This window comes from Zootoca vivipara, chromosome Z (assembly GCF_963506605.1).
Source record: "Zootoca vivipara chromosome Z, rZooViv1.1, whole genome shotgun sequence".
NCBI classification, from domain to species: domain Eukaryota; kingdom Metazoa; phylum Chordata; class Lepidosauria; order Squamata; family Lacertidae; genus Zootoca; species Zootoca vivipara.
The window spans coordinates 758,526-819,571 of record NC_083294.1 but is presented as its reverse complement, the minus strand read 5'-3'; the positions used below and the strand labels follow the sequence as shown (position 1 = coordinate 819,571).

The 61,046-nt window shown below is 45.2% G+C and overlaps 1 protein-coding gene across 4 annotated transcripts; it reads right to left on the bottom strand.

The window, feature by feature from the left end:
• Positions 1-2,794: 2,794 nt before the first annotated feature.
• On the bottom strand, positions 2,795-41,553 carry GLT6D1 (glycosyltransferase 6 domain containing 1). 4 transcript variants are annotated; one of them, XM_035112748.2, is made up of 8 exons: positions 41,296-41,553; positions 19,236-19,317; positions 17,470-17,556; positions 14,809-14,841; positions 12,544-12,615; positions 10,576-10,635; positions 6,718-6,855; positions 2,796-5,320 (listed from the first exon to the last, which is right to left on the bottom strand). In XM_035112748.2, the coding sequence occupies exons 3-8, from the start codon at positions 17,553-17,555 to the stop codon at positions 4,627-4,629; spliced, it is 1,083 nt and encodes a 360-aa protein (XP_034968639.1). In that variant the 5' UTR covers position 17,556; positions 19,236-19,317; positions 41,296-41,553; the 3' UTR covers positions 2,796-4,626. The 4 variants fall into 4 exon arrangements, with proteins under 4 accessions (XP_034968641.1, XP_034968639.1, XP_060126587.1 ...); XM_060270604.1 differs by lacking the exon at positions 41,296-41,553 and adding an exon at positions 37,487-37,697; XM_035112747.2 differs by lacking the exon at positions 41,296-41,553 and adding an exon at positions 30,329-34,334.
• Between the last annotated feature and the right edge of the window lie 19,493 nt (positions 41,554-61,046).

Genomic DNA, 61,046 nt, shown 5'->3' with positions numbered 1-61,046 from the left:
GCTCCTCTGTTCGTGGAATGGTGGCTAAGCTTCTGTGATGGTAGAGTCCCACCCTGTCCTAGAAGGAGGCTGCACCTGCAGCAGCTGGAGGTGAGGTGCTCTATATAATTGATTTGTCCACTTCTTTGACCATCTCTCACCCTTTCGTTCTCAAAGCCCAGATCACTTTCTGCTGCAGCTCAGGTTTAGCATTGTTGATCCACGTTATTACGATATAATTAGGGTTTCTCAGCTGTGCATCAAGAATCAATGTTTTAGATTTCTAATGATAGCATTTTATTAGTTTTCCATGCTATTAACCTCATCCCCACCCACCCCCCACCCCCGTAATGCCTGATTACATTCTGCTAAAGAAAGGAAATCTGTTTGCCATATCCTTGAAGACTCATCCTTCAATACTAGATTTTCTGTGTGCTGGATTAGCACCATAATGGGGCTTCGGTCTGTAGGTTTGTTTGTTTTTTTAAATGCACAATCCTGATCTGGCCCCATTTGGACAGAGCCGACATGGCCACTGTATTGCATGCTCTGGTAACTTTCAGGCTACCATTTTGTTTCCAGGGCCAATTCAAGGTGCTCACTTAGCATTGAAAGCACTGAATGACTCAGACCGCAAATATCTGGAAGGCTGCCTGCTGCCTTTGGGTACAAAGGCCAGCACAAGGAGCCCTCTTGGTTGTTCCTTCACCTTCAGAAGCTTGGGGGTTGGTGGCCCAAGAGAAGGTCTTCTCTGTGGCAGTGAAATTATGGAACACCTGCCCCACAAAGGTGTGCCTGGCACCTTCATTGGAGAGCTTCCAGTGAATGCTGAAGATGAACCTCATTTCTCTGGCCTTTTGATACTTGAGATATTTTTAGGACATTTGTTTAGTCATTTAGTCATGTCCGACTCTTCGTGACCCCATGGACCAGAGCACGCCAGGCACTCCTGTCTTCCACTGCCTCCCGCAGTTTGGTCAAACTCATGTTCGTAGCTTCGAGAACACTGTCCAACCATCTCATCCTCTGTCGTCCCCTTCTCCTTGTGCCCTCCATCTTTCCCAACATCAGGGTCTTTTCCAGGGAGTCTTCTCATGAGGTGGCCACAGTATTGGAGCCTCAGCTTCAGGATCTGTCCTTCCAGTGAGCACTTGGGGCTGATTTCCTTCAGAATGGATAGGTTTGATCTTGATGTTAGGACATACATTATTTCTGTCATTGTGAGTTGTTTTAAACCATTTTTAATATTGTGCTCTAATGATGTAAACCGCCCTAGGACCTTAGGGTGAAAGGCAGCTAATTCATTCTAATCAGAGTTTGTATGGTGGCGGCAGCAGCGGAGCCCGAGTCCCTTCCAGTATACCTGAAGAAGCGTCTCCACCCCCATTGTTCTGCCCGGACACTGAGGTCCAGCACCGAGGGCCTTCTGGCGGTTCCCTCGCTACGAGAAGCCAAGTTACAGGGAACCAGGCAGAGAGGGCCTTCTCGGTAGTGGCACCCACCCTGTGGAATGCCCTCCCACCAGAGGTCAAAGAGAACAACAATTACCAGACCTTTAGAAGGCATCTCAAGGCAGCCCTGCTTAGGGAAGCTTTTAATGTTTGATTTCTGTATTTTAATGCTTGTTGGAAGCCGCCCAGAGTGGGGGAACCCGGCCAGATGGGCGGGGTATAAATAATAAATTATGATGATGATGATGATTATTATTATTCTAATCCCTGGGGTCCTGGATCCAGCAAGGGTTAAAATCTAATGGAGGATTACATAGCTGAGCTCTGCAAGTCTCTCTGTGAGCTAATGGTTGTAGTTCCTTCTTAAGTACTGTTTTTACTATAACAAAGAAAGAGGTTCTATGCCAAAGGGCAAATGGGCGGGCATTCCCTTGGCTGCTAGTGAGAAGGGCAAGAGCCTGTGTGTGTGTGTGTGTGTGTGTGTGTCTGTGTGTGTGCGCAGGAAGAAGCCAGAGAGTAACAGCCATGCAGGATTTCCAATGGAATCCAAGGGTATGGGTAGGCAAACTAAGGCCCGGGAACCTTCTCAATCCGGCCCACGAAGAGTCCGGGAATCAGTGTGTTTTTACATGAAAATAATAATAATAATAATAATAATAATAATAATAATAATAATAATAAATACCCCGCCCATCTGGCTGGGTTTCCCCAGCCACTCTGGGCGGCTTCCAACAGAAAAATGAAATAAAATAATCTATTAAACATTAAAAGCTTCCCTAAACAGGGCTGCCTTCAGATGTCTTCTAAAAATCTGGTAGCAACGAGCTTCTCTCAACGAGCCAATCTTTCAAGACCGGTGTTATGTGGTCTCGGTGGGCGCTCCCAGTCACCAGTCTAGCTGCCGCATTCTGGATTAGTTGTAGTTTCCGGGTCACCTTCAAGGGTAGCCCCACGTAGAGCGCATTGCAGTAATCCAAGCGGGAGATAACTAGAGCATGCACCACTCTGGCGAGACAGTCTGCAGGCAGGTAGGGTCTCAGCCTGCGTACCAGATGGAGCTGATAAACAGCTGCCCTGGACACAGAATGGACCTGCGCCTCCATGGACAGCTGTGAGTCCAGAATGACTCCCAGGCTGCGCACCTGGTCCTTCAGGGGCACAGTTACCCCATTCAGGACCAAGGAGTCCTCCACACCTGCCCGCCCCCTGCCCACCACGAACAGTACTTCTGTCTTGTCAGGATTCAGCCTCAATGTGTGCTTTTATTTAAAATTCAACTCTGGGTTATTTGTGGAGCATAGGAATTCCTTCATCCCCCCCCCCCCCAGCAAATACAGTCCAGTCCCCCACAAGGTCTGAGGGACAGTAGACTGGCCCCCTGCCGAAAAAGTTTGCTGACCCCTGTGCAACAAAATCAAATGAAAAGAATCCAATTCATGTTTTCATGAATGGTACGCTTGGACCTTGAAACTATGAAACTAGAGCTGATGAAGAATAAACTGAAACAGGGCCTTGTCCTGGATTTCTAAAAACTGGATTGCTACTGGAATTTGTCTTATTGTTCTCAACTTAAAACTTTATAAAAATTACCTGGCCATTACCTGGCCAGAGCTCTTGGATTCTTTTCATTTGATGTTCTCAACTCTCCAAGGACCCCTGTCCAAGGCCATGGCTATGGGGGGAGCAAGAGCTTCTTGGGTGAAGATGCTGTGAGCCCCTCCCATCTCAGGCTCCGGTTGTATAGATGTGTAAATGAACCATATATCCTAAAGACACACCACAGCCCCTGCTGTCCCTCATTGCAAGGAAACTGGACCCTGCCTGGGGTAGTGCTTAACAATATCAGCAGCCGCAATGAAAACAATTCCCCCACCCCCAGGCAAAAACCCAACCCAACTAATATCCCTGTGGCGCATTATACAGACATCTTCCTCCAGGGTGCAATGCCCAGCAGAAACACATAAGATTTTGATAAAATAAGGATTTGCATTTATTACCCCAGGATCATTTGCAACCAAATAAATTAACAAAACAATCACCTTTGGCTGAGTGGAGGGGCTTCAATATTTACAGCGAAAAGAAATACACAAAGAAAGAAACGGGATACAAAGGGGACTCCCAATCAGGCTACGTTGGGGGCCACCGCAATGATGGTCGTGGGGGAACGGGAGAGTTTACCTCTCAGGCAGCAATGGTACTCACAGAGATCTTCTCAGCAGTTGCCCCTGTGGCTGCCGTGCTACTTGCTCACAGTGCACCAACAGGGCATCATTACACGAGGTGGTGTGCGGGGACATGCTGAAAAAAGTGGTGGGCCGTGGGGGATGCCACCTTTACGCCCTTCCACAATGCCCCAGAACAACTCGCTGTCCAGAACCTTGTTAGACAGCACCCACTGATGATTTAAGGTGGAAAAATGATATACGTGATGAAGAGAACAAATGTAGCAAAATGAGGGAGCTTTCAACCACTGGACGGCAACTAAGGAAACATGTTTCTTTGTTTTTACAAACAAATGACGACATGAACCTGTTCTTTGGTAGCAACCCCCCCCCCAAAAAACTGGCATTAATAAAGTGAGATTCCCCCTCACATTGCCTGTACAGTAATCCTCATTTTGGGGGAAAACAAAACTGAACAATTAGGAAGGCAAGATTTAGACCGTCATTCAAAAATCTTTGTTTAAAAAATTACACGTCCTGACATCCCCAGTGATGCAACCTCCTGGCCTCGATGACGCCACCCCTCCCCTATTTACTGCTATCCTCCTGACCCCTTGGTTCCAACTCTCCCTTCTTTGCACATCCAAGGAATACAGCGACCATCATGCCAACTTCTCTGATGTCATCGTGCCACTCACTGTGGAGGGATCCTAGCTTGGCGCATAACTGTGTGCTGCTTCCACAAATGTCCCCAACATCAACAGCTTCTCCTGAGAGCAAAAGAGCAGCAACCAAATCAACAACCTGTTCACAAAAGGCTCTTCCGACATCGAGCCAGTCAGATCTGGTTTCTACAAGCCTTCCAAGGAATCTATAGACAAGAGCTGAGAGAGCGTCACAGTTTAGTGAACTAAAATATTTGGGCAAAGTTTGCTCTCCTTCCTGCAGAGGATGAGAGTCAAAATGCTCAAACGGTCCTGCGGCTGAAACAGTTCACTGACCCCTGCTGGTGTGATTTTAGGAGGGCCGTGGAATCATAAGTTACTTCTAACTTCTTCATATTCTTTGGGCATCCAGGATAACTTGACATTTCTTATGGCGCTGGGGATGCCAATTTTATAATCCCAGCAGTACTCAGGGGATAACACCTTGGTTGGTTTGTTGAGGAGGTAATATTTGTTCAGGTGGCTTTCGTCATGCCACACCGCTTCAAAGTTGTGTTCCTTGTCCTCCTTGATGCCTTGATAGCATTGGCGGGTGAGGTTCAGAACATGCCGTGGGGTCCCCCCAAATACGGCCCCGTGGTAATAGTAGTCCCCCTCCCCGTAGGGGATGTACGCAGCCGACTCGGGACGCCTCTCATAACTGAATGCAGTCTTGTCTGCATTGTAAAACCAAGCATGGAGCTGGGCCACGGACTCATCTAGTGTCTCTACTCCATAGTCATTCTGGAAGACCTGGTCAACATCCATGCAGAAGAGGAAGTCTACCTCATGGCGGATGTGGCTCTCGATGAGGTCCCCAATCACCTTCATCCGCATCATGCTGATGTCTTGCCACCGGCTCTCCTTTTCCACCTGGAAGACTTTCAGCACCCGCAGGGGGCCCAGCTCAATAAGAGGCACTTTGGTGAGGTCATCCACCATGATGTAGAAGATCACATTGTGCCCAGTCATGAAGAAGGTGTTTGCAGAAGTCAAGAAGTTCTTCAGGTATTTGTCCAGGTACCTGGGGAATGGAGAGAGACAAATGGAGACAGGTGGGTTCTGGGCAGATCTCCTAACCTAGGGTCCCAGAAGCTGACTTTAAAGCAGGGTGACGATTCCAGTGCTCACCTTTGGACTGAGACCAATATTGTTTTTGAGATGTGAATCAGAACAGATGTGAATAAGGACAGAAGAACCACCTTTGCTCACCTCCATTGCCCTTCCTCTGGGCAAACCCACCATAAGAACATCAGAAGTGTCTGCTGGATCAGGCCAATGGCCCATCTAGGCCAGCATTTTGTCCTCACAGTGGCCAATCAGATGCCTCAGTGAGAAACCCACATGCTTGATCCAAACACAAGAGCATTCTCTCTCCAACCCCCAGCAAGGACTTAAGAAGCATTTGCCACCTCTGACCTTAGAGGCAGAGAATAGTCATTGTGGCTAGTAGCTTTTGACAGCCTTCTCCTCCATTAATTTGTCTGATCTTTTTTTTAAAGCCATTTTAAAGCCATTGGCCTGACCCAGCAGACTTAGGGAGCTGGGTATGTTTAGCATGGAGAAGAGAAGGTTAAGGGGTGATATGATAGCCATGTTCAAATATATGAAAGGATGTCATATGGAGGAGGGAGAAAGATTGTTTTCTGCTGCTCCAGAGAAGCGGACACGGAGCAATGGATTCAAACTTCAAGAAAGAAGATTCCACCTAAACATTAGGAAGAACTTCCTGACAGTAAGAGCTGTTTGACAGTGGAATTTGCTGCCAAGAAGTGTGGTGGAGTCTCCTTCTTTGGAGGTCTTTAAGCAGAGGCTTGACAGCCTTATGTCAAGAATGCTTTGATGGTGTTTCCTGCTTGGCAGGGGGTTGGACTGGATGGCCCTTGTGGTCTCTTCCAACTCTATGATTCTATGATTCTTCTGGGGGAAGAAGATCTGGGTTTCCCCAGAGGAAGGGCACCGGAGGTGACCAAGGGTCATTGTGACAAATACCTGAAAGACTGCCTCCTTCACGGCACACCCTCTCTGGTGCTATGATTGGCAGATGGGGCCTCCTTGGTTGCTCCACCACCCTCAGAAGCTCAATGTGTGTGTGTTGCAGGCTGGGAATGGGTCTTCTCTGGGGCAGCCCCTACCCTGTGGAAACCTCTCCCCAGAGAGGAGTGCCTTCATTGCTCAGCCTCTGATGAATGCTGAAGATGCACATTTCAAGGGTAAGGAGGTGCAGTTTTTAGGACCCACCTTGCAGCTGCAATCTTAAGTTATTTTGCACTGCTTTTGTGTTGTAATTGTTGGAACCTGCCCTGAGTCCTTAAGGCAAAGGACAGGTAATCAATAAATAGGCAGCAGGCCCGAATCCATATCTGAACACAGACTTACTCAAGAGTAACGTGCATCAGATTGGGCTGCAAGTGAACTTACCTCCCAATAGCAAAAACCGTCAAGCCAATGGTGACTTTCTGCTGCTTATAGTAGTTGTCCAAGACCGGTTTCCCAACTGTTCCTTCCCAGATGATGGGTGCTGACCAAGGGGTGAGGGTGGGCATATCCGTTCGTGCTCTGCAAAGAAATGAGAAAAAAGCCATGGATGCCCCAAATGGTGGAAATCTAGTTGGAAGTATATATTAGGTGGGGAATTTCACCCCCACACCACTGCCACCTGAATGCCCTGACTTCTTCATCATTAAAGATGTTTTTGTACATGATTCTCACTAATATACACATTTGTGTACGTGGTTCTTAATAAATGCATTTTGTACACCTTTTTGGCTGGAGAACGGCACTGCAAAATAAAAAAAGCAGAAGTACAAATTTCAAAGGATAGCTGCATTTTTATTTGTTTCTTGGTTCATGAAGCTGACATTTGTAGCATGCCTTAAAATGCATATACATTTAAACGTATGCTGAACAGATTTCTTTCTCCTGCTCCATCCCTGTTCACAGGCTTGGAGCTCAGCTGGAACAAGAACAATACAACACACTGTAAATTAATAACCAACCACATGATGGAAAGTGTCCGCGTTTGCTAAAGTTAGTCAGCTTAGCCAACCACACACCTAGACCTACATCCTGTCCTATCCTCCCAGTGGCCAACCAGGTCCCCAATCGGGTTGCGGATTCACTTCTGCCAGCCGCCTGATTAGCTGCTCCTGCAAGCCAATCAGGTTGCGGATTCACTTCCACCTGGAGTTGGATTGGGTGGATCCTGTGGACCAATCAGACTGCTGATTCTGGATCCTATTGTTCTATGATTCAGCTCAGTACATAACACACACTTTTCAGGCCCCAAACTGGTATGGCTACCAGACCAGTTTGGATCCTCCCTTTTAATGCATCAGCACCTGGAAATACGGATTTGTTCAACTCACTGATCAAACTGCAGTGCTCAAAAGATGTGTGCAGCATTGGGATGGGGCAAAGGGAGGCATCTGACCAGGTGCACACAGAAGGTCCTTGCTTATTAAAAAGTCGCCGGCACAGCTGTGCAATGTCACATTAAACATTTTGTCAGGGAGGGGCAGGAAATGCAGAACTGTTTGCTTGGCAGCATGCTAAATGGAACCAGATGTTGTGCAAATATTTTGGATTATTATGATTTTATAAAACAAAGCTGTTTCCCAGCTACACTTGCCGAAATTTAATTTTAGCAGACTATTTCCAGCCTTGCTTGTTTTCCACTGGAAGCATACAAACACACACACACACACACACACACACACACACACACACACACAGAGAGAGAGAGAGAGAGAGAGAGAGAGAGAGAGAGAGAGAGAGAGAGAGAGAGAGAGACCCTGACAGCTCTAAACAAAAATGTTTTAAAGTTGGAATCGGAGCCAGGCTTCCTGAGTTCATGCTGGTTCTATGAACAAGAGAGCACATTTTTGGAACACCTGTGCCTAGGATAAAATGGTGTCAGTGGCTTTTTGTACATGGTGTCTCTTTATTAACTAATACACTTACTATCCCACTTATTTTGAGCCTGCCCGAAGAGCTAGGAGGAGTCCAAACCAATGGCTTCAAGTTACAAGAAAGGAGATTCTAACTAAACATCAGGAAGAACTTTGTATTTGACAGCGGAGAAGACTCCTACAAGAAGTGATAGACTCTCCTTCACTGGATGTTTTCAAGCAGAGGTTGGGTGGCCATCTGTCAGGGGATTCTTTAGTTGAGATTCCAGCATTGCAGGGGGTTGGACTAGATGACCCTCAGGATCCCTTCCAACGCTACCATTCTATGGTTTTAATATTATAAAAGAAAAGCCAAACCAAAAGCATTTTTGTGTGTGTAAACAACGCTATTTCCCCACTGTCTGAACTGTTTCCTGAGAAGAGCTTCTACTGCAAGAACTTGAGCAAGGACACTTGAAGTCACAGGCTCAAGCAAATGACTGTTCTTGGGTGGGATTACCTTTGTTTTTTTGAGTTGTAAGAAACTGTGGAGTGAGTTTTAGTTATGTGCGCATGGTGGGGACTTTTTGTGTGTCCTTTTTGGACCCTTTTTGGACTTCCTTAAACTGTAACTGGAGGAGATGTGTACTGTATGTCTATTTCACTTTTGCCCACTTCCTGATAGTTGCCACCTTCATTTCTCTACAATTCTACATTAGCTTTAGTCGAAACAAAATTAAAAAATTCCTTCCAGTAGCACCTTAGAGACCAACTAAGTTTGTCATTGGTATGAGCTTTCATGTGCATGCACACTTTTTTAGATACCACACGGAAGTGTGAATTTCAAGGGATAACTGTGCACTGATGAACAGCACACACGAGCTTTCTCCATTGTTCTGTGGCTGTGCCTTGTGAAAACCCAATCTTGCCCACTGGAGTAATGAAGCTTGCGTAAACAAAATCTCTCTTCAGATTTTCTGCACCTCTGATAACTTTATTGATTTATTATTTATTTTGTAAAATGTATACACCATCTGAGTGCAAACAAAACAAAACCCCTCAAAGGTTTACGAAAAGCATAAAACAACAACATTACCAATAAGAATGATGAACAGCATTAACTAAAAACTTTTGAAAAGTTAAAATAACAATAGACTGAAAACAAACTAAAACTCACATCAACTTCCTAAACATGTGAGTAGGCTTGACTAAACAAAATGGTTTTTAGCAGGTGCTGAAAAGAGTACAGTGAAGGTGCCTGCCTGAAATCAATAAGGCAGATGAGAAATGATAAGATAAGATCCCATTCAGCAGGTAAGATGGGATTTTTGCAAGGCTGAGCTGCAGAACAAGAAAAGCTCTCAGCCCTGAGGGCAAATATTTGGTACACAAGCCCATCAAAATACGGGTCAAGAGAAACTGTGGATGAGCCCTTACTTCACATACTGGTTTGCCAAGTGCAAATTAAGCTGAACAGGAAGGATCCCTCCTAATAGTTATCTGCAACCCAGCTTGAACTAGAGGTAGAGAAGACTTCATACAGGGGGAGGTGAGGAGGTCCAGGAATAGTTGCTGGATTGCCTCAAACTTTCTTAGAGACAACCCAAAGCTATAAAGGTAAAGGTAAAGGGACCCCTGACCATTAGGTCCAGTCGTGACCGACTCTGGGGTTGCGCACTCATCTCGCATTATTGGCCGAGGGAGCCGGCCTACAGCTTCCAGGTCATGTGGCCAGCATGACAAAGCTGCTTCTAGTAAACCAGAGCAGCACACGGAAATGCTGTTTACCTTCCCACTTGGAGCTGTACCTATTTATCTACTTGCACTTTGATGTGCTTTCGAACTGCTAGGTTGGCAGGAGCTGGGACCGAGCAACGGGAGCTCACGCCGTCGCAGGGATTTGAACCACCCACCTTCCGATCAGCAAGCCCTAGGTTCTGTGGTTTAACCCACAACACCACCCGCATCCTGCTGCCCAAAGCTATAGTAAGCCCTAAATCATAGATTTGTAGAGTTGGAAGGGAACCCCAAGGGCCATCTAGTCCAACCTCCTGCAATGCAGGAATCACATAGTTCTACTTGCTCTCTAATCAGCAGAGCTCTGCAAGGGTGACCTGTGTTATTACGCCCATTCTGCAGATGCAGGGGTGAGTGGATGAAGCGCTACGGGAATTATGCCCTGACAAAAGTCAGAGGATGAATTTCAGGGGTGTGGTGAGGAATGTGAATAGCTCATTCTCCAGATTTCACAGTAACAGCGCAAGTCCTGTGTTGCAAGCCAATGCCGTTGTGGGTAAGGCTTTGATTGCACCAAGAACTTTCTCCTCTCATTCTGCCATTTCCCTTACCCTCCCTACCCCCCCAACATAAAAAAGTTTTTCCTCCTTACTGTGCATCAAACCAGCTGTTCAATGACAACCCCTTTGGTTCCTTATTCGCATATTCATATCTGTAAGTAGATAAAAAGAAACTGAGAAGCCCTGGAAGCTTGAGTTTTTCTGAGGCCACTGCTGTTCTACAGCTGACTGCAAGCAGAATTAAATGGCCAGTCCTACATGGCACTTAGGAAAGAGCTGCATAATTTGGCAAATTATCCTTCCCCATGCCAAGATCCTTCACAGGATAGTCCCATTCAACAAAGATTCCACTGGTGGTGCATGCTCTAGTTATCTCCCACTTGGACCACTGCAATGCGCTCTACGTGGGGCTACCCTTGAAGGTGACTCGGAAACTACAACTAATCCTGAATGCGGCAGCTAGACTGGTGACTGGGAGTGGCTGCCAAGACCACATAACACCGGTCTTGAAAGACCTACATTGGCTCCCAGTACGTTTCCGAGCACAATTCAAAGTGTTGGTGCTGACCTTGAAAGCCCTAAACGGCCTTGATCCAGTATACCTGAAGGAGCGTCTCCACCCCCATCGTTCCGCCCGGACACTGAGGTCCGGCGCCGAGGGCCTTCCGGCGGTTCCCTCGTTGCGAGAAGCCAAGCTACAGGGAACCAGGCAGAGGGCCTTCTCGGTAGTGGCACCCGCCCTGTGGAACACCCTCCCACCAGATGTCAAAGAGAAAAACAACTACCAGACTTTTAGAGGACATCTGAAGGCAGCCCTGTTTAGGGAAGCTTTTAATCTTTAAGAAATTTGTGTATTCTAATATTTATGTTGGAAGCCGCCCAGAGTGGCTGGGGAAACCTAGCCAGATAGGCGGGGTATTAATAAATAAATTAATAAATAAATATTATTATTATTATTATTACTCCATGCAACTGTACCTTTGATTAGTAGCTTCCGGCTTCTCAATCAAGCTGTAGCCTCCCTTTTTACAGCCAGAATAGCAGCTGTTTTCTTATCTAATCTATACAGCTGTGGTAAATGAATTAGATGAAAAGGACAGGACTAAAGGTCTCCTTTAGGAACAGCAGGGCTGACCAAGGGTACGGTACTGCACACAGGAAGCAAGTAACTAGCCTCTTGAAAACAAAAGGGAGGGACCAAAGGTAACAACTAATTATATGGGTTGTGGGCACCAAAGCATCAATAGAACCTTGCCAATCTACACTGAAGAAGCTGGGGCTGCAACTGCATTAAATAAAAAGGGCCTCAAAATAGCCTTTATAGAACCATAGACCAGGCTTCCTCAACCTCAGCTCTCCAGATGTTTTGAGACTACAATTCCCATAATCCCTGACCATTGTTCCTGCTAGCTAGGGATCATAGGAGTTGTAGGCCAAAAACATCTGGAGGGCCGAGGTTGAGGAAGCCTGTCATAGACTTACTTACTTACTTACTTACTTACTTACTTACTTACTTACTTACTTACTTACTTACTAAATTTGTATACCACCCTTCATTTGGAGAACTCAGGGCAGTTCACAATATAAAAATACAATATAAGCACAAAATATATGATAGAAAACAAAACAGAACAAAACCAACAAGCCCATCTCCCCTGCACTGCCTCCCACAAACACATTTAAATAAAAGGGGTGTTTATCAGCCAAAGGCCTGGCTGGAAAGGAAGGTTTTTGCCTGGCACCTAAAGGTGTATAATGAGGGCGGCAGGCAACCCCCCCCCTTGGGGGAATGTAGTTGGAAAAGGCCCAAGGGGGTCCCAGAGTCTTCAGTATGAGGGCTGAGGGCTGGAATATATAAAACAAGGAAAGTACCTCTGAGCTTATGCAGAGGGCTAGCCCAACAGTCAGCAACCAAATGCAGTCTCTGCATCGGCACATGAGCTCAACATGCTCATATGTTAAAAGTCCCAGATGCAGTTTGATTTCCTGTATGGCCACTATGGAAGGGGCTTGTTGATTTCAGTTTTGGCTCATACTGTATAAGTATATGGTCCTCTTACCGTGAGTTAAACCAGGTGCGTATGGCCAGCCACTGCTCTGTCTGGTTTTTCAACTGGGCAATCTTTAGGCTCCTGTATATGAAAGGAGAAAACAAAAAGATACTTGGAAGATGAACCTGGAAGGATGTGTTGGGGCAGCTAGACCTGGTGGCAACAGCCTGTTTTCTGCATGCAGAAGGCTCCAGGTGCAACTGAGGAGATCTCCAGGACCTGAGTAGCACCCAGAGGGCAACTGCCAGTCAGAGGAGACCAGGCTTTGCCCTCCAGTTGTTTGGAGCTGTCATCCAAAACATCTGGAGGCCCCAGGGTTGCGAATGCTGGTTCTAGGCAATGCCAGAGTAGATGGAGTGAACTGCCTGACAAGGCAGCTGGTGTAGATGGGCCCATAAGATTGTCAGCAGAGGGATGGAAACACACAAATTGTGCTTCCTGGTTAAACATATTTCTATCCTTGGCAGAGTGTCACAGCTCAGCTGACATGGCTTGGCAATGTTGCAAGCAAGCGGCCTGCACCTCCTACAGGCATCTCATTCTGCACAGACAGCTGTGGGCAAAATCTGACACCTGGGCCACTTCCCCCAAACTAAATAGGAATAAAAAGCAGCCTCAGAAGGCTGCGTTTATGGAGGAGTTTATGGGGGAATAATACAGGTATTGGGGATGTTTGCCTGTGAATGGAAAAGCATACTGGGTGTGTGTTAGTGGGAAAAGGGCAAGAGAAGAAAGGGTAAAGCAGCCCCCTCCCCCTTAAACTGAACCTGCCTTGGTGGTGTTTTATTTTAAAAGGACTTCTGGAAAAGGAGGCAGACAAAAATCTGTGTTTTGGCTAATTTGGTGCCATGCCTCCTTCCTGGGACATGACACAGAAGGGGGACCACCCAGGCTATTGGTTTTTGTACACAGCTGAGGAGTTGTTGTTGTTGTTGTTGTTTAGTCGTGTCTGACTCTTCGCGACCCCATGGACCATAGCACGCCAGGCACTCCTGTCTTCCACTGCCTCCCGCAGTTTGGTCAAACTCATGTTGGTAGCTTCGAGAACACCGTCCAACCATCTTGTCCTCTGTCGTCCCCTTCTCCTTGTGCCCTCCATCTTTCCCAGCATCAGGGTCTTTTCCAAGGAGTCTTCTCTTCTCATGAGGTGGCCAAAGTATTGGAGCCTCAGCTTCAGGATCTGTCCTTCCAGTGAGCACTCAGGGCTGATTTCCTTAAGAATGGATAGGTTTGATCTTCTTGCAGTCCATGGAACTCTCAAGAGTCTCCTCCGGCACCATAATTCAGAAGCATCAATTGTTCAGCGATCAGCCTTCTTGATGGTCCAACTCTCACTTCCATACATCACTACTGGGAAAACCATAGCTTTAACGGCAAGGTGATGTCTCTGCTTTTTAAGATGCTGTCTAGGTTTGTCATTGCTTTTCTCCCAAGAGGCAGGCGTCTTTTAATTTCGTGACTGCTGTCACCATCTGCAGTGATCATGGAGCCCAAGAAAGTCAAATCTCTCACTGCCTCCATTTCTTCCCCTTCTATTTGCCAGGAGGTGATGGGACCATCAAGGTTGTGTCATCTGCATATCTGAGGTATGTCAGATATGCAGCTGAGGAGTAGCAGGTGGTTTTGTGCATTCAGGACACAGCATCGCTGGAAACAGTTTGAAGTTGCAGTAGGGCACAAGCAGAAGCTGTCCACACCTCCAGTCCGAGGGAAGAGCTGTGTGGCAGGAGTCCTGGCCTTGAACTCCTAGCCCAGACATTGTCACTTGGATTTGCTCCAAGATCTGAACTTGGGGATGGTGGGGTGAGGAAGAAAGGAAGAAGGAAGGAAGGAAGGAAGGAAGGAAGGAAGGAAGGAAGGAAGGAAGGAAGGAAGGAAGGAAGGAAGGAAGAAGGAACAGCTCTCCTGGGCAGCAGTTGCTCTTCAAGACAGCCCAAATATGTGTTGACAAAACTGTATAACAAAATATTATCCTTTTGCACAGGTCTGTGAGCTTGCTTTTCCTGTTTCCCTTCTCATCTTCCCTCCCCATGTGCCATGTCTTTTAGGACAAGGACTGTCTTCGTAAAGATTTTTGCAATGCTGCTCCAATATCCTGTTTGGCTAATGAGTAGGGTAGGGTAGGGCAATTGCTTTAAAAGAATCATTAAAAGACCCCCCCCCCTTGCCCAAGAACCCTGGCAACCATGAGCAAGACAAACCTATGAGCAAGACAGAGACCCCTCTGCATGTTGTCAGCAGAAAGAGCTAGCAAAGTAAAGAGCAGATGCTCACCTGTTCTTGTACATCCACATTAATGTCCCTTCCCTGCAAAAACAGGAATAAAATGTTATTTATTTCCTTGCAGACTTCTTGTTATATCACAAAGCTGGAAGGGCAGTGCAGCCCTCCTGAGAATAAATCCCCTGTTGTAGTTAATACCATCATATGTTGAGCAGATCCACACGTGTGTGTCAGGGTCAAGCCCTGTGGACTGTCCTTGTGCCCTTCGCGCAGACCAGCAAGCCACCTCTTAATTAGGAGAAGGGCTCAGTGACACAGCATCTACTTAGCATGTAGAGGGTCCTGGGTTCAAGACCTGGCATCTCCAAGTAGAACTGACTGAGACAGGGAAAGATTCTTCTCTGTGGGAAACCCTGGAGAGCTGCTGCCAGTCAGTGTGGACAATACTAAGCTAGATGGACAAACTGGCTGCACTCAGTAAAAAGCACTTTTTCTGTTCTCCTATGAAAAGAATCTGTTCTCAAGTTCTCCCCTGCTAAAGTTCACATCTTGGATACATTCCTTTGTGCATCGGGCTATTTGCTGAATATTCATTAATGTTTTAATAATGATATTTTATTCCCATATTTCAACAATTTGATAGTTTTATATTTGGCAACCTGGCATAGCAGGTTTCTACTCTCAATCATAGCTGTCAAGTTTTTTCCTTTTCTCACGGGGAAGCCTATTCCGCATGAGGGAATTTCCCTTAAAAAAAGGGAGAACTTGACAGCTACGCTCTCAAGGGAGGAAATGTGATGGCGTGGGATCTGTGGCAACTAATGAAACTTCATACCAAACCCACCCCACAACTGAAATAAAAGTAATCAGGACTGGGCCTCCTTTCCTTCAAATGTCACCTGCGGGCAGCCATTCCATCAAACAGTCTCACTGGGAAGGATGGGAAGGCACAGGGTTCATCCCATTAGCTTTGCTCAAAGCCCACCTCCACTACGGTAGGTAAAATTGTTTAGTAATTGGTACCCGTTTTACTTTTCCCTCTCCCCTTCCTCTACTCCTTTCCGGGCATGTTTCTTAAGACTGTAAGCCTTCAGGGAAGAGGCTGTCTTGCTTTAATTCAGTGACTCTCAAAGGGTGTGTCATGTGCCAAATGCGGCAGGAAGATTCAAGGACAATCAGTATTATTGGGAATTTTCTTATGTAACTGCATTTATACTTTCTGAATGTCCCATTACCATATTATAAATTAGTTGTGTTCTATGTTATAAATCAAGCACTGCTAGGAGTTGTTTCTCTCCCCCCGCCATGCATTTCTTACCAATAAAAAATTCAGTGTGGCAAGCAAAGTTTTATTCTGAAACTGTCGCCCAGAGAGAGTGAGAGCCACTGTTTTAATTGTTAGCATGAAAGCCATCCTGGGAGCCTTTTCAGCTGAAGAACAGAGTACAAATGCTCAAAACAAAACAAAGCAACAGCACTTGTGGTTGCAGGCTGCTATCTGCATGGTAGTGCCAACGATTTCTATAGCACTTGGGGGAATGGGATTGACAAAGTGCTTTCTCAAAGATGATGAAGACATGACACTCACAAGGTGGACAGGCGTTATTATTGGGCCACCAAGGACAAATCAGGGCCGGCTCTAGGGGAAGGTTGGCGGGTGCCGGGCCGTCAGGGGGGCACCGGGCGACAGAGCCACATGGCAGCCCACCAGCCGCGGAAAGAAATGGGGCGGGGCGGGGGCGCTGGAGCGATCTCTGCACCACGGCACCCAACAATGTTAAGACAGCCCTGGGACAAATTATGAAAACAGAATACACAGCTTGAAAGCAGAGTGTGGAACTAAATATCCAGAAGCACCCTCCAACGGTTAAGATTCATAACTAAAATTAATATGAATGTAATAAATAATTCCAATGGAATGGTGGATGCACGAAGCCTACCAGAGTTAGCAAAATGACAAAATTCTTATAGCATTAAAGTTGTGCTTTCAGAGCTAGCCCTGGAGTAGCCCAAAATTGGAGCTCTGTTGTTTTCTGAAGAAGGCAGCCCTGTTTAGGGAAGTTTTAAGGATTGATGGTTTTTTTTGTTATGTTTTTAGATATGTTGTAAGCCACCCAGAGTGGATAGGGAAACCCAGCCAGATGGGCGGGGTATAAATAATAAAATTATTATTGTTGTTATTATTATTAGACAAAAGCATGACAAGGTCAAGTTGCTGTGGAAAATTATTTCAGAAGAAAAAATACAAATGGCATGCTTTATCCATTTTGCTTTAGTTAAAGAGCTGCAGATCAAATCGTTAAAAAAAAGCTGACCAAGCCTAATTCTTCTCCATCTATAATGAGAAACAAGATGTTAGGTGTCTTTGATCCCAAACCATGGGTAGGCAAACTAAGGCCCGGGGCCCGGATCCAGCCCAATCGCCTTCTCAATCCGGCCTGCAGAAGGTCTGGGAATCAGCGTGTTTTTATATGAGTAGAATGTGTGCTTTTAAAAAAAAATGCAACTATGGGTTATTTGTGGGGCATAGGAATTTGATCATTTTTTTCCAAAATATAGTCTGCCCCCCCCCCAACAAGGTCTGAGGGACAGTGGGCCAGCCCCCTGCTGAAAAAGTTTATTGACCCCTGTCCTAAACACTTGCTTCTTGTAAGAACAGTACAGTACATTCTAAATGATTTCCAGGATGCCAGGATCGCTTTTCCTACTTACCTGTCCAGGTAAGCAAAAATTGCCAGTGATAATATTGCCAAGAAGGAAATCCATAGCAGAGCTGTCTTCCCCCTGGAGAGCGTCATCCTTATCAGAAAGAAAAAAAGATGTTTGCCAATATCTTCACCGAGAAGCGTTTAGGGAAAGCCTGGAAATGGTTCTGGTCTGAAATGGGACCCAGCCCCACCCCACCTGAATTGGTTATCATTGCCAGACAGAAGCCCTGGAGTGAGTGTCACAGCACTCACGCTGAAGCCATTCTGTGAGTAGGGATAGAAAATTCTGCTCATTTCAATTCTCTCATTTTCTCATTTTCCCAGTCTTAAATTCAGTTCCCCACATTTCTGCAGCAACATATATGTATTTTAATGCAAACTCTACCCTAGCACATGCATTTTTGGTGAACATTTTCTGGTTGGAGAACTGCAGCACAAAATTTGCATGAGTACAGATTTGAGATGCTCTGTTTCAGGTTTCGTAATGCTTTGGGAAGTGTGAATATGGTAAGGTAAAGGTAAAGAGACCCCTGACCATTAGGTCCATTTGTGGACGACTCTGGGGTTGCGGCGCTTATCTCGTGTTATTGGCCGAGGGAGCCGTCGTACAGCTTCCCGGTCAAGTGGCCAGCATGACAAAGCCGCTTCTGGCGAACCAGAGCAGTACACGGAAATGCCGTTTACCCGCTGTAGTGGTACCTATTTATCTACTTGCACTTTGACGTGCTTTCGAACTGCTAGGTTGGCAGGAGCTGGGACTGAGCAACAGGAGCTCACTCCGCCGCAGGGATTTGAACCGCCGACCTTCCGACCTTCTGATCGGCAAGCCCTAGGCTCTGTGGTTTAACCCATAGTGCCACCCGCGTCCCTTGTGAATATGGTAGCTTCAGCTTTAAATGCAAACCCATACCAGGCAAGTTTCCTGGGAAGAATAAGGTGTGACTGTCAAGGTGACTTAAGCCTTTAAGCACCCTCCCCTCTGACTCACAGTGCAAAGCTCTGCATGCTTGCAGAATAAATCCCCACTTATTTCAAACTGCAGCTTACTCCCTAGGAGCATGCAAAACATTGTGCAGTCTTTTTTTTTTTAAAAAAAAGAGTTTGTCACTGGGCAAACCATTTTCTGTACAACTATATCCAGCTTTGCTTGCTTGTTAAATATATAATGTATATATATATATATATATATATATATATATATATATATATATATACACATACATACACACACACACACACACACACACACACACATATACACATACACACACACACACACACACACACAGTCCTGCTTTTGTAGACCAAGAATTCTACAAAATGAAGAAAATGAAAATTTCAGGGGAAACAGCTACTGAAACATTGGAAAAATAATTAAAATTGGCCAAAAATTGATTTAAACACACCAGCAGCCTACATATCTGGGTAGACTTGTCTAAACAAAAAGCCTTTTAAGCAGGCACTGAAAAAGAGTACAGTGAAAACAACTGCCGGATGTCAATCTGAAGGAAGTTCCAAAGAGCAGGTCCTGCCATGCTAAAAGACCTGTTTCTTACAAATGCAGAATGGTATTCTGTAGCCACTGTAACAGCGCCAGTTAGATCCATCAAGGCAGTCAAGCAGGAGTATATAGGGTTAGGCGATCTTGCAGGTAAACTGGTCCCGAAGATTTTAAGGGCTTCATACCGGTAGTAACGCATTGAACCTGGCCCAGTAGCAAATTAGCAGCAAATGCAGATCTAAGTATTAGGATTAGGGGCAGCCACTTACTTTTGTTTTGTTGTGTGGATTTTATCACCTGAGAAGTCAGCATCAATCTTGTGATCTTTAGGTGCAAGTAGCAATGCTGGTTCTAAAAAGAAGGAATAAAACAGAGTTGTTATAAAACCTCTTCTAGGTTCTCACTTCAAGGGAAGCCCCATGGACCAAGCGTTCAGCCCATATAGATGTTGCTGGACTCCAGCTCCCCATAGTGCCAGCCAGTTGCCTAAGTCCCCTCCTCTCCAGGGTTCTTTCCAAGCAACCAGAGACTGTTTCTGCACTACAAGCAGCATCAGCAGGGGTTCAAATCCCCACAGGTGTGGGGTTGCACCAGGTGTATAGGGGCACTTCAACCTTCCCCCCACCCTGCTATAGTCCAGAGTACAACCGCCCCCCTCCCAAAAAAAGCAGGATCATTCTACTATCTGAGACACCAGCTCTCTCTAACTCCTCCACCTACCTCACTGAATGGTTCCTATTTATCCCAATTGGTCGTTATAAGAGCTCTGTAACCTTAAGAAACTGGAGCCTTTATTTGCTTTCCTTCCCTCCTCTTTCATGCTGCTTCTTTTAAAATGCAAATCTAAGGACAAAGACCAATCAAACACACATATTCCACAATTTTTCGGTCCCCTCCCAGCCTATTCAGAGTGCCAAAAGTATTTTCTGAGCCCAGTACACTATATGTGGATTGGAAATGTGTGTTACCTTCTGTGCATGGGTTGGAGAGCCCCCCAAATAAATCAGTTGTCACAGTGTGACATAGCACTTAGAGGACCTACCGGTAGGAGACCAGGGTTCAAATCCCCACTTGGCCATGACACTCACTGGATGTGACCGTGGGGGCCAGGCACTGCCTCTCAGCCTAATCTACTTTGCAGGGTTGTTGTGTGGATTAGAATATCAGTGATAAAATGAATGTACTGCCAAGAATGCTATTTTTATTTCAATCAGCCCTGGTAATAGGCTGTAGCAAGCAAAACTCATCAGGAACTGACCTAACATTTAAAAATTTTCCCCTTTGGCGTTTGTGACATGACCATAACTTTTATCATGTTGCTGTTTATCTTAATTTATTTTATGCCACTTTTATTTATTTTATTTTACCATATTGTACACATTTGTGCCTCATTTTTTCCACTCTTTAGCTTTTGACCACAAATCCAATAAATATTTAATTTGTTTTGCATGTTCACTTGTTTATATCCAGTGAAAGTTGCCAACTGATGAGAAGGGAGCAATTCTTAGCTTGCTTATTTTGCCTTTAACAGCAGCTTGATCTGTAGAAATTATGCAAATGAAGTTCTCACAACACTGACTTCTTCCATATGTATGAAGGCCAACCTACTTTTAGAGAGCAGAATGGTGGTTGGCTGAAAAGCTGGCAACCCAGTATTATATTTCACTTTTTTTGCTTTTGCAGAAGTTTGGAAAATGCCACCAAATATGAAAAGAAAACCAAAGCACGGACAGCATTTCTGTATCCAAATCTCCAATCATCTGCGACTTCAAGGACCTACACCTTTGATTTCCACCCTCTAATGTAGTGTTTCCTAAATGGTTGACCCAGGAGGGCCACGTAACCCACACATGGGGTTCATGGTCCATGCCCATCAACTGTCCAGGACATCCCTTTTAGGGGGCATGGTGCCTCCAACATGAGCAAGGTCACAGTGCCCCCAAATGCAAGTTTTGGAGCACTGTGCTCTTGCGCAGTTCATCTAAGCCATGAGGGAGTGCAGCCTGGAAGACGCACAGCCCAGTTTTGCACTGAGAGGGTATGATGGCACAATTCACATAACGAAAACTACCAAAGAGATATTGACATTTTCAAAATTAGGGTCCATGGCTTGGCTTCTGAAAAACAGGAGGTCCACAACACTTAGCTAATTGGGAACCACTGTTCTAATGGCTCCACCATCATGCAAATGTCTTAAAATAGTCCCTTGTTTGCAAACTTCTCTGAGTCTTACAAGAAAATTCACATGCATATAGACAGCAATGACCACAAACTCCAAGAAAACAACCCCCTACATGTCAGCCCAGTGAGAATTTCCAGACCAGGTAATATCAACTTCCACAGAATGCTAAGCCTATTGTCAGTATTAAAAGCCAAAGCTTGTTCAAATTTTGGCAGTGAGCAAGGAGCAACCCCAGTCAGAGAGGGACTGGCTGATTTTGCCAATTTAATCTCTTCCAAGCACCCGAGGGAAAAGAAACCCAAAGTACCATCTATTAGAATCAACTAAGATGCCACAAAATAGTGCAATTTTTATTTTTTAATTCTTCTTCTTTTAGTTTTTCATGCTGGACTTGAAAGCCACATGGTGGGGAGAATTAGATTTGATTAGGAACACAAGAACATATCAGGCTGCCTTTATGCTGACTCAGATCACTGGTCTACCTTGCTCAGTACTGTACTGTCTACACTGATTTGCAGCAATGGCACTCCCAGGGTTTCAGGCAGAAATCTCCCAGTCCTACCTGGAGTTGCCAGTGATATAAATTGGAACCTTCTGCATGCATGGCAGATGTTCCCGCACTGAGCTATGTCTCTTCTCTTAGGATTCTGCCAGGTGCAAAGAGAGCTGGTATTGTGCCGTGGTTAGCATGTTGGACTGGGACCTGGAAGACTACGGTTCAAATCCCCCACTTGGCCATGAAACTCATGAGGGGACCTTGGGCCAGTCACCCAATCATAGGATCATAGAAATGTGGAGTTGGAAGAGACCCAAATGGACACATCCCTCCCTACACCATGTTAATTTCTCTCCATTTCTCATTTTTCCAATTTTAAATTCAGTTCTTTATCAATTTCTGATTATTATTATTATTATTGTCTGCATGAAAATTTCTCAGCATTTTGGCACACAACGCTCTTAATATTTGTTTGTTGTTTGTATGTTTGTTTGTTTTGGCAATTAATAAGCAGTTTCTAACAAAACAAAATTCTTGAGTGGTTTACAATATATATTACAAACATATAACATACGGTACATAAGATCATAATATATGCCAGAAACTAAACTCCATGCCATTTAAAACAGAGAGTGTTTTGCATGCACTTTGACCAACAGACACATTTTTGAAAGCAATCTTCTCTAATATCGTGCATTTTGACGAATCCGCATATTTTAATGCTCCTTTCTTCCTTACTTATTAACACACTTACTTGGTCACACCATAAAATCTGCAGAAGATTGAGTGTCGAAGGAATACAACATTTCAGTTCATGTACTGTATTCTTTCAGGAAGTGTGAATTTGGTAGGCTGAACTTTCAACACAAAAGCTACTGAATTTACGGTAGTTACTTAGTTATACCACCTTTTCCTCCAGGTAGCCTATATGGTTCTCTTCCTTCCCATTTTATCCTCACAACAACCCTGTGAGGTAGGCTAGGCTGAGGGACTGTGACTGGCTCCTGAGGTCACACCTTATAGGGTGAAATGAGCTTCAAGACTCAGTGGGGGATTCAGACCCTGGTCTCCCATGCCACGCCCTATTCCAACACTCCAGCTCAGAGTTTTCCAAACTTTTCCTGTTGGCGACACACTTTTCTGACATGCATCATTTCGCGACACAGTGATCCAGTTTTACTAGCAAACCAGAAGTTAATACTTTCCCCTGGGGAACGTCTGTGTGAAACACCTACACACTGCAGCCGAGCTGCATGCTGGCTCTCATTTCTCACCATCTCTAGCATTAAGCTGCAAATCATTCCTCACTTCCACCGCAACACTTCCCAACATTCAGGCAGGCCAATGCTAAGACTATTAACATTATTGTTTCAGGGAATGCCTGGCCCTTATATCCCAGCTCAATTGCTGAGGTCATCTGCAGGAGCATCGATCGCTGGTCATCCCCCGAGTCGGTGAGGCTCATTTGACAAACACAAGGCCATGAGGAAAATTTGCCATTAGAGATTCAACAGATGCCTTCCTGCTGAAAAACTTGAGGGTCATCTACAACCCTCTGCAATGCAGGAATCTTTTGCCCAATGTGGGGCTCGATACCATAACGCTGAGATAAAGAGTTTCATGTTCTACTGATTTTTATTTTATGAGTAAAGGTAAAGGGACCCCTGATCATTAGGTCCAGTCGTGACTGACTCTGGGGTTGCAGCGCTCATCTCGTGTTATTGGCCGAGGGAGCTGGCCTACAGCTTCTGGATCATGTGACCAGCATGACAAAGCCGCTTCTGGTGAACCAGAGCAGCACACGGAAACACCGTTTACCTTCCCACCAGAGTGGTACCTATTTATCTACTTGCACTTTGAAGTGCTTTCGAACTGTTGGGTTGGCAGGAGCTGGGGCCAAGCAATGGGAGCTCACCCCGCCGCGGGGATTCGAACTGCCAACCTTCTGATCGGCAAACCCTAGGGTCTTAACCCACAGCGCCACCCGCGTTTTATGGTAGCTGTATATTAATATTTTTTTATAAATAACTCTCACTACCTCACCCTACTTCTGTACCACCCAATAATTGGAGTTCTCCAAGGTTACAATGACCTTGGGCCGGTTACAATATCTCAGACTAACCTTCCTTGCAGGGTTGCTGTGAGGGTAAACTGGAGAGGGGGAGAAGTGTGCATGCCCCCTGGAGATGAGATATAAATGTAATAATAAAAGGCGGGGGGGCAGGGGGATGACACACACATACACCATAATACAGAAGCAGAACCTCAAACTTGACATGGAATAAAAACAGCAGTGAGAGATAGCAGCAGAAATTATGCCTGTGGAAACTTTCTGTTGGAAAAAGGCTTCTGCTGCTCTCCCCCCCCCCCCAGCAGCTGACAATAACATTTCCTGTGGCTGCCCACAGATAATGAAATTCTCTCCCATGAGAAGTTAGACTGGCTCCCTCCTTGTTATGCTTCTGCTGGCAGGCTAATACCACCCTATCCAGCCAGGTATCTGGAAACAAAGATGCAGATGATGATTGCCACTAGGCTGCTCTCAGGGCAAAGTGGAATTTAAATGCTGGTTTTAAATGTAATTTTTAAACTAGTTTTTATTGCTTTATATTTTATAACAGCTCACTGGAAGGACAGATCGTGAAGCTGAGGCTCCAATACTTTGGCCACCTCATGAGAAGAGAAGAATCCTTGGAAAAGACCTTGATGTTGGGAAGGATGGAGGGCACTAGGAGAAGGGGACGACAGAGGACAAGATGGTTGGACAGTGTTCTCGAAGCTACGAACATGAGTTTGACCAAACTGCGGGAGGCAGTGCAAGACAGGAGGGCCTGGCGTGCTCTGGTCCATGGGGTCACGGAGAGTCGGACACGACTAAATGACTAAACAACAACAAGAAAAATCAGTGAAGAGAAGATCCTGTGTTGGGTCAGTTTCAGAGCAGAAGCAAAGGGACTCAGGGCAGTTTTTGCCAAGCTGGTATGTTCCAGCTGCCCTGGACCACAACTTCCGACCAGCTAAAAAACATTGACATGGCACAGGGAATAGATGTGTGATCTCACCTGTATGTTAATAATCAATACAGTATGACAGTATTCATACCTGTCGAGAATATTAAGATGCTAATAACTAATATCAATAATATAAGCAATCACATCATCATTGCCATACGCTTTAAATGTTCAACTTTAACAAAACATAGCGCAATGTATGCGAGTCTGGAGAAGGGGACGTCAGAGGACGAGATGGTTGGATAGTGTTCTCGAAGCTACGAACATGAGTCTGACCAAACTGCAGGAGGCAGTGCAAGACAGGAGTGCCTGGCGTGCTATGGTCCATGGGGTCACGAAGAGTCGGACACGACTAAACAACTAAACAACAACAACATTTTATAACAATGATGTATATACAGTGGAACCTCGGTTTATGAACACCTCGGTTTATGAATTTTCGGTTTATGAACACCGCGGACCCATCTGGAACGGATTAATTCACTTTCCATTACTTTTAATGGGAAAGTTCGCTTCAGTTTATGAACGCTTCAGTTTATGAACAGACTTCCGGAACCAATTACACCCATGTTTCAGTTTATGAACGCTTCAGTTTAAGTACTTCACGGACCCGTCTGGAACGGATTAATCCACTTTCCATTACTTTCAATGGAAAAGTTCGCTTCAGTTTATGAACGGTTACTCCGCGGACCGTCTGGAACGGATTAATCCACGTTCCATTACTTTCAATGGGAAAGTTCGCTTCAGTTTATGAACGCTTCAGCTTATGAACAGACTTCCGGAACCAATTGTGTTCATAAACCGAGGTACCACTGTAATGGATATTGTAGGACACATTGAACCCCAGCTTAGAAGAAATGTGGTATATAAATATATCGAATAAAGAAAGTACTACATTCAGCTCATAGTTAAGGTTGTGGAACTTGGTCTCACAGGGGGCAGGAAGGGTTACCAACCTAGACAGCTTGAAAAGAGGATTAGTCAAATTCATGGAGAAGAAAGGCTTACAGATTTCCCATTAGGGCCTCTGGTTGGTCACTGTGAGAACAGGATGATAGACTGGGTGGGCCATTGGGCTGATCTAGCAGGCTCTAACTTTGGCCACCTCATGAGAAGAGAAGACTCCCTGGAAAAGACCCTGATGTTGGGAAAGATGGAGGGCACTAGGAGAAGGGGACGACAGAGGACGAGATGGTTGGACAGTGTTCTCGAAGCTACCAACATGAGTCTGAGCAAACTGCGGGAGGCAGTGGAATACAGGAGGGCCTGGCGTGCTCTGGTCCATGGGGTCACGAAGAGTCGGACACGACTAAACGACTAAACAACAAAGCAGGCTCTTCAAATGAGCTAATGCTCCTCATTAAATAAATTACAACGAAAAGTTCTGTGATGCTCCTTAGCTGTGGAAATTCTGTTCTGCTTAATCGTTCCATTTTGGTGTGCTTATTTGGGTAGTTTCCTGTTTTGCGTCTTTTATGGAACCCAAGGCAGTCTCTGTGTGGTTCCCAGGCAGTCTCCCATCTAGGCCCTGTCCATTTCCCCCATTTGCAGGGCAATGAGGCAAGGATTTGAGTTAATGTCTCAAGGGTTAAGAAGGGATGCTTTAAGGGTGAGTCAGGCTCATGTGGGCGAAAGTGAGCCTTAAGATAGTTTTGGCCTCTGGCCCACAAAGCAGGGGTATTGTTAAGCCATAAACCTTTGCACACAAGCCCTGGAATTCCTGCCCCTTCCTCTCTCTTTTAAAAAAAATTACCTTAAAAATAAAATGCTTACTTAGGTGCTATACATATTGCGAAGGCAGACCCTCCAAGTCCCCACCAGGAATGTTCCTGATTTAGAGAAGCCGTCCCGGTTTCTGATTTGATCCCAGAATGTCCTGCTTTTCCTTAGGATGTCCCTATTTTCACTGGAGAAATGTTGGAGGGTATGGAGTTTTCTGGTCCCCAAGCCGTCTGAAGGCAACCCTGTATAGCAGGCACCCCCAAACTTGGCCCTCCAAATGTTTTGGGACTACAATTCCCATCATCCCTGGCCACTGGTCCTGTTAGCTAGGGATGATGGGAGTTGTAGTCCCAAAACATCTGGGGGGCTGAGTTTGGGGATGCCTGCTGTATAGGGAAGTTTTTTGTTAATGTTTAACGTTATATTATGTTTTTATATATGTTGGAAGCTGCCCAGAGTGGCTGGGCCAACCCAGTAAGATGTGTGGGGTTAAAATAGTAAAAATATCATTTTGGAATGGAACGTCCCTATTTTCATTGGAGAAATGTTGGAGGGTATGCAAAGAGCCTGTGAGATCCCATCCACATCTTAATTTTGTTCCGAAAGTTGGATGTTCATTTATTCATATAAATTATCGCCTGCAGATTATATGCAAGGTTGTGCTATGGGGTCATAGATTGCATCCAACCTACACAGAGTAGGCCTCATGTCTAATGCTGGCTGCAACTCTGTTTCCTGAGTAGGGATGATTCAAATCAATTATCCTCTAAAGGCAAAGCGATCTAAAGGCACAGCCTACCTTCAAAATTTGTACTTACCTGAATTTTGCACTGTGCAACCAAACTTTATCGAACTGTGTATATTGGGGGGAAATAAGCATAAAAATAAATGTTTTCTTGAAATTAGCATACAAAGATGCATTATATTAGGAAATGTTGTTTCCAAAAACATGTGTGGTTGTCACAACTGAGCACAAAAATATGCTTATCGGGAGAAATTCACCCCAAAATACTGATTAATTTTCTGAGGGTTTTTTTTTTATAAAAAAATGCAAATAGTGGTAGAAATATAGAGAACTGAATTAGTGTCTGGAAAAATGGGAAACTGAGAATGACATTGACAGGTCCTTCTACCCCTAATCTTGAATCTTTTAAGTATTTAGCAATAACCTGCATTAGGCTTAGTTACAGGTAGGTAGCCATGTTGGTCTGAATCGAAACAAAATAAAAAAATTCCTTCAGTAGCACCTTAAAGACCAACTAAGTTTTTATTTTGGTATGAGCTTTCGTGTGCATGCACACTTCGTCAGATACATGCATGCACATATCTGACGAAGTGTGCGTGCACACGAAAGCTCATACCAAAATAAAAACTTAGTTGGTCTTTAAGGTGCTACTGAAGGAATTTTTTTATTCTGCATTAGGCTTTTAATGGTTCATACACTTAACTTGAATGGAGCTATTAAACTAATTGGTTAGCTGGTAATTTGGGCATGTAAAGGAAATCAGCCCTGAGTGCTCACTGGAAGGACAGATCGTGAAGCTGAGGCTCCAATACTTTGGCCACCTCATGAGAAGAGAAGACTCCCTGGAAAAGACCCTGATGCTGGGAAAGATGGAGGGCACAAGGAGAAGGGGATGACAGAAAACAAGATGGTTGAACAGTGTTCTTGAAGCCACCAACATGAGTCTGAGCAAACTGCGGGAGGCAGTGGAAGACAGGAGTGCCTGGCGTGCTCTGGTCCATGGGGTCACGAAGAGTCGGACACGACTAAACAACAACAGCAGCAGCTAAAGGCTAGTAACAATTGTCTTCTTCCCTCCCTGCTCCCAATCATCCCTGCAACAAGTCACAGAGGCCAGGTGTAAGCATTGCAATAAATAAATAAATTGAGGGTTTCCTGGAAAATGTGATTTATTTTTTTTCAGAGTTTGATGGTTATGTGTCATGTTTGTGCATGAGAAAGCAGGGGACAACAACAAAGGACTGGGAAGGTGTGTCATTAAGAATGTGTTGCTTGTTAGAAGGAAAAAGAAAACATTTCCACACTTCAAGAGAACACAATGGTGCAGGAAGTCACTCTGTGCCGTTTAAAGCTCAGCTGGCATGTTTTACCCCGCACTGGGAAAACCAATGGGCACATGGCTGTTTAACTTGATAAAATACTGTGCAGGCAGATTCCAGACTGACTCCACGTTTGCTGTTTAAAATATATGTTTAAAATATATAGGTTGGTGGGTGTAGTTAGTATCTTCAGGGGTACTGTTTATCTATTTATTTCATAGAATTTATACACTGCTTAATCATAAAAAAGAAGAAGCCCCAAACCCACAAAGCTGTTTAACAATAAAACAATAAAATATCAATAAGAAGAATTAACGACAACAATTTAAGACATTCAAAAAGTTAAAATTAACAACAAGCTAAAACAGCTTAAGAGGTGCATCGACTTTCTGAACACTAGGTAGGCTTCCCTAAACAAAAAATGTTTTTAACAGGCACCAAAAAGAGCATAGCTAAGGCACCTGCCTGGTGTCAAAAGGCAGGGAGTTCCAAAGTGCGGGTGGTGCCACACTGAAAGATTGAGTTATTACAAATGCGGAACAAGTACGGTATTATGAGGCACTTGTGGGCCCACATGGGGTAAGGCAATTTCGCATGTAAACTAGCCCCAAGTTGTTAAGGGCTTTCTATACCAATATCATTGCCTCTGGATATCTTTTAGACAGTGTGCCCCGATGTCTGTGGTGTATCACATCTGAATAATTGGCCCCAAATCAAGAGAACCCAAAGCACTTTTCTCACAGGGAAGCTGGGAAGCTGATGGCTCATATTGGAGAAATGCAAGTTCAGATCCCTACTTAGTCCACAAATCTCACTGGGGGCTACGGCAGTCCCCAACTCTCAAACTAGCTTCCCTTGCAGGGTTGTTGTGAAGCTGCAGGGGATGGGCTGAGAGCTCCTTTGGGAGGAAAGTGGGAGGCAGGTTATTGATTCTCAGAGAGCTTCTCTGAGCCCCTTCTTCAGAGAAGGTAGTCCAGGGACAAACAGCATACAGATTTCTCAAAGGGACCCGTGCTCCCTTAGAATAAAGTTCTGCACCATCTAGCAGTAAAGGCTTCCCAGGCAGGTGGAGTGCAGAAACTCACACCTGACATTCAGGCTGCCATTTGCCCTTTTCTGTCTGCAATCATGTGCTGGTGAGAGCCATTTTGCACCTCTTGGGGGTCATCTGGCTGGTGAAAGGAGATGGCTTTTTAAAAAAATTATAATAAATAAATGATAAAAACTGAGAAATGAACATGCACCTCTCAAGCACTACACATGTATGCTCAGAAGTCATGCTGAGCTCAGTGGGGCCCACCCCCACAAGCAAGCGTGCCTAAGACTGTAGCCCTGAGCATTGATTTGGATGTTAAAAAATGCATTTTCCTGGCAAAGAGTTCTGTTAAGTCTCTGCACCACCTTAAATCTACTGGTTTGCCTCACCTAACCCCATTGTTCCATTTCACCCTACATCTTGGTTTTATGTTCCTGAGAAAACACACCCGTATCCTCGAATTCACTTCCCTCAGGAACCGCTGTCTTGGCAGAGGCTTACTGCTAACTTACTGCACACTGCTGGACGCTAAGGAACGCCAGATGCACTTGAAAATAAAGAGAAGAGAGAAATAGAACCAACTTCTCTTTTGTGCCTGAGAAGCTTGGGCAGCGAGGAATGATGGAAAAGATCAAGCACAACAAGGTCTGAGAGGAAATACATGTGGATTTCACCCTGAGCAGATGGTCTGTGGGCTAAAAGGCAAAACGACATTTCAGTTTCTTTGGAGGGAAACTGTGAGGAAGCTATTTGCAGGATCACAATCAAATCCAAAACTTTTAAAATAAAATAATTCTCACCACCACCACCGATGAACCGAAATAATTTTAGTAGCTGGAGTGTATACATACCGTTCGGCTGGACGTGACTTCTCTGAGCTGGCGATCAGGCTGTGTAGGGGTGGGTGTGGAGTTGTAACCTGCCCAGTCTATATTCTGCTGAACTAGGCAGGACTTGCATAAAAGGAAACTGTCCCAGCACTTTCTGTCAAAATTAAGCCCTGTTTTGTTATTTCCAAGAGGGATTGTTCTAGATCTCACATCCTGAGCTATTTTGACAGAAACCCAGGGGATAGGGGAGAGAGAGTGAAGTTTTCGATATCAAAACATGGGTATTTGTGGAAGGGCAAGTTGCAAGCAAAGGGCTCTCTCAAGACACCAGGTCTTATGTTCTCTCTGTCTCTCTCTGTCTCTCTCTGCTGCTGCTGCTTGCCACGTTTCCTTGTTTTGCTTGCAAAAAGCTGGTGAATCACATTCTAATTGGTGCAATTGCAATGGTGGGGGGGATAACATAGTTTGAAGGCGGGGCCTTTTCCTTCCTGACCAAAAGTAGTGTTTTGAATAGTGTGGCTTTGGCAATGCTATTTTTGTAGAAAGGGAAAGAAACAGAATGTGCGAGCGTTTTGGAAGAGAAATGCAATCCATTCGGTTTCTCTGTTTTCAAATTGTCCAGCATTCTGGCCTTTTTCAGACGGGCGAGGCCTGCAGATTCCTAAACAGAGTCTTGTTCCAGGGGAGGGCTGTGACCAGAGCTCAACCTTCAGGATGTGGGGTGAAATAGCAATAGTGGGTGAGGCAGCCAGCCTTTTAAGACCAGGGCCTCTAGAGGCAGCTAGCAATAAAAACATTAAGAACAGAATTACGGGACAAAGAGCAGGTTCTATCTCAGATCCTCCCAAGTTTTCCCTATTTTCCAGGGACAGTGTCAGATTAACAGAAGTCACCCCAAGTTTCTGCTTTGATCCTGGAATGTCCTGCTTTTCCTTAGGACGTGCCTATTTCCATCAGATAAATGTTGGAGGTTATGCTATCTAAGGGACTCGGCTCTCATCTGTGACTCCTAGAAGTTGCTGGCATGCAACAGCGGCCACGCCCTGGGAAATGGCTTTGACTGGCTGGCTAAGCCAACTGGGGATTGAACTTTGTGCAACACAGGTGCTCTGCTGGATCTGAGCAAAAGAGCAACACACTCTCCTGCCACTGTGGCCTCCAGAAGCTGCTGTTCAGAAGCATTTCTGCTTCCGACTGTGGAGGCAGAGCATAGATATCCTGTCTAATATCCATTTATTGACTTATCCTCCTCCATGAACTTGTCTCAACCTGTTAAAGCCTTGCAAGTTGGTGGACATCACTGCCTCCTGTGGGAGGAAGTTCCATAGCTTAACTCCTTGCTGCATGAAGAAGCACTTTCTTTTACCTGTTTGGGTTTGGGAGCTCTAATCTCACCCTTTGGTCCACCTTTCCCCCCAACATGGTGCGCTTTAAATAGTTTTGACTACAGCTCCCATCAGCCCCAGCCAGGTTGAGGGAAGGCTGCTTTGGCCCTCTGATGTTACAAGAACCCAGCATTGCACTGGAATGGAGAGTTTTAAGCAGAGGCTGAATTGCCATCTGTCAGGAATCTGGTTGTGATCTGGGGATTGATCTAGATGGTCTTACAGATTTCTTCCAGATTCCCTAAAATCTTGCCATTCTACAGTTTCAGCAGGGACAAAGTCTCTCAGGGTACCCCTCTCAGATCATAATCACACCCACAAAGTGCAACTATGAGAGCCAGTATGGTGTAGTGGTTAAGAGTGATGGACTCGTAATCTGGAGAACCGGGTTCGAGTTCTCCGCTCCTCCACATGCAGCTGCTGGGTGACCTTGGGCTAGTCACACTTCTCTGAAGTCTCACAGAGTGTTTGTTGGGGAGGAAGGGAAAGGAGAATGTGGGCCGCTTTGAGCCTCCTTTGGGGAGTGATAAAGTGGGATATCAAATCCAAACCCCACTTCCTCCTCCTCCTCCTCTTCTTGTAATGGTTTGGGTAGCTAATTTGTTCAGGCTGGCTTCATGTGGAACAAAACACAGGATCCCAGCCAGAAATGGTTGGAGCTTACTCCTTTGTCTTGACTCTCTCTCCCACTTCAGCAGTTATTCTTTTCCCTTCAGAAAATCCTATAAAACTTGGAACCCACTTAAACAACCAAAAGGTCCAGTAGAAAGAATGCATGATGTTGTCTTTCCAAAGAAAACAAATGTATTTTGAAGAGGATTGCTTGAACCTCACAAAACCATTTCCCCCATGTTCAGAATGTGCTTTTTCTAGGCTTTGTATCTTATTCCCTTCTACCAGCAGTTCGACTTTTGTCTGGGTGTTTCTTTCAGGGCTGGGTTATTTTTCTCTTTACTGATTAGCAGGATCAAACCCTGTCCCCTTCTTTGGTGAAATCCATCAAACCCTGACACTTGAAATGCACAAGGATCAAATGGGAAAAAGAGTGTTTCTGATCCTATATAGAGTGCCCACTTCTCTTCATGATACAGTCACAGCTAGATCACCCTCCCACTCCTGCACAAAAGCATTTGGGATTAGAGGGTGAGCCTAACAAAGTCTTTGGCCGGCTGGTCTCCTCCCAGACTACAACTCCCAACAGCCACCATCCAGCAAAACCCACTAAGGGCCCTGCACCATTTTAAAGACCAATAAATTTAATGTGGTGTATTGTTTTTGTGGATTATTTTTCAGAAGGATGAAAATGCATCTAGGATGAAAATGCAAAGTTCAACCTTCTGCAATGCAGGAATCTCAACACACGTTTCCCATTACACATTCCCCATTACAAACCAACACCAGACCCTGCTTAATTCTGCAAATGTGTGAGCAGTAAAACTGCCGCACCACTCCTGTTTTGGGTAGTGTGCTCCTCAAATTCTTTTCTCACATACCTTATTTTCTGTTTGCATTTCTTTTTGCCAAAGTTCCTGCTCATTTCTGTTCTCCTCAGGTGAGGAACCAGCAGTGGTGTAGAGGCTAGAGCGCTGGCTTAGGACCTGGGACAGAGCCAAGTTCAAATCCCCCACTTGGCTATGAAGCTCACTGGGTGTGGCCTCAGGCCAGTCACCAACTCTCAGCCTCACCTACCTCACAGGGTTGTTGTGAGAATGAAATGGGAGAGGAGAAGTATGCACACCACCTTGAGCATCTTGGGGGGGAAAGGTGGGCTATAAAATGTCATTAATGAAAATAAATAAATTTGGACAAGACTTCCATTTGCTGAAGCAGGGATGGGGAGATTCAGGCTCGGGGCCAAACGCTGTGCTCTAGACATCTCTATCTGGTCCTCATGCCACACCCTTCACTGGACCTGATTTGCACCACAAATGTCTATCTAGTCCAGTGGTTCTCAAACTTCTTTCTCTGGGCCACACTTTCAGAATAAAAATTTGCTTGCTTCACACCATTTATTTTTTACTGATAAGACATTGGGGAACAAAAAGAAACAACTCCTAGCAATGCTTGATTTATAACACAGAATGCAGCAATTTTGCAATTTGGGACACCCAGGAAGTATAAAACAATGCAGCTACATAAGAACACAAATCCTTCCTACGTTAAAATATAATTATTAACCAGCTTCTTACATATATAAACTCAATGAGAGGTGTTGAGCTTGCTTTCGCCATGAAAACTCATTTGTATTAGGTCTATGCAGGCTGGGACCCTACCTGCCTGCAGATTGTCTCGCCAGAGTGGTGCATGCTCTAGTTACCGTACCTCCCGCTTGGACTACTGCAATGCACCCTGCGTGGGGATACCTTTGAAGGTGACACAGAAACTGCAATTAATCCTGAATGCGGCAGCTAGACTGGTGACTGGGAGTGGCTGCCGGGACCATATAACACCGGTCCTGAGACACCTGCATTGGCTCCCAGTACGTTTCCGAACACAATTCAAAGTGTTGGCGCTGACCTTTGAAGCCCTAAACGGCCGCAGTCCTGTACAGTATACCTAAAGGAGCGTCTCCAACCCCATCATTCAGCCCGGACACTGAGATTCAGCGCCGAGGGCCTTCTGGCAGTTCCCTCATTGTGAGAAGTGAGGTTACAGGGAACCAGACAGAGGGCCTTTTCGGTAGTGCCACCCGCCCTGTGGAACGTCCTTCCATCAACTGCCAAGGAAATAAGCAGCTATCCTATTTTCAAAAGACATCTGAAGGCAGCCCTGTTTAGGGAAGTTTTTAATATTTAAACCTGTATTGTTTTTAACACTCGATTGGGAGCCGCCCAGAGTGGCCGGGGAAACTCAGCCAGATGGGCGGGGTATTAAAAAATAAAATGAAATGAATGAATAAATAAATAAATAAATAATCTCCTCATCAATACAAAGAAGCCTCTCTTTTTCTGATCTTTCATATTTGTCAGGAAATCCATGTTTGCTACAATATGTTGTGGAGATCTGTAGATGACTAACCAATGTGGATACTGTTGCTGGTTGTATATATATACATATAATGTATGTTGATACTATACAATACTATGCCACATTGAAATGTTTAAACATTTGATTTCTCCTTGAATCTTCCCACCCTACTTGTCTTCCTCCCCTGCCACACCAGGATGCCACACCACACACCCTTGGTGGGCCACTGCCCTAGCCTCTTTCTAGTCTGGGTGGTGGGCAGAGAAGGGTGGGCGAGTGTAACTGCCCCTCCCACTTTTGCCTCTGGGCCCCGCCCACCACGGGCATCCGGCCCTTGGGAGGTTGCGCAAAAGGTGATGCAAAAGGGATCCTAACCCTTGGAGCCTCCTTGCCTCTGAGAGTGTGGTTGGCTCTGCTTGTTGGTAGCCGCGTTGGCATTATTATTGTAGTAAGTTATTAAAATGGTGAATGGCAATCAAATGGCATTGAAAAGACAACAAAATGTGTGTGTGTGTGTGTGTGTGTGTTTTTTAAAAAGAACCAGCTGAAGTAACTGCAATAAACCAACCAACCAGATGCATTGCGTCTTTGTGGGCTACAGAGTCTCTTGAGGTCTGCAGGGCTAGCTATGTGACAGACAGTTCTATCCTCCAATAATTCTCCACCACGTCTCTCCACCCGCCCCCCCATACCCCCCTCCACAAGCACCTGCTGCCCAGAGTGGTTTTCTCGTGCTGCTGCCCAATGGCAGAGCTGGTACTTGGTCTGCCCAGATGTCGTCGCACAGCAATCCAAGTTCTGCGGTGGCCAGGACTCAGCAGGCACCTCATGCAGGCCCCATTTGCACCATCAATGTAAATCACTATGATGCCACTTTAAAAGGTCATGGCTTCCCCCCAAGAATTCTGGGAGCTATAATTAGTTAAGGGTGCTCAGAGTTGTAGGGAGATTCCAATTCCCTTCACGGTGCTGCAGTTTCCAGGACTGATTAACAGCAGTCGCTTTCTCCAGGGAGCTCTGTAGTTCTCTGAGAGGAATGGGGGGGGGGCATCCTACCAACCCTGGGCACCCTCAATGTGCTACAGCTTCCATAATTCTTTGGGGAAAGCCATGGTTATTTAAAGTGGTAATGGTGTGCATGCAGCCTTGGAAAACAACAAGTACAGTGGTACCTCGGTTTAAGTACACAATTGGTTCCGGACGTCCTTACTTAACCTGAAGCGTACTTAACCTGAAGCGAACTTTCCCATTGAAAGTAATGCAAAGGGGATTAATCCGTTCCAGACGGTCTGCGGACTACTTAAACTGAAAGTACTCAAACCAAAGCGTACTTAAACCAAGGTATGACTGTAATTAGCAACAAATATTTTTCCACGGGTGGCGCTGTGAGTTAAACTACAGAGCCTAGGGCTTGCCGATCAGAAGGTTGGTGGTTCGAATCCCCGCGACGGGGTGAGCTCCCATTGCTCGGTCCCAGCTCCTGCCAACCTAGTAGTTCGAAAGCACATCAAAGTGCAAGTAGATAAATAGGGACCGCTACTGTGGGAAGGTAAACAGCATTTCTGTGCGCTGCTCTGGTTCGCCAGAAGCGGCTTTGTCATGCTGGCCACATGACCTGGAAGCTGTACGCTGGCTCCCTTGGCCAGTAAAGTGAGATGAGCACTGCAACCCCGGAGTCGTCCGCAACTGGACCTAACATTCAGGGGTCCCTTTACCTTTACCTATTTTTCCACAGAAAATTACACAATCCTGTGCAAGGTTCCTCTGCCATCACATTCAACATTATGTTCAGTGGGGCTCACTCAGAGCCAACAATGGCAGCATGCTAGAGTCTTTAAGAGATGAGAAATTCAAGATATGAGTTTCAAAGCTTCTCTTTACAGGTGTCAATCTTGTTGAATGTTTCAACATTCTCCCTCTGCCCCCACATACAAAGAGCAAAAGTCAAAATCCCCTTTCAACATTTCCATTATTGCACTAACAGGGAAAGCCCAAGCCTCAAAAATTGAATCCTGATATGTCAACACTGATTTTATTTAAATATGCATATTTTGAAGGGTTTTTCTTCCCGTTTGCAAGTTCCGTAATCATTACTGTACATGCAGGCCAGGGTTTTCAATTCCATACCGCAGGCGGCGGCGGCGGGGTGGGGTGGGGTGGGGGATGGGACCTAAGGCTGTGAGGGAGGCCTGGCAAGTTTTGAGAATACAGTATGTGGATTTCAAATCTAGCACTTCTTCCTCAAGGCCTCATATGCAAATACAGTACTGCATTAGAACTATTGCATTAATTCTACACACACCCAGCCACTTTCTAAGTCTTGTCAGGCAGTTAAAATCTCCTCCGCGCTAAAAGCATTTCTGAGCATACACTTCTGCATTTTACTGGATTCCGCGCGCCCCCCCCCCCCCCCGGCTTTTCTTTTTTGCAACATCATCTCTGCTCTGCGTAAAGCCCTTTGCAAAACTGCTTCTCGCTGCCAGAAAGACAGAGAACAACAGCTAAGCTTTCCCTTCCCACCTCCCCCAAAACACACGCCACCTTTTCCCTAATACTATTTCCTGCAGATCAACTGCTTTTTGGCAGACCACCACAAGACGACAGAAGGAAAGAAAGAAAGAAAGAAAAGAGTGCCCGGAGGATCCGAAGAACAAGTTCTATGCCCTGGAGACACGTGCGCGAGTGTGTTTGGGAACACATATATCAAGCTCAAGCAAGCAGCTCATCAAAAGAGGCAAAATCTGTTAGGGGTCTGGAAATAAGTTTGCCGTACGTCATGCGGGGGGCGGGGACACTCGCTATATGAAGAGGAAACACAAAACCTCACAAATGTCTCAGGGGCGCGCCCGGTGTCTTAAGCCAGTCGATCTTTGGAGCCCGGCCAGAGGAAGTAGAGGCGCTGACGAACCTTGCTGAAACCTCGCACTGCTGCCGCTTTCTTACAGCCACAGGTCTTGGGAAACGGCCCTTAGCCTGGGAGGCATGTGTGGTGCTGATCAGGAGGCAGGATCTCTCCCAGTGCCTCAGGGTGGGGTGTTTTCCCCCCCCCCCCCCTTGCCTCTGCTCCACAGCTTTGGCCCAGGTCCTGAGGGCTCGCCTGACTTTCTGTGCTCCTTCAGTAGCACCTTAAAGACCAACTAAGTTTTTATTTTGGTATGAGCTTTCGTGTGCATGCACTTAGTTGGTCTTTAAGGTGCTACTGAAGGAATTCTTGAATTTTTTTATTTTGTTTCGACTCAGACCAACACGGCTACCTACCTGTAACTTTCTGTGCTCCATTCTTCCTGAGCCTTTTGAAAGGGCCTTTTTTGCCTCTACACAGCACTCTCCTGCCAATCATCATCAGCGTCCTGTCTCTGGCATCATTCTGGGTTGGCATCTTTGTGGGCTGGGCACTCTCCGATGTGGAGAGAATTGGGCAAAGGGAGATGCCCCGTCCCCCGCACTCTTGTAACATGCAGAGTTCTCAGCTAGTGAAGCTGATTTGGACTGCTGGGTTCATTTGTGCGCATGTGTGTGTGTGTGCTTGGTTTTTATCACATGGCTTGTGGAACTCACCACCAAAAGGTGTGGCCAACAAAGTGGACAAATTCTCAAACGTGGTGGGATCATAGAATCGTAGAGGGGTAGAACTGGAAGGGACTCCAAAGGGTTACCTAAAGCATGCCCATTTGACTGCTTCAATCTACAGAACTGGCACTATTACAAGTGCCACATAATATTCATAGACTCATAGAGTTGGAAAAGATCCCAAGGGTCATCTAGTCCAACCCCGTGCAATGCAGGAATGTCAACTAAAGCATCCATGATAGATGGCCGTCTTCTGAGGGAGATCGTCAAACAGCTGTTACTGTCCAAAAATTCATCCTCATGTTTACTCAGAATCTCCTTGTCATTTGAATCTATAGGCAGGGCCGGTGCTAGGGTTTTTTGTGCCCTAGGCAAGATCACCTTCTCCCCCCCCCCCACCGGCGCTTTGAGACTCCTTCGGGTAGTGATAAAGCGGGATATCAAATCCAAACTCTCCTCCTCTCCTCTTCTTCCTATACCACCCTTCCTCTGAAGATCACAAAAACACAAAAATGTATACCATAATAACAAAAACATCTCTCTCTCTCTCTCTCCTTCTGCCCCACCCTCCTTAAAAGGCCATAGATTGTTTGACTAACTAAAGGCCTTGGAGAAGAGTAATGGTTTTGCCTGGCACCTTACGTGCATCAAAGCCCATGAAATAAATTCCTTGATTTAGGTTTGCTCTGCTAACAACCACAGTTTCTTGGTAGAATCACTCTTAGCAGCAATCATGCTTTCAAAAGAAAAAAAGGGAAGAACAAAACTAATAAGGCTAAGTTGCATTAGAGAAATATAATGCATAGTGTTCTTTTGTTTCACTGTGTAGAATAGAAAGGTACTATGATGATCACTAGGCATTAATGACCTGCTTTCTAATAATGGATTTAATAAGTAAACAATTTTTAAAAAGCACACCAGTTCCTCATGATCTTACTGTGGTTAGCTGGAATCCTTTTTTGCCCCACTGGTGGCAAAATGGTAAATGCCATTTTAAAATCAAGTGAAAACCAATCCAAACTAATTTATCTGTGCTGTTTTACTAACTGCAAAGGAAACCTTGCAGTCATGCAAGCAAGTCCAATTCTTTGAAGGCTTTGGCATTCTTAAGTGATTTAATTTTCCCCTTTGAAAGTTGGAAGATGAATTAGGTCTTGATATTTATAATGCTTGCTGCTTCCCACTCCCAGCTGCCTAACAATATTTTTTGGGGACGCCCTCCCTGTAAAGGGTCAAGCAGAATTTATACCCCAAGGAAGTTTTACCGGTGACAAAAGTAGCAGTCAACAAGTCAACAGCTGAACTGGGAATGGAGCTATGAAGATTGTGTGTGTGTGTGTGTTCGTGTGTTCCACTTTTTAAAGTGAAAAACATACCGATATCTTCCCAGAATCAAAATGCATGTCTCTCTGTGTAGTCAGTGAGACGAGGAGAAGTGCGTTCCACTCCCCAGAGAAAAGGTGAGGTATAAATGTAATGTTATAAATAAAACAAAAAAAGTACCAATATAAGAATGGGGTGTGTGATGAGGTGGCCCTGAAAAAACAAGAGGGAAGAAAGCATATAGGGCCAGATAAATATATTTATGTGGGGAAATGTACAAGTTAAGGAAAGGAGGTGGGTAGGAAACGAGTTACACTGATGAAAAGAAAACTGATGCAAAAAATCTGCCCCCAAAGAAGAGATGATGCGGAAAATAAAAACAAAGTGAGAAAGAGAGAAAACATTAGAAAAGGACAAAGGAGGAGAAAGAAAGTGGTGAAGAGAGGAAAGGAGGAGAGGAATCAATGAAGGACGAAACCAAGGGGCACCTGCTCAGTCCACGCTGCAAGTCTCCAGGTCAAGGGCTGCTGGCAGGGCGCCCTCGGAGGTGGAGGCGGCGGGCTCGGGGTCTCCATCGAGGCTGGGGTCTGCCGTGCCTGCTGCCGGCGGGCCGCATCGCAGGCAGGCGGGCCAGCAGGAGGCCCAGTCCTGGAAGAACAAGGAGCCCCACCAGGTTGATGGCGAGGCCGAGCGCACCAACGATAAGGATGCGCTCGGCGTCGCGGATGGCCTGGGGGCTGGCCAGGTGCTGCATGGCCTCCATGAGGATGGTGAAGGAGACCGCGGCCAGGAAGACAGCGTTGCTGAGGGTGCCCACCACCTCGGCGCGGCTGTAGTCCAGCGGCGCCCACCAAGCATTCAAACGGCTGGCTGGCCTGCGCCGCCTAGGACGGGTGGGGCTGAACTCGAGGGGCAGAGAGCGCCAGGGTGCCCCTCGCCGCGGACTCTGGGGTTGGCCGAAGGGGAGAGCGGCTGCCACAGCTCCCCCTCTGCACCCTTAGGCAGCACCGGGCGTCGGTGGGCAGGCTGCCCAGCGATCGCCTAGTTTGCCTTTATGGATGCACTGGCCCTGTCTATAGGTTCAGGTCTGAATAGTTTCTCGAAGTTGCAAAAGGGGAAAATGATGAATTCTCAAGTACCTCTAGTTCCTGTGGAGAACATGAGCACCACAATCTGTTTTTCACATGAACACACTCCTTAAGGACTTAGGAAGTTGTCTTTTGCCAAGTCAGACCATTGGTTCATTTTGCTCAGTACTGCCAATACTAGCGTTGGTTCTTCAGAATGCCATAATATTCTTCAGAGTATTATGTGGCACTTGCAATTCCTACCTGGAGATTCTGGGAACTGAATCTTTCGCATAACATGCTTTACCACTGCACCGCAGGCTAAAATTTGCTGTTCACAATTTAATATTGAGGTGCGGACAGACAAAGATTGGGCTTCTACCCAAAATTTCTAAATAGATGGACTTTTGTGGACAGGGGCTGTATACTTCTGCATGGCAATTACAGGGGCTAAGTAAGGGGGAGGGCTGTTATCAACATACCACAAATGAGGAAAGCTATAACAGCTATCTGTTAACACCTACATTCTCTGCAAAAATGCATGACAAGAGCTGTTATCTGTGAAAGAGTAACAAGCAACTATGAACTAATTGTAGGAGAGGTACTTACACATACAGATTTTATACTTGCTTAAAATATAATGTTCCCCTGCACACCATCCCAGAAGCTCACGTACCCTTTCAATTTTTGTGAAGTCCTCCTGGATTTTCTAAAGGTGTTTGACATCCAGCAGCTGCATGGGGTGAGAGTTGACACTGTAAATAAAAGGGAAGGAAGAAGAACTGGGGTTTCCTGGTGTGACGATAAGCATAGTTGCTAAGCAGATGGCCACTTCCTTATTGTGTAGAACACGTGCCACGTTGGGACAGGAGCACAGCAGCTTACAAACGGGGATACGTATGCTGTGGACGTATAGAAGGCAGGTGTCATGTGATGAGGGACGGAAGTAGATAGGTCTTTACAGTTGTATTTTCTTGGTGCAAAAGGTATTGCAAGGAGTGATCCTCACTGAAGCTTCAGAGCACTTACCGTGTTTCTCCAAAAATAAGACACCGTCTTATATTTACTTTTCCTCAAAAAAACACACCATGGCTTATTTTCAGGGGATGTCTTATTTTTCCCCTCCTCCTCCTTCTGCCGCTGCTGGCATTGCTGCTGCTTCTATCACTATGTCTTATTTTCGGGGTGTGGCTTATATTCCTTGAATGCTTAAAAATCCTGCTACGGCTTATTTTATGGCTACGTCTTATTTTTGGAGAAACAGGGTAGGAAAGAAGTTGCCATCTTGCTCAGTGTCCATCTTGCTGTTTCTCATTGCTGCTCACCTGCTTCCTCTGGAATCTTGAAGCAAGGAATACAGGCAGCGGTCTCATTCTTTGCTCTCTGCATCTGCTGCCTGAGGTAGACTGCTTCTGAACATGTTGGTAGGTTGTTGGGTTTGTTTGTTTTTAAAAAAAGATTATGTGGCTAAATGGCCTACATTAACACTCTCCTCCTCTTCCTGCATCAGCTGGCCCAATCCTTTCAGGAAGGCCATCTGTGCCCCAGTGGCCATTGACACAACTAGTGCTACCTTCACTCTCGGCTAGAAGCATGTACAATGAGCCACAGAACCACAATGTCTTCATCAGTGCCCTGACTCCAGGTTCCCACACCTTTTGGGGTGTGACAGGAGGCTCATGTCCAGGGAGGGTTCCAGTATCACTTCACCTGGCACCAAATCCAATGCCTTTTAGGCAGCATGGAATAACTTGCCTTGTTTCCCCAGCTTTTAATGCAGGGTTGAGGAATCTCTGCCCCCCCCAATGCTCCAATTCCTATCAGTCACAGCACTGATTTTGTCGGCCAGCTTTAGCCTAACTGGTACCCTTCGGTCCAGGTGAACAACCACTCCTATGGGATGCCTTGCCACCCTCTTTTCTCTTTCCCTGTCTTTTTTTCTTTTCAAAAGATTTCATCATCATCATCATCATCATCATCATCATCATCATCATAACAAAAATTTATTTATAACCCACCCTCCCCAGTCAAAACCGGGCTCAGGGCGGCTGACACCAACAAAACCACAACAAAACGTAAAAAAGAAAAACAATTAGTTAAAATACAGGTTAAAATACAATTTAAATTTAAAATTTAATTTTTAAAAAAATGCAGCCTCATTTTAAAATGGCCCAAATCAAAACCATAAGGGAGGAGAACATGGGGGTCAGACTGAGTCCAGGCCAAAGGGCAGGCAGAACAGCTCCGTCTTGCAGGCCCTGCGGAAAGATGTTAAAGCCCACAGGGCCCTTGTCTCCTGTGAGAGAGTGTTCCACCAAGTTAGGGCCAGTACTGAAAAGGCCCTGGCCCTAGTTGAGGCCAGTCTAACCACCTTATGGCTCGGCATCTTTATAATAGAGTGTGGACCTAGGAGTAGCTGCCTAGACTTTAAACTGGTGTGTATGGCTATTCAGAGCCATAGAAATGACTTTGTCAGCTTTGACATTAAATAATTAACTATCGATCATATGCATACTTTGGGTTGGGAAATGCCTTTGACACCTTGACTCTTAGGACCCTGTAGGTGAGAGGTGATTGCTCTATTTCAAGTCCAGAAGCACAACGGGCAGACATGCTACTGCCATAATAAATATTAACAAATCTTTTGGATTGAATGTCTTAGTTGCTGCCTTCAAACATATAATAATAATAATAATAATAATAATAATAATAATAATAATAATAATAAAATATTAATATTTTATTTATTTATACCCCGCCCTCCCCAGTGAGAGTCCGGCTCAGGGCAGCTGACATCAATAAAGTTACAATAAAACGTAAAAGAAAGAAAAACAATTGATTAAAATGCAGATTAAAATACAATTTAGATTTTAAAATTGTTTTAAAATGCAGCCTCATTTTAAAATGGCCCAAATCAAAACCCAAAGGCCAGGCAGAACAGCTCCGTCTTGCAGGCCCTGCAGAAAGATGTCAAATTCAAGAGAAGTGGCTGATGGGTGAGATCTACCTGTTCGTTTGAGTTACCAAAACAGTTGAGGGCACTCCCACCAGAGGTGTGCATGGGTTCCTCTGCTCCCACAATTTCTCTGAGATGTTCCTCCAGTTACATGAGAGAGTTGCACTGGGGTTCCGAACCACTGATATACTGCTTCAATAGGAGCCTAGATTTTTCCATAATTATGTTCAGCCAATGTTTGGCTATTTCAGAGGTAGGGTAGAGCTAGGAAAGGTTCAGAAAAGAAGAAGAAGAAGAAGAAGAAGAAGAAGAAGAAGAAGAAGAAGAAGAAGAAGAAGAAGAAGAAGAAGAAGAAGAAGAAGAAGAGGAAGAAGAAGAAGAAGAGGAGGAGGAGGAGGAGGAGTTTGGATTTGATATCCCGCTTTATCACTACCCTAAGGAGTCTCGAAGGGGCTAACATTCTCCTTTCCCTTCCTCCCCCACAACAAACACTTTGTGAGGTGAGTGAGGCTGAGAGACTTCAGAGAAGTGTGACTAGCCCAAGATCACCCAGCAGCTGCATGTGGAGGAGCAGAGACGTGAACCTGGTTCACCAGATTACGGGACTACCACTCTTAACCACTATACCACACTGGCTCTCAGGGCAACCTAAATTCAAACAATTGAATTGTGCCAACCTTTAAAGCCCAGTATACCTGAAGGAGTGTTTTCACTCCCGTCGTTTAGGCTGGATCCAGCTCTGAGAACCTTCTGGCAGTTCCCTCACTGTGAGAAGTGGAGTTACAGGAAACCAGGCGGAGGGATTTCTCAGTAGTGGCATGCACCCTGGGAACACTCTCTCATCAGATGTCAAGAAAATAAACAACTATCTGACTTTAAGAAGACATCTGAAGGCAGCCCTGTTTAGGGAAGTTTTTAATGTTTGATCTTTTATTGACGCAATGAAAGAACAATGGGAGCATGGCATAGGCTATGAAATTAACCCTACCCAATGGACTAGAATGTGGTCTAAACCTCCCTTTAAATCCATCTCAGCCAAAAGAAGGGAATTCACTCTGAAACTCACTTACAGATGGCGCTTAGCACTACGCAAACTAGTGCTGATGCGCCCAGGAATCTCACCAAAATGTAGGAGAGGCTGCACCTCCACAGGCACATACCTCCACATGTGGTGGGAGTACCCAAAAATCTAACCCTTTTGGATAGCAGCCCTAAGAGATATGCAAAATAACTAAACAGGAATTAGAACTCACCCCAGAACTGACCCTACTGAACATTTCCCAATATCATAATGACCACTCACATTATAAAGAACCCACCCACTCTCAGCAGCCAGGAGCATCATAGCCAGACACTGGAGTGAGCATGAACCATTGGTACCAAATTACATGGGAAACAGCCTTACTAGAAAAGCTAACCAAAAGACCGTGACCATACACGGGGACAAAGGGAAGAGGATGCCCTCACCCTAGTAAGGCTTCCCTTTATCACATACACAGCCCAACAAGACAACAAGAAGAATCTACTGACCACATACAAAGCAATATGGCTTACTTGACCCAACAAACTCTCTCCCCTCAATGCAAACAAACCTCACTGCAGCCAACTACAGACAACCAACCACACCTTCCCCCCTCCAATCCCTCTCACCAAGGAAATGTAATAAATAGATAGAAAGAGAACCTTTCCAGTTGAAGGTGACAACCCCCCCACATATAAAAGAAGGTAAGTTTCACAACCCCACCCCTCCTCTCCCCACTTCTCTTCTTACCCAACCTTATACTGTACACAACACTAATGTCTCATATCAAATATAACTGATCTATAGCAAAGACTTTACAACTAGGACAAAGAGACGAGACAAGGCATGTACTTTTGCAAACCAAGAAAATCTTTAATAAATTAAAACACACACACACACACACACACACACACACACACACACACACCTCGTGGATGTTGAATGAAGCTGAAGATTGGAAGATTCAGGACAGATAAAAAGAAAATTGTTCTTCATGCAGCGTAGAGTGAAGGTCCATCCATACTTCTGCTTGTCTCATGCCTAGAAAGCACGGGTCCAAGCTGTTTTCTGCATTCCCCATGGCTTTCCCCAGGAAATCCTTCTCTTTAGTGATAAATCGGAACAAACGTCAATCCAGAGAAAACCTGATTGACATTTCCTTAGATAAAGCAGTAAAGATCAGAGGCAAGCGAAAGTGTGACAAAGGAACTCAATCCCATTGGAGGCTTTAAATGAATAATAGACAAATTCAAGGAGGAGAGGACTGACATTGGCTACTAGCTATTTATTAAAAAACGTAAATCTCTTTTATTGAATAACATATTATAACAATTTGTCCTGCCCTCCGATGATGATATTGCTGCTACAGCTCTTAGTTAAATCTCTAATTCTTTTATGGTGTTTTATTCCGCTGGACCTGTATTTTAAGTATTGTATATTCAATTAGTATATTGGCTGTTAAAACCCCATATCAATCGTTTTTATTTTTTATGTAGAGAATTATGCAGAATTTCTGGTTTGATATGCTGGCTGTTTGCCGTAATAAACATTGACTGACTGTCTGACTGACTGGCTACTAGCTATTGTTTTATGGTGTTCTTATATTTTGCTCGACAGAGGACGAGATGGTTGGACAGTGTTCTCGAGGCTACGAACATGAGTTTGACCAAACTGCGGGAGGCAGTGCAAGACAGGAGTGCCTGGTGTGCTATGGTCCATGGGGTCACAAAGAGTTGGACACGACTAAATGACTAAACAACAACAACATATTTTGCTGGAAACTGTCTAGAGTGGCTAGGGCAATTCAGTCAGACGGGCGACATATAAATAATAAAATTATTATTACTACTACTACGACTACTACTATTACTATCCATGATGGCAATACTCTGGCTCTGAATTTGAGTCACTGGGAATTCCCAGCAGGGACAATGCTCTTGTCCTCACCCCAGATGGTTCTGGCAAGCCTCTTCTTTCGGCCTTAGATAACCCAGATGCTCAAGGATAAAGAAGGCTCTTGCATCCAACTACCTGTCCAGTCCGTATCTTATATTTCCATCTTTTGGCTCAGCTCCAGAGCTGCTCTTTTTGCTTTGGATTGTTTTTCTCCTTTCCAGCTCATTTGACATATTTGCACTTGTTTGTGTGTGTTTTTTGTTTCAACTATTATTTCCTGTAACTGTCCCCAAGGCAAAACTAAATGAGATATGCATAGGTTTTGGTGTATTAAATCTATATTCCAGTTAGTGCCATGAATGTGGCATCAGTTTTTTTCTGGATGCTTGTTGAGAGAGAGAGAGAGAGAGAGAGAGAGAGAGGGAGGAATTAGGTATCCCTCCTTCGTCACATGCTCTGGGGGGCAATGTGGGAAATTTAAAATGGCAGCTTACTGCATCTTTCTGACCAGCGTAAGTGGGTGCCCCAAGAACTATCCAAGGCACTGTTCCAAGTCTGATCAGAAGTTATATAAACTGGGCTTACAAACCAAGAGACTGAAAAATTCGTTTATTCATTCAGAAGCTGGACAGAGCACAAGTTCACAAACTGTGTTCTGTGGACGGCCACTGGTCTACAAGCTTCATTCAGGAGGCACATGGCATTGTCCACATTCACTTTTTCTATCGACTTTTAATTGTTCATTTATTTCTTTGATTGTATTTTATTGTATTACTGTTTAAATTCTGTGGAATGCAAATTGTAAGACAATAAAATACAGTGTATGAAATAAAAGAAGCAATTAAAGTTCATACAGAGATAAAGAAGAAAACATGCCGATTCAAAACTTGGTCCGTACACTCCAGATCAGGCATCCCCAAACATCGGCCCTCCAGATGTTAGTTGTAGGCCAAAACATCTAACAGGACCAGTGGTCGGGGAAGATGGTAATTGTAGTCCAAAACATCTGGAGGGCCGAAGTTTGGGGATGCCTGCTCCAGATTAAAGTTACCAGTTTTTTTTCGATGAATCTGGGGACACTTTAAAAACATGCATACATACATACATACATACATACATACATACGGTGTTACATTTGGCAACTCAACAAGCTTCTCTGCCCACATTTCCTGCCCCATTCACCTTTGCAGTCATGAGAGATAAACTGAATTATAGGCATATTATGGATTGATACTGAAAGTATTAGTGCTGTTTTCTTGTGCCTTAAATGAGCCTTCCTGAAAGACTCAGATTTCACTTCAGCTGCGCCACAGAGTGCTTAGTGGCTTTACGCATCACTATAAACATCTGTTTTTTTCTCCCTGCCCTGCCCTGCTTCCATCTTTGTTGTGTGAAGGAGGAGGTTATATTGTTCTTTTGCATTGCTGCTCTTTTGTAATGCTGTGTAATGTACTGATGTTTTCTAAGCCACATTGTGCATATTTCTGAAGCGAAAAGCAGTCAGATTAAAAGTAATGAAAGCCTCACCCTTAAATCTGCAATTGGTTCTCCAGAACATTCTTTGGCAGCACAGCACAGACCTTCCTCTCTGCAGCAATCTCCTTTCACACTCCTTTTGCAAAAATGCTCCAGAAATCTTTTATGAAAGAGATAACATTTTCCTTCTAATTAACTTTAGCATTTTGGGTTTCCTAGTACAGCGGTACCTCGGTTTAAGAACAGTCCAGTTTAAGAATGATTCGGTTTACAAACTCTGCAAAACCGAAAATAGTGTCCCAGTTTGAGAACTTTACCTTGGTCTAAGAATGGAATCTGAAAGGTGGAAGGGCACCGGCAGCAGGAGGCCTCATTAGGGAAAGCATGCCTCAGTTTAAGAACAATTTTGGTTTAAGAACGGACTTCCAGAACAGATTAAGTTTGTAAAGCGAGGTACCACTGTATTTTAGTTGACCTAAACAGCTGTTGATATTATGCAACAGCTTCCCCTGCCTGTCAGTTCCCAAAATGTCATGTGAAGAGGAAGGAGGTACAAACCAATTTGTGGTTAGAGTGTCAGACTAGGACCTTGGAGACCAGGGTTCAAATCATAGCTGTCAAATTTTCCCTTTTCTCACGAGGAAGCCTATTCAGCATAAGGGAATTTCCCTTAAAAAAAGGGAGAACCTGACAGCTATGGTTCAAATTCCCACCTGACCATGAAGCTCACTGGGTGACTTTGAGCCAACCGCTGCCTCTCAGCCTAACCTACCTCCCAGGGTTGTTGTGGGGATTAAATGAGGAGGGGGAGAACCATGTGTGCCACCTTGAGCTCCTTGGAGAAAAAGGTGCAATAAATCAAACTAATGGTCATCTGCATACATAACTGGTCAGACCATGGTAGCTTTCATTCGCCATCTGTTTTCTGAAATCCTACGTAATGCAGCCAAAGCAACGCCCCACCACAAGCACAAGAGGGAGGTATCAGCTGATGTAAACATAAAGCCTTGTGGAAGTACAAAGAGTCTACAGGAGAGAGGAAATGACCTACATGGTAAGGAGGAAAGAACAACCCTAAAGCAGCCCAATTTTAGTTTTATTTATTTATTACATTTATTTCCTACCATTTTTCTCTCTAAGGAGATCAAGGATAAGTCAGTCAGAGATCTTTATACTTGCTAGTTCTTTCTTTTTTTGTTTTGCTTTGCCTTGCAGCTTGGAAGTGAACGAATGAAGCCTAAGTCCAGTCTTTTATGTCCATCCTGATGCAGAGGAATAATGCAGCCTTCATATTTAAACATGATAACCATGTTTGCTTTGCAACTGATGGTAATTGTGGTTGCCATTCATGTATGAAATCATACACCAAGACGTGAAAAAGGTGCCCAGTTTTTCTCTGGGCACCACCCTGGATATTGAGTGTTGACTTTTCGTCTATAGCCAGTTTCCAATTCTTTTTTTTTCATTGGACCAATAGATCCATATGCCTTGTAGGTTTTTCCAAGTTTGGGCAATGGATAAGGGGGCTGCAGTTCTCTCTCTCTCTCTCTCTCTCTATATATATATATATGAAATAAAAGCTTGTAATTGTTTTGGTTTAGGCCCCGGAACCCTTTACAATCACAACCCACCCATCCTTTTCCTCTTGGCATGTATTATTTATTGTCAGTAAATCACAACAAGGTTGTATCCAAGGCTTCCCTGTTGTCAGTTGTCAGAGCCCTGCCATTTTTAAACTTGTTTTTTCTTACATTTCCTTGTTTCTGTAACTTGTCTATTGTTCTTAAAATTCAATTTTAAAAAAGAAACATGGGGGGGGGGGCAGAGAAGGGCATCAACAAATCAGAGTGTGTCCAGAACTGGCTTTCCCAATACAATGTCTGAAAGACAATCCTGGAACGCTTCTCTGTGTTGGCTGTTGGGGTTGACAAGTGTCCACTCACATCTGGCGGCACCAGATTGGGGGGGGGGGTGGTCCAAAGAAGGGTAACAAGGATATAAGTCTAGCCTTACAAGGAACAGCTGAAATTTGTATAGAACGTGTAGAGCTTCAGGGGAGGCAAAAACAATACCCACTACTTGGGCCACCTCATGAGAAGAGAAGACTCCCTGGAAAAGACCCTGATGTTGGGAAAGATTGAGGGCACAGGAGAAGGGGATGACAGAGGACGAGATGGATTTAAACACCCATAAAGATTTTACATGACTGGACAGAGCTGCCTAAAAATATGCTTTTAGCAGGTGCCAAAAAGAGTACAGTACAGCAAAGTTGCCTTACCTGATGGCAACAGGCGGGGAATTCTAAAGTGTGGGTGCCACCACACTTAAGATAATGGCAACAAAACAAAACAAAAACATTTTTGACTGTTGCCTAATGAGTTTTCTTTCCATCTCTCTGTTGGGCTCCAGTCTCGGTTCCTCTGTCTTCATGACAGTTTATTAACCTCGCCCACTTTGAATCTTTGTAGAACTGGCTGGAGATGTTATGTTCTTGCCTTTCTGAGTAAGCTGCCAATGGACGCCCAGAAATCTGTGCAGTGTGTTCTAGGCCAGCCATCATGCCAATGGCTTTGAACTCTTGGAGTGTAGCTTTCTCCTCCCACCCACTCTCTCTTTCTTTTCCAAAAAAGCCCTTGTGGTTTATAATGGAACAGGGCATAATGGACCTCTTACGCTGCACTGCTTGCTTGACAGTTTAGAGGCAGTTTAGAGACAGTTTAGTGAGAGATTTTACTTTCTTGGGCTCCTTGATCACTGCAGATGGTGACAGCAGTCACGAAATTAAAAGATGCCTGCTTCTTGGGAGAAAAGCAATGACAAACCTAGACAGCATCTTCAAAAGCAGAGACATCACCTTGCCGACAAAGGTCCGTATAGTTAAAGCTATGGTTTTCCCAGTAGTGATGTATGGAAGTGAGAGCTGGACCATAAAGAAGGCCGATCGTCGAAGAATTGATGCTTTTGAATTATGGTGCTGGAGGAGACTCTTGAGAGTCCCATGGACTGCAAGAAGATCAAACCTATCCATTCTGAAGGAAATCAGCCCTGAGTGCTCCCTGGAAGGACAGATCGTGAAGCTGAGGCTCCAATACTTTGGCCACCTCATGAGAAGAGAAGAATCCTTGGAAAAGACCCTGATGTTGGGAAAGATGGAGGGCACTAGGAGAAGGGGACGACAGAGGATGAGATGGTTGGACAGTGTTCTCGAAGCTACGAACATGAGTTTGACCAAACTGCGGGAGGCAGTGGAAGACAGGAGTGCCTGGCGTGCTATGGTCCATGGGGTCACGAAGAGTCGGACACGACTAAACGACTAAACAACAACAACAACGCTGCACTGCTTGTTTGACAGTTTAGAGGCTATCCTTAAAGCTTTGCAGGAGACAGAAAACAGCAAAAAGAGCACTGCTGGATCATGCCAATAGTCCACCTGATCCAGCTTCCTGTCCTCACAGTGCCCCAATGGAAAACCCTCAAGCAGATTCTGTGCAACAAGAAGTCTTTCCTACTGTGGCATTTCTGCTTCTGATTACAGAGGCAGAGCATAGCCACTGTGTCTAGTATTTATATTTATTTATTGCATTTATTTTTCTCCTAAAGCTCAAGTTGACATACACATGGTTCTCCCACTGCTCATTCCCTACAACAACCCTGCAAGGCAGGTTATGTTACTAGCAAACTCGAGGTTAACTTTGGTGATCACTCGTAGCCGAGTAAGATCATCTTCCGTGAACACGGTCTTAAGATTGAGTCCGTGGCTGTGGAGGCCAATTCTGGATCCACACGTCCTTCCACAGTGGGGGCATTGGTTTCCGGGCGGGAGTTGATCACGGTGTGGATTTGCCAAGTGTGCCTTCCTCTTAGCATGTTTCTCCCTTGTGTCCTAAGTGTTTCTCAGTTGTCAGTGTTTATACTACATTTTTAAAGATTTGCCTTGAAAGAGTCTATAATCCTCTTTTATTGACCACCAGCATTATGCTTTCCATTTTTAAGTTCAGAATAGAGTAGAATAGAGGGGTGCAACTGAGGCTCCCAGCCTGTGTATGTGTGTACATAAATGTGTGTGGGGTGTTTGTGTGCCAAACAGTCTTGGTTTTGCCCCTGCTTTCCATCTTATGCAGGGGTGTGGCGTGGGGGGGGGCTGCAGGGGCAGTCACCCCGGACACACTTTCTGGGCAGGGAGAAGGCACTGCTCACACCACCCTCCCCACGCCAGCCCTGCGCTGTGCTGCGCTACTTTGCGAGGCTGGGTTCTGATCTCACACTGCCATGCACTCTTTGATCACAGCCTCACTCCCACGGGGCTGGGATCAAAGGGTGCATGGCTGTTATGTCCTTCTCATAGCAAAGCAGGGCTGGCTCTGGGAGGTTGGAATGAGAAGGGCACATGGTGTCCTCCTCATGCCATGCTTCCCTAGCCACTTTGTGAGGCTGGGATCATTCCAGCCTTGCAAAGCAGCTTGGGGTTGGAGTCACACTGGCAGAAAGGACTGGGCTGGCACACAAATTGTGACACAATAGGCTCCTTTCACCCTCCACTCCCTGCCCCTCCCGGGCACATCCACAGGTGTGTGCCCTGGGTGTGGTTAAAGCATGCGCCACCACTGGTGTTATGTTCAGCCTGTGTGTATTGTGTGCAAACAAAAGTATCCATTGCAAGCCTCCAGTGACCTTTATTCTAAGGTTACCAGATTTTTTTTCAATGAATCCGGGGTCACTTTTCAACTTCCTACTACAGTCATACCTCGGTTTAAGTACGCTTTGGTTTGAGTACTTTCAGTTTAAGTACTCTGCGGACCCATCTGGAACAGATCAATCCACTTTCCATTACTTTCAAATGGAAAGTTTGCTTCAGGTTAAGTACGCTTCAGGTTGAGTACGGACTTCTGGAACCAATTACACTCATACCTCAGGGTAAGTACGCTTCAGGTTGAGTACGCCGCAGACCCATCTGGAACGGATTAATCCCCTTTGTATTACTTTCAATAGGAAAGTTCACTTCAGGTTAAGTACGCTTCAGGTTAAGTACGGACTTCCAGAACCGATTACACTGATACTTCAGGTTAAGTATGCTTCAGGTTGAGTCCTCCACGGGCCCATCTGGAACGGATTAATTCACTTTCCATTACTTTCAATGGGAAAGTTCCCTTCAGGTTAAGTACGCTTCAGGTTAAGTACGCTTCAGGTTGAGTACTCCGCGGACCGTCTGGAACAGATTAATCCACTTTCCATTACTTTCAAAGGGAAAGTTCACTTCAGGTTAAGTATGCTTCAGGTTAAGTACAGACTTCTGGAACCAATTGTGTACTTAAACGGAGGTACCACTGTAAATAGATGGATTTTGTCAGGGGACTGATTTGTAAATCCAGGGACTTTCCCCGGGAAACGGGGATGTCTGGTAACCTTATGTTTATTCCAAGGAAACCAAAGCTGGGGTATGCACTGGAACCCTGAGACCTCTCAGCACTCGGAGGTTGGCATGCTTATCAGTCACCATGTGCTTCCTTAACCCCCTGCAGTACAGTATCAGCAGTATCAGCAGAGGTTAACCAGCAGAGGGAGCCAAAACCTATTTTCAGGAAGGAAGGAGCTGCTTTTTCCCTGACTTTCTATCAATGCCTCAAATCAGAAAAGCATGGCCAGAAAAGGGCAATGAAAATGATAAAAGGGAAGAAGTGACTCTGCTTTGACAAAAGCCTTCAGTATTTGAGGCCTTTTGTTGTTGTTTAGTCATGTCCGAGTCTTCATGACCCCATGGACCTTTGAGGCGTTTTAGTTTGAAAAAAAGGCAAGTGATAAGTTGAAATGATAGAAATTCATGACGTTATATGTTAGGCATGGAGAAAGCAGACAGAGAAAAGCTTTTCTTCCTCTCTCAAAGCACCAGGACTATTGGACATCCAGTGAAGCTGAATGTTGAAAGATGTGGGACATATAAAAGGAAGGACTTTTTCATGTGGCACACAGTTAAACTATGGAACTCATTCCTGTCGGAGGTAGTGATGGCCACCAACCTGGATGGCTGTAAAAGAGGATCAGACAATTCAATGGAAAGGAACTACTATAGCTCAGTTGGTAGACCATGGCTTCAGGGTCGTGGTTTCGAGCTCCATGCAGGGCAAAAAATATTCCTGCATTGCAGGGGGTTGGACTAGATGATCCTTGAGGTATCTTCCAACAATTCTATGTTTCTGTGATGAGGCTATTAATAGGTACTAGTCATGATGGTTATGTTTTATCTCTATGGTCAGAGGCAAAAATGCTTCTGAATAACAGTTGCTTGGAGCCAAAGAGCGGAGAATGCTCTTGTGGTTGGCTCCTGCTTGATGGTTTCTTACTGGGGCACTTGTTTGGCCACTGTGAAACCAGGGTGTTGGACTAGATGGACCAAAACAGGCAGGGGTCAACTTCTAACCACCGAGGGGCAGAGGTGGGTAATGGTGTCCCAGACAGGCAGGGAGTCATGCTGCCCCAGAGACAGGGGTTGAAAATCTGAAGTACCAGAGACAGGAGAACCACCCAGCTCCCTTCAACACTGGCTGTGTGGCTGATGGGACTTGTAGGCCAAAAGATCTGGAGGGCACCAGCTTGTGGAAGGCTAGCACAATCCAAAACAAGGAGGGAAGGAACTTTTCAGTATGGAAGAAAGGAGCTCAGCTTAGCTAGGCAAAGTCATCTACTCTGGCAAGGTGACTTGCTCAGGCTGAGAAGTTTCTGAGGCGTCAATGGGCATGATGTTCACCTGGCATGAAGACTCAGACTATTTAGACACAAGTCTGGAGTGTACCAGGTCCCAAACAAGTGGTGCGGCAATTTTAAAAAACCACCTGCTAGCACCTTTGCAAAGCTAAGCAGGGAAGGTCTGGCATGGTTTCAAATTGGATGGGGAGCCAGGTGCTGAGATTCCTGCATTGCAGGGGGTTGGACCAGATGGCCTCAGGGTGCATTCCAGCTCTACAATTCTATGATTCTATGGGAACTAGGAATGTTGGGCTGGGTGCCCCTGACACCTCTGGCCACTGTGAGGCAGGGAGAGAAGCCATCTTGGCCATCAGAAGGTGATGGGGCTTGGAGCCGGACATTTTTAGAGACAGGGCTTGGCTTTTGTGGGACATCTGATGGACTTCTAAGCTAGCTGGCAGAGCTACAGTTGCAGCCTAAAGGTAAAGGTAAAGGGACCCCTGACCATTAGGTCCAGTTGCGACCAACTCTGGGGTTGCAGCGCTCATCTCGCATTGTTGGCCGAGGGAGCCGGCGTACAGCTTCCAGGTCATGTGGCCAGCATGACAAAGCCGCTTCTGGCAAACCAGAGCAGCACACAGAAAAGCCGTTTACCTTCCCGCTTGGAGCGGTACCTATTTGTCTACTTGCACTTTGACGTGCTTTCGAACTGCTAGGTTGGCAAGACCTAGGTAGTGCCTATGTGCAGCCTAGGTAGTGCCTTTAAAGCACCGAGCTTAGCCTGCAAAACTTGTTGTTGGTACACGGCAGGGGTCAGCAAAATTTTTCAGTAGGGGGCTGGTCCACTGTCCCTCAGACCTTGTGGGGGGCCGGACTATATTTTTTTGGGGGGGGGGAAATGAACGAATTCCCATGCCCCACAAATAACCCAGAGATGCATTTTAAATAAAAGGACAAATTCTACTCATGTAAAAACACACTGGTTCCTGGACTGTCTGCGGGCTGGATAGAGAAGGCGATTGGGCAGGATCCGGCCCCCGGGCCTTAGGCCTACCCATGGTACACACTCACACACTCACATACAGGTAGGTAGCCGTGTTGGTCTGAGTCGAAACAAAATTTAAAAATTCCTTCAGTAGCACCTTAAAGACCAACTAAGTTTTTATTTTGGTATGAGCTTTCGTGTGCACGCATACGTCTTCAGATACACACATACACTCACATACACACAGATACACTCACATACACTCACATACACACAGCAGAAATGGTCAGGGATGATGCCTTCCATTAGCTTCAGCTGGTAGCCAGCTGGGCAGGGATAGCTTAACTTCTGTTGTCTATGCTCTGGTGACCTCTATGTCAGATTTCTGCAATAGGGCTGCCTCTGATAATGGTTCGGAAACTTTAGCTGCTGCAGAATTCAGTGGCCAGGTTGCTCACTGGGGCAAGATGGTTTGAGCATATTACACCGATCTTGTCTTGACTTCACTGGCTGCAAATCAGTTTCCAGGCCCAATCCAGAGTGCTAGTTTTGACCTATGAAGGCTTAAACAGCTCAGGACTGCAATACCGCAAGGACTGCCTCTCTCCATATGAACTGCCCCAGACCCTGTGATCATCACCTGAGGCCCTTCGTGTGCCTCCAGTGCAAGAGATCTGGAGGGTGGCAATGTGGGAATAGGCCTTTTCTGCAGTGGTTCCCCATTTGTGGAATGCTCTCCCCAAGGGGGCCCGCTTGGCACCTTCTCTACATATCTTTGTGCACCAGGCAAAAACATTCTTATTCTCCCAGGCCTTTAGCTAATCAAACCACCTGTGGCCTTTTAATCTGTGTAGGGGAGTATTGTTTTTGATTTGTTATTATGTTATGCATTTTTGTGTTTTCATATTGTAAATTCATCCTGCGACCCTTAAATGAAGAGCAGTAAAATAAATAAATAAATGAATGTGCTGTTTGCAACCTCTGGGAAGTATTCACTGGCAAATAAGGGAGGTCATGCTAGGAAGGCAACTTTTGAAGCTTGAAAGGGCTTTTGCTTATCACTTCTGATCAAAGATCAAAACCAGACCAGACATTCGTATTTGCAATTTATTTCCTTTATTTCCCAATTGTGTTCTTGCACGTATGCGGAAAGCAGTGTCTTCAGACTTGCAAAGGCTGAACAGCAGACTTGTGTGTTTGTTATTATCCTCTTGTGTACTTCTTGAGACAAGTGAACTCTGCAAAGGCTGGATTTTAGATCTGAGCTACGGAACAAGATTAATCTCAATCAATTTGCAAAGCAGATGCTTAGAGTTCTGTTCACCTTGAGAAGCAAGAATTTGGCAAGGGCTTCCTGATATTCAGTGCATCTTCACAGGCTCATTGATTTGCAATTGAGCTGAGCTGTGGAGATTTCTATCCAATGTGCAAAAGGTGAGTTTCAAAATGCACTTTGCAATGAACTCCTTGTTCTCTTAAATAAGGTTTCCATGTTCACAAGTAGGGGAAGCATCTGAGAGCTGTCTGTTGTCAGAAATTACTTGTTGCCTTTGCTCAAAACCAGTCACATAGATCTGGTTGCTCACTTATTGCAAGTGGGTTCACTGGCTGGGGAGCAGGGTTTGATGGATATGGCAATTCAAAAGCAAGATGATTAAAATGCAATCTATTTGGACATTTATAACCAGCTGGCAATGAAGAAGAATGTCAGGACATTCTCTGATTTTGGAGCCTCAAGTAGCTGCAACTGGAAATAGAAAACAAAGCAACAGAGTTCTCACAGAAGGCAATTCTCAATCAGAATGGTGTTCTCTCTGCTAAAAGGGAGCTCTAAATGAGAGAGGTCTGCTTGCTGTCACCAACTCTTCTGATGTGCTGGATCTGAGGAGGAGGCTGCATTAATAGAAAGGAACCACTCAACCTGTCCTAAGGGCCTCTGTTGTTAGGAAGGGGGCTGGGGTGTGTGAGCGAAGTTTAACCTTCTGGGAGAATTATATCATTATTCATCTTTCAATGGAAAATCCATTAGAGGCAAGAGATGGGCAGCATATAGATCTTGCATTAAGAATATAAAAAGAGTGCTGCTAGGTCAGGCCGAAGGGGATGCGGGTGGTGCTGTGGTCTAAACCACTGAGCCTAGGGCTTGCCAATCGGAAGGTTGGCAGTTCAAATCCCTGCGATAGTGTGAGCTCCCGTTGCTCGGTCCCAGCTCCTGCCCGCCTAGCAGTTTGAAAGCATGCCAAAGTGCAAGTAGATACTGGTAAATAGGTACCGCTCCAGTGGGAAGGTAAACGGCGTTTCTGTGTGCTGCTCTGGTTCGCCAGAAGCAGCTTTGTCATGCTGGCCACATGATCTGGAAGCTGTCTGCGGACAAACACTGGCTCCCTCGGCTGTAAAGCGAGATGAGTGCTGCAACCCCAGAGTCATCTGCGACTGGACCTGTCAGGGGTCCTTTACCTTTACCTTTAGGTCAGGCTGAAGGTGACCAATCTCACTGTGGCCAACCAGATGCTCCGATGGGAAGCCTGCAAGCAGGACATGAGTGCAACAGCAATGGCCTCCACCTGTGATTCCCAACAACTGGCATTCAGAGGCAATAGTGGAGATAGAATGTAGCCCACAGGGTTAGAAGCCATTGATTCACCTTGTTTTCAATGAATGTCAAATACTATTTTAAAGCCGTGCAGGTTGATAGCCTCTTATGGGATCTGGTTTCAGAGTTTTAACTACACACCACATGAAGAAGGGCTTTCTTTTGTCTGTCCTGAATCTTCCAATATTCAGTTTTGTTGGATGACCCCATGTGGGTTCTTGTATTATGAGAGAGGGTTTGCCCACTTTCCCCCACATGATATGTAGTTTGCATTATTATTATTATTATTATTATTATTATTATTATTATTATTATTCCTACAGTTCCTCCACCTTTCAGAAAGTTTATCAACAGCACAGCTATCACTGTTGTGATTTCCCCTCCCCTCAAATTTATTCACATATTTCATTGCAGGAGAACTTCTAAAGTTCAGCTTAGGTCAAGATTTCCAGGGCAATGCAGATCCCCTCCTTTCTCTTCCAGCAAAAGTGTGTGTGTGTGTGTGTGTGTGTGTGTGTGTGTGTGTGTGTGTCCCGCAAATCATAGTGCATGTAAAGCTTGTCCAAAATGCTTTGCGACCCCTGCGGTCAGATGCAGCTCAGCATCCTCCCTCGCAGCTAAGGGAGACAGACACTTTAAATCCGTTCCAGCTCATTCAAGCTGAATAAACTTGCGGCGTGTTTGTGCCAAGCGCTATAAATGGGACTGCAGAATTGTTCCCTGGAGAGGCCTTTGAGCCCTCTCTGAGCTCCTCACTCAGAGTCATTAGTGACTGCCTGTTGCCTTGTCCCTTGATGCTCCTAAACAGCAACGGGAATGGGGTGGGGTGGGGGTGATGGCACTCAAGCTGCACTGAATTTACTCCCGTCCCCCATGACACCCCTCTGCAAAGTTTGAGGGTACACATCCTCTTAGGTTTCTCCGGGCATGCAGCTAATCAGTGAATATTCCATTATTCAGCATCACTGCATAATATCCAAAGGCTGTGCGATAGCATTCGGGATTATATTTGATGGCATCTGATAGGTGCTACTGCAGCCCCATGGCAATTTCAACCTCATGCCTGGTTACCGGCAGCAGGGGGAGGGTAAGTTTCATTGAAAACAGTTGGTTTAGGACTTTTGAGTAAATATATCCAGGATTGTGCTGCTGGACAGTTTTGGATTAACTCCATCCATTCAGTTGGAAATATATACATATAGAACTTCAGTGTCAAAGAAAGATGTTAATATCTGAGACTAACATCAATGCCCAAATTGCAAAATACAAAAAACATATGGTAGATTTTGAATTTTGATGCAATTCCATTTCAGCTCTGCTAGGTACTCAGTTCAGAATGAAAACAGTGTGATAACATGTCAAGTCTTGGGCCCGTTGTTTTTCAGTGTCTTCATAAATGACTTGGATGAAGAAATTGAGAGGATGCTCATTAAATTTGAAGATGTCACCAAACTGGGGGGGGGGGGTAGATAATGCCACAGAACCCAGAATGAGAATACAAAATGATTTTAACAGATTGGAGAACTGGGCCCAAGCTAACAAAATGAATTTCAGTAGGGACAAGGAAGAACCAGCTGCACAAATATAAGATGGCGAACACCTGGTTTACTAGTGGTAAGGATCTATGGGTTTTTGGTGGACCACAAGCTTAACTTGAGTCAACAGTGTGATGCAGCAGCACAAAAAAGCAGGTGGCACTGTGGTCTAAACCACTGAGCCTCTTGGGCTTGCCGATCAGAAGGTCAGTGGTTTGAATCCCCATGACGGGATGAGCTCCTGTTGCTCTGTCCCAGCTCCTGCCAACCTAGCAGTTCCAAAGCACACCAGTGCAAGTAGATAAATAGGTACTGCTGCAGTGGGAAGGTAAATGCTTTCCTGTGTGCTCTGGCTTCCATCACGGTGTCCTGTTGCACCAGAAGCGATTTAGTCATGCTGGCCACATGACCTGGAAAGCTGTCTGTGGACAAATGCTGGCTCCCTTGGCCAGAAAGCGAGATGACTGCCACAACCCCATAGTTGCCTTTGACTGGACTTAACCATCCAGTGGTCATTTACCTTTACCTTTTACCTTATTCTGCCTTGGTCTGACCACACCTGGAATACTGTGTCCAATTATGGGCACCACAATTTAAGAAGGATGTTGACAAGCTGGAATATGTACAGAGGAAAGCAACCAAGGTGATCAAGGGTCTGGAAACCAAGCCTTATGAGAAATGGTTGAAGAAGCTGGGCAGGTTTAGCCTGGAAAAGAGGAGACTGAGAGGAGATATGACAGCAATCACACGGAAGAGGGAATAAGCTTGTTTTCTCCTGTTCTGGAGGGTAGAACCTGAACCAAGGGCTTCAAGTTACAAGAAAAAAAGATTCCAGCTAAACATCAGGAAGAACTCTCTGACAGTAAGAGCTGTTCAACTGTGGAATGGTCTCCCTCAGGAGGTGGTGGACTCTCCTTCCTTGGAGGTTTTGAAGCAGAGGTTGGATGGCCATCAGTCACAGATGCTTTGGCTGAGATTCTTGCATTGCTAAAAGATGATCCTTGGGTCTCTTCCAGCTCTACAATTCTATGATTCTATGAACTCTTGTTTCAGCCTTCCAAAACGTCCTTCCCCACCGCCAGCTGATGTGACGATTAGTTGTGATATTTTGGTGGTAAATGGAAGATATACCCGGTAGTGCACATGACCAGAGGAACTATTTTCTTCATATCAAACTGATCTGACCACACCTGAGTGCTGGGTGTCCAGTTCTGCGTATCACATTTTAACAAGGACATTAACAGACTGGAACATATCCAGGAGAGGATCACTAGGATGGCAAGA

Coding starts and splice junctions, on each gene's coding strand:
- GLT6D1 (XM_035112748.2), bottom strand. CDS start 17,555: ATGACGCTCTCCAGGGGGAAGACAGCTCTGCTATGGATTTCCTTCTTG. Junction 10,636..12,543: donor CGCACCTGGTTTAACTCACG/GTAAGAGGACCA, acceptor ATCTACTTACAG/ATATGAATATGCGAATAAGG. Junction 5,321..6,717: donor ACGGTTTTTGCTATTGGGAG/GTAAGTTCACTT, acceptor TCCATTCCCCAG/GTACCTGGACAAATACCTGA.